This window comes from Dermacentor albipictus, chromosome 1, assembly GCF_038994185.2.
Source record: "Dermacentor albipictus isolate Rhodes 1998 colony chromosome 1, USDA_Dalb.pri_finalv2, whole genome shotgun sequence".
NCBI classification, from domain to species: Eukaryota; Metazoa; Arthropoda; class Arachnida; order Ixodida; family Ixodidae; genus Dermacentor; species Dermacentor albipictus.
In genome coordinates, this window is record NC_091821.1 from 390,080,830 (window position 1) to 390,152,918 (window position 72,089).

General features: G+C 45.6%; 2 protein-coding genes and 4 non-coding genes across 10 annotated transcripts; 1 reads left to right on the forward strand and 5 right to left on the reverse strand.

The window, feature by feature from the left end:
• Positions 1–1,519: 1,519 nt before the first annotated feature.
• LOC135914120 (ipis-1-like) lies at positions 1,520–51,911 on the reverse strand. Of its 5 annotated transcripts, none has more exons than XM_065446877.1 (8): positions 51,814–51,911; positions 39,108–39,252; positions 20,435–20,652; positions 17,396–17,594; positions 14,148–14,552; positions 9,410–9,577; positions 4,048–4,212; positions 1,520–2,151 (listed from the first exon to the last, which is right to left on the reverse strand). In XM_065446877.1, exons 2-8 carry the CDS (start codon positions 39,249–39,251, stop codon positions 1,867–1,869), a joined length of 1,584 nt encoding a protein of 527 aa, XP_065302949.1. In that variant the 5' UTR covers position 39,252; positions 51,814–51,911; the 3' UTR covers positions 1,520–1,866. The 5 variants fall into 5 exon arrangements, with proteins under 5 accessions (XP_065302949.1, XP_065302953.1, XP_065302969.1 ...); XM_065446881.1 differs by lacking the exon at positions 51,814–51,911 and adding an exon at positions 48,208–48,277; XM_065446897.1 differs by lacking the exons at positions 39,108–39,252; positions 51,814–51,911 and adding an exon at positions 23,304–23,395 and having other exon boundaries at positions 1,524–2,151.
• On the forward strand, positions 28,510–34,181 carry LOC135914153 (uncharacterized). The gene is made up of 3 exons (XM_065446899.1): positions 28,510–28,527; positions 32,357–32,505; positions 33,299–34,181. The coding sequence occupies exons 2-3, from the start codon at positions 32,482–32,484 to the stop codon at positions 33,914–33,916; spliced, it is 642 nt and encodes a 213-aa protein (XP_065302971.1). The 5' UTR covers positions 28,510–28,527; positions 32,357–32,481; the 3' UTR covers positions 33,917–34,181.
• On the reverse strand, positions 48,207–48,288 carry TRNAS-GCU (transfer RNA serine (anticodon GCU)). Its single transcript has one exon. It is a non-coding gene; the product is annotated as a tRNA-Ser (tRNA).
• On the reverse strand, positions 51,813–51,894 carry TRNAS-GCU (transfer RNA serine (anticodon GCU)). The gene has a single exon. It is a non-coding gene; the product is annotated as a tRNA-Ser (tRNA).
• A 5,204-nt stretch (positions 51,912–57,115) lies between the features above and the next one.
• On the reverse strand, positions 57,116–57,197 carry TRNAS-GCU (transfer RNA serine (anticodon GCU)). Its single transcript has one exon. It is a non-coding gene; the product is annotated as a tRNA-Ser (tRNA).
• A 4,659-nt stretch (positions 57,198–61,856) lies between these two features.
• On the reverse strand, positions 61,857–61,938 carry TRNAS-GCU (transfer RNA serine (anticodon GCU)). Its single transcript has one exon. It is a non-coding gene; the product is annotated as a tRNA-Ser (tRNA).
• Between the last annotated feature and the right edge of the window lie 10,151 nt (positions 61,939–72,089).

The window sequence follows — 72,089 nt, forward strand, 5'->3', positions numbered from 1 at the left end:
AGTCGGTGAAGTACTCAGGTGTAGTCTATGACGGCTCCATCAGTTGGCTTGGCCGTATTGACCACATAGTTAAAAAAAGGAATGAGAGCAGTTGGCATGCGACGTAAGCTACGCAACAGTTGGTCGGGGACGCGGAGAGACCCACTACTAATGATTTATAATATGTACGTGCGGCCCATTTTAGAATTTGCATGTGTGCTCTTTTCTGGTGCGCCAGCTTATAAACTACGTCCCCTAGTTCTGATTGAGCGGGAAGCCATGCGATTGTGCTGCGGATTACCGAAATTTGTGGCTAGTAATGTATTACATCAAGAAGTCAGGTTGCCCTCAATATTATGCAGATGTCGGTTGCTGACGGTGCGGACATTCTAAAATATGTACGGATTCCCTATTATAAGATTGGAGAACATATTCATTCTCCAGCCTGCATCATTTTTGGAGTGCACTGGCCCCGGTTTCATACACCACAGGTGGTCTTTGTACAAACATTTATTAACCTGTTAAATGTACGTATTTGGGAAGTGTCCCCTATTTGTAATGTGTGAAAGAGTCTCAAAATAATCTATGATGACATTTACCCTAAACATGCGAAATTTCTCTCTCGAAATATATTAAATTGACTGTTGCAAGATAACTTATTGAGTTTACGTATAAATACAGTCATCGCAACAGGCACCTCGCAGTGTGGAGGAAAATCTTGAATTGGCATCTTCGCTCCTGCTCTAGACTGGTCATTCTGAATTAGGATTCCGGACTACTTATCCGTATTTCAGACTGAATTTCTAGCTGTAGTATTAGCCTCACGTAAGCTAAATTCATCGATATCGACGGTAGTGATAATAACGGATCCTTTATCGTTGTGTACATCGCTCACAAGTAGTAGTGCTAGCCTTTTACGTACACTTAATCTTCGAGTGCCTGAACACATAAATTTAATTAGATTACTTTGGGTGTCTGGCCATTGGGGATTACACATGAACGAGATGGCTGACAGTCTCGCAAGAGCGGCCCTCAATGGCCCTGTACTATCATTACTTCCGGCATCAGCTTACACAACTTCTACTAGATACAGGAGATATGTAATTGCTCTACACTTTTTGAATCCAGCGATAGCAAATTTTTCAAAATATCGACACCTCCTATTTCCTTGGCACAAAAATTCATTTCACACCAGAAAAACTGAAGTAATTTTTACCCCGTTACACTGTCGAACACCATTATTAAACTTTTATCGTCACAGGGCTGATCTGGTATCCTTCCCTCTGTGCCCATTCTGTGCAGTAGATGAAACCACCGATCATTTTTTTCTTATTCTGCCACCGTTTCTCTGCTATAAGGGAAAACATTCAACTTCACGCAGCTTGGTTTAAATTTCTTTATTTTAGATATTCTTTCTCTAGGAGCCTCCTCTATAGGGAACTACCACAGGGATGTCTGTTCAGGCATAGAGAAATTTGTAGTTGTTTCAAGACATTTTTCTTAAGTTCTTCAAACATTATTTTTATCCTTTCCACATGACACGTTAACCAGTTTTTGTACCACCGAAATCTTCCTAACACCATCCAAATTCTTCCAGCTTTCCTGTACGCTTGAAGTCGAGAGGCATTGCGTATAAAGGGCCGCAAGTTTTTCAATTATAATATTTCCACCATCTTTGATTATATCGAGCGTGATTCCACCTCTACGGCCGTGTTTTCCCGGTACATGCCCTGCAAGGCCCTTCTAACTTCATCTCTAGCTATAGACGAAGCCTTTGTAACCTGTTCATCACTGCTTAACCACATCATCCCTTGCACGAGATGTACGAGCAAACGCCTTTAATTTCTACCTTCACATTGGAGCGAGTACCGCGCGTGCAGTTTCCATCTACCAATTGATGTGCTTGACCGAACCCAGCAGGAGCACCGCGTCCGGGTCTCTGCACGTCACCATGAACAAGAAAGGCCGGTCCACGGAGAAGCGGCGTGTCGCCTTCCTCTTCGACTCGGTCTTCTGAGGAGCGGCGCCTTTGGTGCAGACGCGGAAAGCGGCCGCGTGTATAGCAGCGCTTACGGCGGGAGGGCCCGGCTTACTCGGGTTCAGAGATTGCAGTTGGTCCGTGTGCCACGCTCCGAAGCCGAGCGAGGTAAGTGTCTGCTTCAAGTCGATGACCTGTGTTTCGACAGGACACAACTAGTTACTTGCGGTCGTATTCATAAAGCTCCTGGCCACTGTCCAGGCTGTATTTGGCCTAGAAACGTCCCTCGAGTCGGCACTTCTCCTTTATTTTGCCGGCGAGGTTCATTAACCCACTTAATTATCCACTGTGCCTAAAAAACATTAATCGGGGATTCCCAGCTATAATTTCCTGATCAGGCTTTAGGGAACGAAGTGAATTCCTGTAGATGAAGGAGGCCTGTCGATCGAAGGCTAGGCAAACGCATAGGCGTCCAATGAAGCCAGAAACGAGAAAGCTCGTTTTCTTCTTTCGTTATTCTTTCTCGACCCGAGGAGCCCTAGCATGGCGCAGAAATGCAGTCCAAGTGGAGCTGAAGGATGAGGAGGATGATGAAGGTATTAGAAGGCGACTTCATCGTCTCCTTGAAGGCGCTGGAGTGTAGGAATGTTTTCCGATAAACTTCTAATCACAGATGTCACCAAGGAACCTCAACAAAGTGCACTTGCTATAACAATCAATGCAGTGGCGCTACCCTACACTCAGCAGAGTCGAGACACGGTGATGAGTTTTGCAAGCCACTGTATTAGACAGTGAATGTCGCCACATGTGAAAAGGGAATCATAACTGGGAAGAGAACTCATATATACGCCTCAGACGTTAACGACGTCCTAGACTATGCCGAGTAGACAAGACAGGACAGCACAGACAGACAACTAGATATCTCCCTAGCTCTCTTCACTATTCCTCAAAAACGTTCATCAAAACAAACAAGCGATAGCGCGTGGCCAAGTAAACATTCATTAATTCATTCCGCAACTAATATATTATAATCCGCCACTTTCAATGTCATCTCGAAAGTACTGGGTTGCAGATGTACCTACTACAGTTTCCTGTGGCAAACTCTGATGACATTTAAGAAGCTTTCGTTAATACATTCGAGTAACGGTTTTGAATTTAAACGTGTCTGTCAGTGTATAAGTTAGCTTAGCTATGGCATTTGAATGACCAGAAACACTGGAGTGATATTCACGAGAATCATTGATTAAATCAGCGAAATACTTGCGGCAGCACTTTTAAAGCAGTAAGTAAATGGAGCGCCTTATTGTGAAAGCCACAGCATGTATTTCCCTGGAAAAACAAGGCCAACCTTTCTAGAACCATCTTATGAGAAACTGAAGATAACATATGCTATAGAGCCAGATGACTCTCAAATAAAAATTTCAGACAAGAACGAATTGCCGCATATTTCATATCATAACAAGAGGCAGGCAACTACCTTCTTTTCTGGTTTCTTAACCTCAATTTAAATGTCCTCCTGACTTGACAGTCTGCTACACCCTTACCTTCACTCCTTGGTTTTTCTTTTGGCATTACGTCACGTCACCCACGTCACCCTCGCTCACGTCAAACATGTCACCCTCGCTCGTCCCCTACCATAACTTTCAAACATTATACACACATGTAACACACTGCGCAAGGTGCCTAAAGTAAAAGATTCCACGTTATTTCATAAACACAATCAGCTAATTGGCGTTATCTTAGGGCAATAAAAATTGCAACTTGTCACGTGACATCGTTTTCACTTCCACAGCTTCATAAAAAGCTTAGGTGAAGTTCTGAGGTGTGACAAACGACTTTTTTTAATCAGTGTGACAAGTATCATCGTGTCGCCTGCATCGTGAAGCCATGCTAATTCTAATTCAGATTATAACGAAACGTGTGGAGTATGGAAACAAAACTTTTTCCATTCCCAAAACGGGAACAGGATCCGTGGTGCGCATGCTTCAAACACGGCCTGTGTGGAGCACGAGTGTATGTTCGACTAGCAGGCCGGCCGTGGCAAATATGGGATGGCTATAGCTGCAGCTCTCAGTTATCATGATCCTGACCTGCTTGGTTCGGAACAGTGGCAGAGTGAGCTCGACGTTGTCCACTTCACGGAGCTGGCGCAATATTTCGCTGGCATTCGCCACGTTGAGTGCACGTTCCAGCTTATCCAGGCCGTCCATATCCGCGGGAATAAAGAGGACCAAGGCAACCTTGGGATCTTTGTCCTGCGTAACGTTCGGGCAGCCTGTATGTTCTTTCTTTCTTTCTTCTTTCTTTCTTTCTTTATTAGAACAAAACATACAATCAAATATTTTGTCAGCCTGGAAAAACAATGATGCTTTTGAGCGGGACTGGGCAATGCTCTGGCCCGAATGACACAGTCCTGTGCTCTAAGAACAGAGGAAACAATAGGAAGAGAGAGAAAAAAAATCAAAAGTGCTATAGCAAAATTAAATTCTTTATATGTGCCACAAGCAGTAACCTGTAGTCCGCGAAAGCATCGATGCTTTTGTGTGGACCACTGTGTATTTGCCTTCAACAAGGCATAATACAAGTAGACAATTTTCCTCCTTCCTCCCTTCCATTCCCTCTCCATTTTCCTCCAGCGCTCGGCTAATTTCTAGTATTTGTTCCTGCACGAGCAACAGTTTAAGCAAAGACACATTACAGCAGCAACATATATGTACAGCACAGCCCTCTATTTCATCATATACAGTTGTAAATATTTTGAAAGGGTAGCAGTTACCAATCACTATTAGAAATAAAACATAACACAGTACACATACAAAGAAACATAATACTCTTGTCTGACTTGAATTGTTGGCGAAAGATTATCGAAAAAGTCATGTCACATGGTTTTTTTTCTGTTATTCGCAGCCACTTGTCAGAACCGTGCAACGTACAAAATCTTTTATTTTCCTGAATGACGATACTTTGGGAACTTGTATTTTATTAAAGTAGAACGGTGCATAAAATGATCTCGTTCTCTTACCATAGTTCGTGAATGCTTTAGGCCGAACGAATGTCTCAGTCTTGCGCAGATAATGAGTTTTTACGTTATTTGTTTTAAAGGATGCATCAAAATAATGCGTCGTAAATACCACCGAGAGAAAAAGTTGTTTAACATCAAATATACGATGTTCTACCATCAGCTCACTGTGGTTGATGGAGTTGCTGTTCGTTCCGTATGCTATGCTATACGTTATTTTTTGTATTATTCTATTTAACACGTTTAGCCTATATGGTGAAGCAAGTCCGGAGATCGTAATGTCATACCGTAATGTGGTTTCACCTAGAGCCTTATATGTGAGTTTTCTTAACGTAACGTCACATACTGATCTGATCAGTATCTGATCAGAATCTTTTAGCTACGTGTTGCATGTGATGGACAAATGAGAAATATTAATCGAAAATAACACAAAGTACTTTCTTTTTGTGGCATACTGCATACTTTCGCAAGAGCACCCAATGCAGCATTCACTACGCAAGTAAAGATGTTCAGTTAGCTGCATGTTTTTGTACGGGCTGTGAAAGCAGATTAACTGGGTTTTTTTTTGTTGACAAATATGTAGTTGTTCTCAAATCATGCCATTATTCTGCGTATATCGTCCTGTAACAAAATAATGCATTCATTAAAATTTTCATGGGGTAATATTGAAGGAGTATCATCCGCAAATTGGTATAAATTTGCGCACAGTGCTAGACGGGCTAAATCGTTCACATACAGGTTAAGAAGCAGCGAGTCTAGTACGGATCATTGCTTTCTGTGTCTTAATTCGTTGTCTATGTATTGAATTCGAACGACCTGATATAAATTTTCGAAGTAGCCTTTAATAAAATTTACGAAAGGCCCGCGGAATTCTATTTGAGCTAAATTTCCAAGAAGTATTTCGTGATCCAACGTGTCGAACGCTTTTCTAGATCTAAAGAAAGCCCAATTACTATATTATTTTTATCTAGTTCACTGTTAACTACGTCCGCAAAATCTTCTAGTAGCGTGATTATGCTTATTTTGCAACGAAACCCATACTGTGAGTTAGACAACCGATGAAACTTTTCGCAAAAGGAAGCCATTTTCTTGTGCATAAGCTTTTCTAGAACACACTGCAATGCGGGCAAGATTGCTATAGGTCTATAGTTTTCGCTCTATTACCTTTTACCGTTTTTGCAAATTGGTCTAATTAAAGCTATTTTCATTGCGTTGGGAATCTTACCCGTTCTAAATACTTCTGAGTAAATATATAGCAGCACACTCTTCAAACAAGCAAAGTTGAAGACTATCTCACGAAATCGAATCCCATCATATCCTGGCATTCTAGTGATGGAAAATGACCTCATTACATCCCAAACATTGAGGTCAGTTACCTCACTCAAATATGCATAGTTGACGTTTGATTTGATTGTTATGTCATATACAGCGCTAGGGGAATTTTTCTGAAATTCCTAACAGTATTTGCAAGCAGTTATTAAATTCCTTTGCTATTTCATCCATTTGTCTTCTGGGGAAATTATTGCTTACGCTTTCATCTATGTTACGTTTTGTCTGCCTGTTAGCGAATTTATTATGTTCCACGATTTTCTCAAATCGAATTTACACTCATTTAGCTTGTTACTATAGCATTTATTAATGCAGTATTTATTACTATATAGTATTGATGTCACTGCCAAGTGTCGTCTCGAATAGCTTCCGTGCCCTCATATTGTTGTACGTTATGACCACCGAGTTGTTTGACGGACATACAAGGGCATGGTAAAAACGAAAAAAAAAAGGTCTTGAAGGAGCATCGCATGACAGTCTTGAAAATTATTGACAAAAAATAAAGGTCAATCATAGGAAAAGCACCGAAGCACCTGATGGCAAGCGATCGTGTAAGTGACCTGTGTGACTGCTGCCGTTCACGCTGAGTTCGTCCTCCACTTCTCTGCCTGGCAACACTCAGAGGTTACAACGAGCGGGCGCAAGCGTGCGGATGTTCCGAATCGAGTGTTGTCGTTGAGACGGCGAACTAAGTGTTCTTTTTTAGCTGCACCAAATTTTTACGAATCACCTGTGCCAGGTAGCGCAGTTTTAACCCTTGAAATAAAATACACAGTGAGCTGGATATTACTCGCATAAGCATTGAAGTGCGTAATGGGCTAATTAACAAAACTTCACTAGTTAGGCTTTTTACTAACTTACATCATGTATTGTAATTTATTAATTGTGGATAGTAAGTTTGCAAAGAATATTGACTAAGAACAAATTCTGGGGAAGGCATCGGTATTGAGCTATGCACCGTCAAACGTGCGGGTAAAATGCGCTGTTCTTCCACTCATTGAAGAAAACGCTGTTTTATGGATTACAGCGCAAAAGTAACTGCAACGCCAATGCATTTCGTCGCACACTTTGAATATTAGTGTCTTGAAACTGGTGTAATCCTTAGAATTTGTTCCAAATGGATACGTTTAATTTGCGAACTCACCGACTACAATTCGTAGATTACAATATGTGTCTTAATGTAATAAATAAGTTAAGTAGTGCAATTGTGCTTCTTATTTAAATAAGCACTTCGATGTCTCGTAAAAGTAATGCCCGCCTCACTGAGTAGTTTAATTCAAGGAATAAAAGTGTGCTATCTACCACATGCTATTTTTTTTTAATTTGAAGCAGCTGAAAGTAACCACTCGTATTCTGAGTTATTCAGGCTGGGAACTAAAGGCATTAAATGCTGCGAGCAGAAATCAAGAGATGTAAGATGGAGAAAGCGGTGGTGGCCAAAGGTACTTAAACTTGCCACGAGCCAAGCCATATTCTACATGTTCCTCAAAGGATTCAACGGATTATGCGCGCATTTAGCCAATTAAATCAAGGTGAGAACAGCGTCAGAAGGGGTTGCTTTTTGAAGGCTGCAGTGATCGCACGGCATAATTCTCCCTTCCAACCTCTTTCAAAGCATGAAACGCTTTTATCTCCCGTTGTAGACAACCTTCAAGTAAGCTTGAACCAAAAGCCAGAGCAGTTATCCGGGCAAGTTACGAGAACAAAATGTGATCCGGGCAACCAGTCAAAACATTAAAACATGTGGTCTCTGGCTCCCAACCCTTTGTGCAGGACTACATTACATACGCTAGTTACTAGCCAAACAAGTTACAAAACATATTGCTTCCGAGTTCTTCCTAATGCTTGTTCACAATATCACTCAAGCTGTAACTTCTAGTACGCTGAAGTCTTATTTATCATTTCCAATAGCGGCGTCCAAAAGGCAGATAGAGGGCACCTCCTTGTCATCTTTTGGCGCTGATCACTGAACGCCAGCGGACCGCGACTTCAGCGGCGCGGGTATTGCGTCGCCTCGAGAGATGGCGCCAGGCTGATTGGCGCCTCCTTCAGGCGATTCTACTCACCACGGTGGCTTAGCGGTTATGGTGTTGAGCTGCTAAGTAGGAGGTCACGGTATCAAATCCCGGCCGCGGCGGCAGCATTTTGATGGAGGCGGAATGCTAAACCACCCATGTCCCGTGCATTGCGGGCGCGTTAAATATTCCCTAGCGGTCAAAATTAATCCGGAGTCCCCAACTACGGCCTGTCTCATAATCAAATCGTGGTTTTGGCACATAAAAATTCATTTCATACTTATAGCTGGGCATTGCGCTCCGTATCCCTGGCGTCTTTCGCTGCCTGTCTGGCGGCCTTCGCCAGGTTTTCTTCCTTTAGGTGAACAGCGTTCATATGGAGCAGTGCACAATATGGTGTGGTGCGGTATGGTGTGGTGGTTTGTGCAGTTGCGAATATGCACTAGACCTATTTAACATTGTAGCTAGTAACATCTTCAACCAATCTGCATTGCCGGTTGCCATTTCATTCTTACATCTACTCTCGACTAAGGGAGAGCTATAATATTTTTTCTTTCATTCGCGCATGAGTCTACGGAAATCGTAACGATCCTGAAACATTGCCAAGTCTTGTTTTAGGATTAGAGAGGCTGCGACAAAGGTGAACAAACTGAGACATTTGTGACGGCACATGTTAACTTCAGGGCGTGGCTCTTTTTGCTGCTGGGTTTTGATCTGTTCTGTCTGACAGGTGAAATGTTCGATATCGCTAATGCTGCTCGACCGGCTACTTTTGCAAACTACTGCAACAACCAGAATAAGATTTCACATTACCACTGCCCTTATGGCAGAAACATTTTCTTGTAGCAGTGAGTTAATCATGTTGACATCTTTGTACCCGGGCAAAGTATAGTCAAGTGGACACTTGAGATGCCAGAAGCACATGGTCGCCTAAGACAGGCACGAGTGCTGCTTTTGTGGTTAACGCGTTCAACAAAATGTTCACCAGCCACTCTCTGGCGGCACATAATTTAGCTGCATTGCGGAGAGTAATACTAGCTACAGCCCTTTTCAGACTCATCGCATCGATAACATCCCTTCAAGCCCCACCTTCGTGTGCAAACTGAAGGTGCCTTTTGGACCTGCGTAGGGTACTTCAATCACCATGGCGCCGAAGTTCTTGCTGGCATCGAACACTCTAAATCGCCCAGTCATCTTCATCGCGCCCACCGTGATTGGGGCACGGGGACTTTCGTAGAAGAACCCTTGCTCCACGGCCTGAGCATGTAATATAAGGCAGAGAGAAACACGAAGACATTACAATAAGAACGACACAACTCATCAGATGCAGTGTTTAGTTTTTTCCTACAAATCCCATTGGGCATCCTGATCTCTATAGTGATCCGCTAATGAAACCTTTACTAAACCTCAAGAAAACTTGTACAGCCTTAGAACCCACCGTGTGCTACACCATATGCTTAGGGTTTTGGTTTTTTTTTTGTTGCTTTCTACATGACAATCTTAACAGACCGTTGAAATTCGACTGTAAGAAGTTCTCGAGCGAGACAGTATATCAGCTGTAAGAATTTTTCTAACAAGACTGTGTGTTAAATAAAGATTCAAGAAGGAACGAGCCACACGTAAAAGAGCAAAACAGCCTCCGTGGCGCTCTTTCAATGGATCCATGCTCGATAATGGCCGTGACCCACCTTGGTGGCTTACCGGCTATGCTGTCGCGCTGCTAAACACGAGGTATGGGAATCAAATCCCGGCCGCGGCGCTCGCATTTCGATAGGGGCGAAATGCGAAAACGCCTGTGTCCGGTGATTTGGTGGCACGTTAAAGATGCCATGGTAGTCAAAGTCATACCGGAGTCCGCCACTACGGCATGCCTCATAATCAAATCATTGTTTTGGCGCTTAATACAGAATTCATTCATTGAAATGGTTTCAGTTGTGGATACCACTTAATCAGGTGCGTGTATGCCACGTATAACGTAAGCTTATCTTGTGTTTATTGTTTCAGTTTAGTTTATTGCAGAACGGTACAGAAATGCAGCATTAAATCATCTTCTGATGCCATCATACCGACAAGGACAAAACTACCTGGAACATTCAAATGCATCTGCCGTCTACGTCATGCGAAGAATTCATGATTTGTAGAAAACGGTTGTATGAATAATGCAAATGTTGTGTAGCGAACGATTATGTATAGATTATATGCTATACGATAACTGCTTTACGATTGTATGCTTATATAACTGATAACTGATAAGATTTCAAGCGCTTAAACCCTGTGGCCCATGCCCAGTGGCCCCAGGGGCACATTGCCAGTGGTGCACACCCACTGGGCCCAGTGCGCATGCCCAGTTGTCCCAGTGGCACGTAATTTCAAACTGCACTATCACAAGCAACTGCCCACGAGAACGCCCAGATTGGCTGTACAATCACCGGGTTTGGCCCACCAAAGCAGTGAATACCTCGCCCACACACCCGATACACAGCGGCGACACTGTATGAAGAATGTGTCTCATTAAAAGTGCGGCCTCAAAAAGGAGGTAACATTGCCACGTGATGGCGGGCACGGCTTACTAATCAAGAGTTACTGCGCTGTCCGCAACTGCAGCCACTCGCACATTTCATAAATTTATCATAGCTTGACAAGATGTAGCCCTATGCCAGTTTTGCACTTGCTGGCGGCTAATCAGCGCCACCCATGCCTGCTGCAGGCACAGCGCGCCGTGAATGTGCACCAAGTTTTTGGATGGCTAGGCTATAACGGCGATGGCAAACTACAGCGCTACGCTAGATATTTCTCTTGCTGACAAACTCCACAAAGTATTATCAACGGAAGTTAGAAAGTTCAGGGAGTCCAAAGCATGCGCGTTTGGTGTCGCGTCACACAAGCACTGTGGACAGTACTAAATCATCAATCAAATCTTTAGGACGATTCCAGTCGTGAAGCTTGATTCTGCAATTGTTCTGCAAGACCCGCGGATGCTTTAACGCAAGCCTGTTCAGAAAAAAGAAAATTGGTTTGAGGCAGTTGTATGCCGCGTTCAATGTGTATGTATCCACCTCATACAGTTTTGTGCAGTGTTGAATGGCACTTTGTCTTCAAGCGGCACGTGTTGCTGGCCTTACGGTTCATTTGAAAATTTGACACAGTGTAACTACGGAGAGCAATTAAGTGCGGAGTGATAACAACCACAATTTATAGCGCATTCCGGACGCTGATCCCCGCGCCAGCGTTTCGTGGACGACACACCATGAAAATCTCAACCACTGCCCAACCCTAATCCCCATGTAAGGGAGTCCATCACAAACGCGTTTCTAGCTCATCTTTGGTGCAATCTGCATTATGTGAGATGCATTATGTAAGACAGCTTGTTGACGTTTGCGCGTGGAAAGCATCGTGGGACAATTCACAACACGCCGTCGAAAGACCAAAAGTAGTCGGTTAGGTCGCATGCGTAGTCTACCCCTATGACAGACGTGATTATTGATGAGCAGCATTCTAAATCAAGAGCATTCGAGGACGGTTTAACTTATGTATGATGCAACATCCACCATGGTACCTTGACATAACCTTCGAAGCTATTCGACCACTCGGCATTTCTCTGCTTCCCATTACGTGGCTGAAGTAATCTAGTACGATCTTGCACGATATGAGCGTTCATAGGTAGTATTAGCGGCGGCCAATATGTTGCTCGCAAATATTTTCCAGCGAGGCACCGACGCCATACCTTAAAGTAGAGGCAAAGAACGCAGAGGTTCATACTATGACTTATAGAGAAAACTCTGGCGCTATTGTATAGAGGAGCTGCAAGCGGGGTGGTTGAGCAAGCATAGGAATGATGGGTAGTACACTGATTTGCCCAAATTTCGTCCTTCTGGCTTCAAGCGGCTTCGTGACTTTGAAAACCCGTCATTTTGAACAAAGTGTTATGTATCGCATAATTAAGTAAAGATATTTACAGTTTTCCGTCGAAAGGGTTTGAACGCAGGACCTCTAGCATTTTGCCACGGAAGCATGCATCCACCAGCGTAGGACGCCCTTATATATTTCTCGCGGGCAAGCCAGCTGGTGCAGAGGCTTGGGGCGTTTCGATTTGGAGACCTCGAGAGGCTGAACCGCTGCAATTAGTAGCGATTGTGCATGTTCGCAGAGTATAGAGTGCTGTAAAATTTAGGACAACGAAGGCAGATAAAGCATACTAAAGAAAACCATAAGAACGTATGAATCCACAAGCACGAAGAAAAGACAAACCCATATACTGCCCATCATTCCCATGGTCGCTGAACGAGTGCAACGCCAGATTTAATTATTGTAGGAGACTCTATGAGAAAGAAGCTGCACAAAGCGACAGTAATGCGAAAGCATTATTAGGATCGACCTGCCTCTAAGATCGGCTTCCGTAAAAAAAATTACGGATAAATGTGAGAGAAATGCATTAGTATTACGTCGCAGCTCTTTTACTTACCAAATCCGCAATTTAAACAGCGTTCACCATATTGCAAACTGTTGTTAATGAGTTCACTCGACACATCTCTTGCCTATTCGAGGAGCGAAGTGCAACTGACAGTGGCCCTGAGCAGATTCATCATTAGCAGCACTATATATATCACACGCATAAACATGAAAGTTCTTATCAGCTCTGCCATCAGCTTTCTACTTATACCACGTCACTGGCTACACACTTTACACACGTATACTTTTTTCCACCTTGACATTCCTGTTGCTAACGCATTAAAATAACGTCGCAGTTTCGCACGAAAGGCAACGGATCGATTGAGATGCAAAATTAGTGGGCAGCTGGCTTTACGAAGTAAAGATAGTAGTTTTATCGGCCGTGTACACTTCTAAACATAGGCATACTAACTAAATTAACAACCATGGTGTCCCGCGCGCACAAAGAAACATGAACACATTTCACTCGATGACCGTGATAACTCGTTGTCAAAACGCTGGAGATTAGGAAGCGTGGCAGCAGCAGCGAGCGAATTAACATTCGTGCTGCGTCTCGCATCAACGCGAATTAAGGCGCGAGAAGCGCCGCGGACTCTGTCCTCGTCGCATATGGCTTTCGAGATACAGCGGCCCGGGCGGACGGGCGCGGCCACCAGGGCCGCCCAGAGTAGAACGCCCCCCCCCCCCCCTCCCTATCCTCCACCAGGATTCTTGCGTGCAGCGGAAGGCAGCGCGCTTCCTCGCCAATTTCATCTCTTGCGTGCGCGAGATTGAGCCGCATTTGCCAGCTCACCTTCACACGCTTTCACTCGGACATACAACACACGGCGTGCGGTGACGATATTATCGCCCTTGGACTTTATACGGAACCTCGCGGCCATGCCGACGGCAACGGTTCGGCTGGCTAAATTAGTCTAGGTATGATGCGAAAGTGTCAAATGGCCCATTGAGCGAAAAAAGCCGGCGTCTACCCTCTGTAGCAGTGAAACGACACCCAAGCTCGCATTGCCGTTTACTGAGACGCCGCGTCGCGAGTGGCGCCTTGACAGAGTTCCCACTGGCTTCGTCACAAGCTGCTCCTCGACGGAGCAGAGTGGGAGAAAGGTACACCAGGGAATACCTGCTGCCGCGATAGCGCGCCAGGTGCTGCGTGAGGGGAGAGGACATCGCCAGACGCCACGTCACTCTCGCTCTCGCTCTCGGCACGAGTGCTCCTCGACAGAGCAGAGCGGGCAAAAGGGAACACCTAGGTGCATGAATCGTTGTCGCGAGGGAGGAGGTCTTCGGGATCGGCCCAGCTCACTCGGCGACAAACCAAACAACTACGCCAAACTTCCGCAAAGTGGATAAATAAAGCTTCGCTTAAAGCTCTGGTTACCTTGGCGCGTAACGGGTATTTCCAGGTGCCTTCGAAGTCGATCACACTGAGCAGCAACAGGTGCGTCGACTCTGTCACCGTGCCCCTGGGCAGGATTTCATCGGGCGCGAAAGACGGTGCGTAGCATCGAGCGTGGTGGTCCGCGTCGGCTCGGCTGGACTCCGGCTCGCGCTCGAAGTCCCACGGCATGCGAGACGCGCGCACGGCCGTGGGACTGAACGCCGACGCCGTGGCGTCGTCGTCTTCGTTACCTACCCGGTGGTAGTCGTAGTGCACGACGGTCTGGTAGGCCATGTCAAACGAGTGCACACCGTCGTTGCGACAGCGCGGCACGACGCGGTCGCGACGCACGAAGTACGCCGACAGACTCGCGTCCAGCGACGTAAGGTGCAACAGTCGTGTCACCTGCGGAGGAAGACGGGATAATGGAATTAAGAGTTTAAGTGTGACTAAGGACAGATTGGTGAAGCCGACGAGCATGAACACGTTTAGTCACCGAGACGAAAAAGACCATGGACAGGAAAGGGCAGACTGTCCTGACTAAACGCCTACTTGCGCGATTACTCGTCAATTAGCTGCATTTTTCAAAGAGCAGGTGACGAACTATTGCATACAGTGGTGGGCAGTATCGAAGATGCATGTATCTTAATACTATCTCAGATACTCTTTGGGTATATTGTATCTGTATCATGATACCTCTAGCAGAAAGTGTATCGGTATCTGTATTTCCTATGCAAGGAAGAATGTATCGTGCATCTTAAGATACAAGATACTGATATCGCAACATCACCGTGCGAAACTATAAACGTTGGATGAACTCCGCTTCTCAAGCTGATACTGCTGGCACTAAGTAACCGAAATTTCCAAAGGCACTGAATTTTCTGTCTGACCTTGACAGGTAAGTTAACAATACTTCATGCTTAGATGTCATAGCTATTAGTGGTACCGCCTGTATCGTGTTTCCACGTAACCACTGTCAGTGTGTGATACGGAAGCACCTTTTTATTTTACTTAGACAGATTTATCTTTTTTGTAGCTCAACCTTAAATTTCCTACTGTTACAAATGACCAGGTAATCGGACCTCTAAGTGGCAGTGCGAATAGCGGTGGTGTCCTACGACGGTTTGCGCCGCTACAAGCGTATGAAACGTTTTTGGGCTGCACAAGTTTTCTCGTAGAAGAAAAATTGCAAAAGGATTGCACGTCAATGAATATGTCGCTAACGAACGCTTCACACCAGCAAGTAATTAGCATATCAAAGCTCATTGCAACTTTACGTGCTCTCTGTATACGTGATGCGTCAAAATAAATGTCGCTACCAGCGTGTTTGTTGCTGCATACCTGTCCGTTGAGCCGGTATTGTGTGAACGGTAATACGTTGACGGACAAGGCAAAATACTAAAGTGGTATTTGCGCCATCATGCAGAGGCTTGTTATCAACGTTCGTGTATTTAGAGGGCGAGCCGCTAGCTGGTCGAAAAGCAGAGCAGCGGCTCCAATCAATTACGAAAGCGACAAGCAATAACTGCTGACCGCAGCGTATAAATAGTTTTTATGTTAAGTAGCTAAAGCAATCCCAATAAATTGTTTCGCAATGAAAAGGTTATGCTTTGAGCAAGACAGGCAACATTTTTAGATACTAACAAACATTTCACTCAAATGAAACAAGGGGCCCTATAACGTAAAACTATTCCAATATGTTTCTATTCCAATCTCCTGACGTCAAATTTGCGTAACCATCAACGCAAGCACCGGGCGGTCACCCGCAGGGTTGTCTGAACAGACCAATCAAACGCCCTCCTCGTTCATAGGAAGTCACTTTTGTTTGCTTGAAAAACGAATAACATTGCCCACACTGATCGGCTTGTCGTATCTAATTGGCTGAGAAGGGGCGAGGAGAACGCTCAAGTGGAGAGGGATTCGATGGGGCCGAGCCACTGCACTGAAAGTCGATTACCGGATGAAGCGGGTGGTGCCGGCGTCTACGATTGGTCGGCTTTCCCTTACTTAGCTTGCGGTGGCTGGTCGAAAATCGCAGCGGCATGCAACGGAAGCTCAAGAATGACGCTAAAACGGACCCTCAGCAAAGAAGAGTTGGCAAAATGAGGGGGTAAACGTGCCGAAAGTGCTCGAAAACGTTACACGGCCACGCAAGAAGTTTTATTATACGCAAATACACCCATGCTCCCCGGCAGGTGCGAGTAGCCAGCGTCTGAGCGATAGGCGGCAACCATCTTCTATTCCTTTTGGAACGGGGCAGCATGCGGCTATTCCGAAGAAAATTCAGTTTTGTTCGGCATATTAATGCATCTTTATCGCGTACACGTCACTTTGACGCGGTGAGTTCTTGCGGGTTTGTGACGTCGCGTGACAAGCAGGGCAAGTGGGTGCAGCCCGAAAACTTTTTACCAATAGCCGAGGGCTAATGGCGGAAAGGGGTCGAATCAGAAATAACTGTTTTTCTTTTTTCTGTCAAATCATGCATAATCAGTGTGTACACATAATATCACATGGGAAGGTATCGCGGTCTTCGTGACGTCGCATGAAAGACAGGTGAAGTGGGGGTGGTCGAAAAAATTTTTTGACCAATCGTGGAGGGCTGATAGCAGAATTGGAATAGAAAAGTTTGGAATAGTTTTACGTTATAGCGCCCATCGTTGGTCGTAGTTAAATTTCCTAGCAAACATTTTCGTGCTTACGCGTTTCCTGCTACATTACATATGTAGATCTATAGTAAGAAATTTGCGAATGTATCGAAGTATCTCAAGGTACAAGTGGGAAGTATCATAACGGATACAATAATTGCGCTAGTGTCTTGTATCTGTATTTAAAGTACTTGTTGTCCGAGTATCTTGTTTCGTATCATGATACAATTGCAAAGTATCTTTGCCCAGCCCTGATTGTATATAACTCGTAGCAAGGGTTTGGTGACGGATATCTGGGAGGTGGTGATGGCGTTAGAATGTCTGCGAAATGCATGCAAATTTCTCCCTGCCCGGTGTCAATTTCGCAGTTACAGCGTGAAATTTTAACATGTTCAATTAACCATTGTGAATTAGTTAACTGGACGATCTCGAATGTCTTCCGCTAGCTGATTCCAAGTTGTGCTTGTAAATTTCCTCCAAAGTAATGCCGGGCACTACTTTTCAAATGGATCAACAAGTTCGAGATTCGCCATCTGTTCAGCGTATACGAGCTGCTTTCGTAACGGAGCGCGTGCACTTTTTCCGAGATCACGTCGTCAACACCTGTTTGGCCGTGGCGGCGTTTGCGCTGGGATCGGCAAGCAGACCTGCCACCGTGCTGGCCACGGCGTACGGCGAAAGGATCACGTTGCTTTCCTCCACCGTGTCTTCGCGCCGAAGGTGAAGCAGGATCTCCAAGCCCAGCTGGAGGATGCCGGCGCTGATGACGGCCTCAACCTGTGGGCTGACAGTTTGCTCGGATCTGCGCACCCCACAATTGTGCCCCGGGCGGTAAAAAAAAAAAGATATTTCTAGGTAAGGTATTCACAGAATTTGTGCGCGGACGCGTAAGTGGCAAGAAAACACTGTCGCAGGTGCCTATGCACCCATAGCGCGCATGAAGCCCAAGGCGAAAGCTCTCGTATAAGGAGAATCACTCCCAAGAAAACGGACAGGCAAACGCCGCAATAAGGTCACCCATGGTGCATACACGCTCCAGGCGAGAGTATAGCCAACCCGTGCATAGAGGAGGCGATGGCCAACCAAGCTCCAACCACTCCGCAGCTCGACGAGCTCGACCAGCACAAACGTACTAGACAAGTGCATAGGTGCTAATCTGTAGACTTAAATATAATAAGAATCCCCAGGACGTGACGGAGGAGAGGGTTGGCAAGCATTTTTTCATAACGTTGCCTTGAGTGCACACCATTTCTGGCATACATATGCACTTTATTAACGAGCTTTAAACATCGCACAGAAGCAAATTTGGCACAGAAGAGATTGACAAACAACGCATTGTTTTTAGATCACATCATTTTTTTCACTGACTTTGCTGTCGCTGATTTTGCCTGCTTTACCGCTACTACGAAAAAAGGCAGCGCAAGTATCGTCATCATATATATGTATGTATTTTGCATGCATAGATGCATACCTTTCTTTTTGCAATGTTGCGCCGCCGCGTATCTTAACAGCTTCAAAACAATTAAAGAAAATAATTTAACATTTGTAAAACACGGCCTAACATTCGCCAAATCTTACAATGAGTTCCACATTCGTAAAACTTACAGATCCGTGAGAGTCGGCAGGAATGCAAGCGTGGCTGACAGTGTATACCAGCAAGACGAAGAATCGGGCGCCTGGAGATATCTACAGCAAATGCAACGCTTGTGGACTGAGTTACGGTGACCACGCATTAGACAGACATTGGCGTCCACAGAGAAGTGCAGCAGCAGCAACAACAACATCATTAAAGATCGCGGTGAACATCAGTTAACATTGGTTTGCGGAGACTGCGGAAGCTACCGAGGGAACTCTCTTGCAAAGCTTGCTATGCCAGCGAGACGCCAATCTTTGCGCTGCGCAGGTGAAATCAGGAGATGCTCTCTTGAGCCAAAGCGCACATAGCCATCTTCGTAGTGAAACGAGTAGAGCACAGCTGCCTTATCGCGAGCTATGGAGTTGCGCTGCTAAGCACGAGGCCGCGGGATCAAATCCTGGCCTAGGCGGGCGCATTTTGATGGGGGCGAAATGCAACAACACCCTCAAGGAAGCATGGCGCAAAAGAACGGAGACGAGACAGAAAACACGAACGAGCGCGGTGGGGTTAAACATGGGAAATCTTAAATGCGGAAAAGAGCCCAAGGAAGTAGTGGTGTGATTTAGAATTACTGAATTTGGGGCGTGTCGTATTCCACACGTAGTTTTCTATCTATCTGAAGTGTTTTCTATCTCGTCCCTGTTCTTTTGCGCAATGCTTTCTTGAGTATGAAACACCAACACTTTCGACATTCAGTGCTGCAAGAAACACCCGTTTACTTGGATTTAGGTGCACGTTAAAGAAACCCAGGCAGTCGAAATTATTCCGGAGTACGGCATGCCTAATTAGATCGTGGATTTGGCACGCAATATTCTATAACGAATTAATTTTTTTTCTTTACCATGAAGAGAATTGGCACAGATGAGCGAGTGGAATAGAGCAAAAAGAAAAAAAATTGCGTGCGATTGCACGTTAATTCACTTGCTTGACCCTAAACCAAGAAGCAACGTGGCAAACGTATCACATGCAAACGCTGTTAACCAGACAGCGACAAGTTACCATAGATACGATACAGAACGTGGCAACACAAAAATTAACTGAAATACCTAACTCGACTAGAAATTCTTTAAACATAGCAAAGTGCGATAAAACCATTCAATCCGTGCAAATTTTGAGCACACTGTAAAGAAATAGCAAAATGTTTCTTGTGTTAGCTTAAGCTAATCATGCTGCCACGTTCAACTCATCTGATAGCGCGAATACTCAAGCCTCAGTCGTGGCATAACCATAACAAAACTTTTATGATTATTAAAATTATTATTGCTCTTTGTTTTTTTTTTATTAGAGAAACACCAGCGTATACTTTCTCGCATGAAAATGGCAGCGCTAATGCCACTGCAAATTTCCCGTTTTTATGGCAGGCCGGGCGTCTATCCACAAAAGTGCGGGAAACGAGTGACATTTTTTTTTTATGCGAAGCATATTACGAGGGCTCAACCCAGCTCCTCAGGCGCGGCGGTGACCATGAAATCACGTGACACCGTGACGTCACGACAGAGGAGAAGTGGCTTTGGCTCAACTCTTGCAAGACGGGCTGGGTGGGAATCGAACCAGGGTCTCCGGAGTGTGGGACGGAGACGCTACCACTGAGCCACGAGTACAACGCTTCAAAGCGGTACAAAAGCGCCTCTAGTGAATGCGGTGTTGCCTTAGAAACGCGCTGTTTCTAAGGCGTGCGTCTCTTGCTCAGGCGCACATTTCGTTGCCGCGCCGAACGCTGCTTTGCTCGACGCTCACCGCGTCCAATGCGGGGCGCGTAGTCGCTGCCCTGTAGCCCATTGTCTTACACCCCTTGGCGGGTCGACGGGAACGCTGTCGCGTTCCACTCTTGAAGGCGAAGAAGTAATGCATGAGTTGTTTCTTCGTCTAGCCGAACCAAATATAGCCAAGCAACAGCAGTTCACCAGGCTAAACAGTGGTTCAACAACTAAAATAAAGGCTAGTATGCTTCGCATCCTGGGCTTAACCTTACCTAAGCCACAGCCATTTTTTTTTTTTGCACGCACATTTCTTCCTCAGAGGATTCTGTCGCCAGAGATATCCTGCGCGGCGAGTTCCGAGCCGGGGCTTGTTCGAGGGCCTCCAGAATGACCGAGGCCGCATCCAAGTCGGGCGATCGCCGGTGTGGGCGGTGTGGGGCCCGCGGAGCATTTGCTCTCGTCGCGACGCTGCTCTGCCCGAGACCCATTGGATTCCGTGCGTGCGGCGAACGCTTCGTCAGAGCCTGCGTGTCGACATGCAAGCAAGCACCGAAATTTTAGGCTTGACGGCAACGCGCGAGACGTCAAACTATTTAGCAAGCTGCTTCCATCATATACCTGTAACTCTTGCTCGACCGTTGGTTTTCCGTTAACGCTATTACATACTAATTCTATATAACTTGCCTTTATGAGTCGAAACGCGGCAATCAGTGCAACGAGCGGGCCGTAATGACCAAGATGATCTGGACTATTGCTTGCTTGCTTGCTTCCTTTTGTCGTGGCGCGTACCCACTACGGTGGATTGGCCAAGAAGCCAGCGGCAATAACGGAAACGGTTATAGGTAAAACGTGTCTCCCGTATTATCTGGCACACGCTGATTGTGACGCTGATGATGACGACGAAGCTACTCGGTTTAGCCCACTTAACGCGGTATACGCGCTGTAAGTGCAGATCCTCGTCATCGTCAGCTACGATACGCCGACAAAAGAGGATGGGCCAACAAGAATCAGACTGCGAGAGGGAAAGTTAGGCAAATAATTACTCTACGAAGAGAAAAAAGTAAAATAAGAAAGAAAAACAATGTCAGTGGTGATTTAGCGGTAAAATGCGAGGAAAATGCCTTAGCATTACGTAGTATCTCTTTGAGGCCCCGGATCCACGATTTAAGCCGCGTTTGCCGCATTAGAGTGTTATCCCTGCAGCTGACTCGAGACATGTCCTGTCTCTCTCTCTCTCTACACACACACACACACACACACACACACACACACACATATATATATATATATATATATATATATATATATATATATCAGAAAAATCGAGCCCTCAGTTTACCTCCTTCTCTCACTTCTATCACTTTCTCACTCTCGTGAGACTTCGCGTGACTAGCGTTCCTGCACGTGCGAAGACGGTGGTGCGCTCAATATTGCGCTGCAAGAAGGCTGTTGCTCGTAGACGCTGATGTGTCTGGCAAAAGTGAAATAGCACGGCTGGACTGAATGCGTGCGTGAGTGTGTCCATTTGAGTGTCTCTGAGTGCGATGCGTGTGCCTGCGTACGTGAAGAAACCAACGAACGAATAAGCGAGGCACTGTGCAGTTGCGGCCGAATGTTGAGTCCGTGGAACAGTGAATCTGCAAAATGGCAGCTGGTGAGTGTATCCATATAGCTTTGTCACAAGTGGGCAAGTAGGGGAATTTTCTTGTTATGCACATGGACAATTGGGCTTGGGATGGATTCACCTTGCTTCGTACTACCGGTGTATCATATAATGTTCGTGAGGTATCGGGCTGGCGTCCAGAGAGCCCACGATGCTGGGGCCAGGCTCGGCCTGCTCGTCCTAATGTGGGAGCGGCCCACTGCACGATAATCGCGTATCTCAGGACTGTCAATAAAGTTTTCCTATATATCCATCCATCCATCGGGCTGGTGAGTGCAATGTTTGACTGGTTTACTTGCCCCCATATAAATTTAAATCGACCTGAATATTGGAGAAGTGTTAGCTCTTCTTTTTTTTCTGTCCTGTGTCCCAAGAGAAAGAAACGTGAAAATGCATTATTTCCTAGAATTGCCCGCTTTTCTTTTTCTTTTTTTTTTTAGCCTTTTCGGATTTGCATCGAGTAGCGTCGCGTGAGGAGCATAGGCAATGTTCAAAGATCTGCAGCCTATCCACAGACCGCGCAAACTTGCAAAACTGTTTCCGCGCAAATGTCTCCTGGCTAAATAGTCATGGGTTATATGCAGGGCGCACGCGAAAAAAATTACGTAGCTTTTGTTTTCAAGCCTGCCGACTACCGAGGCCTGCCCAGCTCAAAACTGACTCTTTTCGTGTTCCAGAGCTTCAACTGAACTATGACACACACTGTTAAACACAGCTGCGCGTCAATTCCGGTGGTCTTTTTTTTTATTCGTTTCATCTTCGAGCGTCTTTTTTTTTTTTAATCCGTTTTGATTTCGAGACATTTCGCGTTACAAGCGCCGTGCACATCGCCCGGAAACAACGACGTGTCCAGTGCGCTATTCACGTGAGTTCTCGCGAATGTGAAAAAAGTGATCCCTTGAGCTTGTGTTATGCTATGGGGTGGAGGATATTCTGTAAGAGTTCACATAGTCGACAGTTCATTGGGCAAACGCCGATTGGCTGGAGCTGTACGAGTGAACAGCAGACAGGTGCTTCCAGCGTGTGCTTTGCTGGTAAGCACAGAGCTGTGAAATAAGCGTTTTGGACTATACGTAAACGTCGTTTCGAGTGTATAAAACGTAAATCTGCATGATGGGAAGAAACGAAAGGCAGAAGAGATTTAGACACCGAATATTCACTCGTTGCAGGCGGCGGCCGCTATTAAATACTGGTGCAGGCGCATCTAGTGGGGAGACAACTGAGCAGCGATTTTATAACAGGCGACCAAATACTGCCTATACACCACTTGCCAAAGGGCGTGCTCTCTGACTCCTATGCAGACAAAGCTAACACAACGAAAAACATCTAGATTGGCGTAAAGCTGTAATGGAAGCAAGCAATGGCGACTAATCGACTTGATGATGATATAACCCCTCAGGGGGATGGAATTGGCCAAGAGTCGGCCAGACTTGTTCTTGTTCCCTAGTGAAATGGCGCAACCCACTCTAGGGCATCGGCCGCGCTTGCAGGCGTCTCACTTGTGGCGCTTACCTATGCGGGAGATTGACCAAGAAGCCGGTGGTCAAAGGTTAATGAATCGGGTGGCGAAGACAGTGTCTTCGTCTTCGTCTTTCTTGTCAATGATATTCGCTTAACACATGGCATATGCCCATGAACGGTATGCGCCACGTGAAATGATTAACACGAGTGTTGTTATTTCCAAAACAAAGATACGCAGAGGATATTTGATGCACATACCGTAAGAAGAAATCTTAACAGAGACGCCACGCGTAGCTTTCCTGGTTTGTCGAGAGAACTTAAGATCGCTATATCTTTTTTTCTTTTTTTTGGTAAGGTGCATGTGCCGCTCTTCAAGGAACCTATTTGCCGCCAACTTGGGTCATGGGTTGTGTACCACTGGCTGTATGCCGCTATTCAATGACAATTGACAAGAACCTCACTGAAGTGTCCTGCGGAACATAATTGCCGAAAAGTTTTCTTGAAGATTTCTTTGGTGCTGGGGCGCATTGAACCCGCATCATATATATCCAGACGTTTGAGTATACAGGGTGTTTTTTTAGCTCCATCAATTTTTTTTAATATTGCCTATGGCAGATAGAACAATTCTAACCCTTGATCTAAATTCCTCGATGAAGCTGCCATTACTTCTACGAGAAATCCAAACGTTCAAGTGACTAATTAACGCAATTACGCTAATTAACTTTCTAATAGTTACTTTACGCCACATATTTCAATTTACGAATTATAGCCGCTGAGCTCACACGGCGTGTCCATTTATAACGAATTCTCTGAACACCACCAGTTCCAAGATATTAATTTTGAAAGTGTCCAAGGAAATGCATTGACGTTGCAGTTACTTTATTAAAAAACCGCTGTTTTATGCATGAAAGCACGAAAGTAATTAGAACACCAATGCATTTCGACGGACACTTTGAAAATTATTATCTTGGAACTGGTACTGCCTTGAGAGTTCGTTGCAAGTTGCTACGCCGCGCCAACTCAGCGGATAATTCGTGCTCTAAAATATTATCTGATGCGAAGCAATCAGTTAAAAAGTCAATTATCGCAATTACGTTAATTATTCATCTGAATATTTTGATTTCTCGTAGAAGTAATGGCCGCCTCATCGATTAATTTAGATCGAGGGTTACAATTGTGATAAGCGCCACAGGCTATCTTTAAAAAAACCTGGTGCAGCTAAATAAAAAGACAACACCCTGTAGTGAAGAATATTACGGTGCTTGGAGAAGCAGAGTGCGTCGCTCATGCAAGAAGATGACGGTTGAGAAGCTCGAGGCTTTTGCGCTGTTCCCTGCCTTTGTCGGTTCGCTGACTACGATAGCGTCTGTTTTATAAAAGGAGTAGCTTTCCAAACGCCCCCATTATAACCCTGCATATTCAGACACGCGCCACACACGGATTTTGGTGGCGGCGTCGCTGGTTTACGCAGATTGTCCAGAAGTGCCTGATCATAGATGACCAGATGCACGCATGGTGGAGACTTATATTCTGGCACGTGCCTATAAGTTTGGTAGCGGCGCATACGCCACTACCAAGGCCAGAGTATATCTCTGGCCATGAGGCACTACCTCATGGCCAGAGTATATATCTACCAGGACATTCTGTCAGGGAACGTTTCTTTCCTTTCCCCAATAATCGGGTGTCTGCTGCGAGGCTCCCTCTATACCTGCTACTCAGCTATAGCCGGAAAGATGGCATCTCGATCGCCTGCTTTTGACGGCGCCTTGGACACCTGCAGCACTTATCGGCTTCGGCTAGAAGCGTATTTTTGAAGGCAACGATATTACGAAATCTGTCAAACGCCGTGCTGCTTTCGTCGTTGGGCGGCAGTGTCGTCCGGGTTCTGCAAGGGTGCCGATGAGAGTCCCCGCTAACACCCTGACGTAACTCCCTAAAATTTCTGGAATAGCACAACCCTTGTACAAACGAAATAGCAGCAAGCTATTGTTTCTTCATGCGCAGACAGGAAGACCAAGAAAGCATCGCTACATCGCTGACCTCAGTCAACTTTCCAAAAATTGTAACTTGGGGGCGACGCTGGACCGTATTTTGCGCACCCTCACTGTTTGCGGGATCCGGGACGAAGAAATACGCTGTCGCTTACTGGCCCGTAAGAAGCTGACCCTGGAAGAAGCCGAAGAATTCGCCCTTGTTTCTGACAAAGCGAATGAAGACGCTCGTGGCATGCGCGGGTCTTTGCTCGGACAGAGGGTGGTGGCGTCAACGTGGTAAACTAACAGCATCAAGGGGGGCTTTGGAGGAAGAGCTACGACGCGCCAAGCCTAAAGTCTTCTGTGCAACAGATGCAATGGGGCTTACAGAACTGCATCGTGGGGAAATCACAATGTGGTTTGCCACCAATGTTGCCAGGGCTTGCACTTGAGGCCGTTCCCGCAAGGCGAGAACGTTCGCAGTCGAGGCAACGGAATGCGGAAGTGTAGAAGGAAATGCCGTATGCCCTCGTCGCGGTAGCTCTGGCAACACGGATACAGTGCAGCCAATCTAGCACGTTTTCATGTGGTAGAATCGGAAGCTGCGAATTATTGTCGATGCAGGATAACCGGTTAGTGTAATTCCTGAGAGACTGTACAGGAAGCATCGCAAGTTGTGCCCTGCCTTACAGAACATACCACTACGACTCTCACATTTCCTAGCGCCACTGCCGGCCTTTGGCAAGCTGGATATGAAGGTGCACTTAGGAGCAGCGACGGTGAGCAGTTCGCTGGTGATGGTGGGGTCTCAAGGGCCTCACCTTTGCGGATGAAATACCATAGAGGCATTTCGCAAACAGGCATGTGCGTTTTGGAGAGAGGAACGTCTTCAGCCGTAAATGTTGTTCCCGTCGGCACCCGGCCAGGTGCACTCCTTGCGAAGTTCTTTTGGTGGACTAGGATGCCTATGAGTACAGTGTGTTTCAATTTCTTTTCTTGTTCTTTTTCTTGTTCCCTAGTGAAATGGCGCAACCCACACTGGGGGATCGGCCATGAATCGGGCGGTGAAAAAACTGTTATCAATATCTTTAATAAATTAAGGTGAAATGAAATAAGTGTCTTGCAAATGGAATATAAACTGTCTACTGTAACAGATATGAATAATCAGTTATCTAAGCATTACATACAAAAGAGTTATGTGAGCATAATAAGTATTAGTCCTTCCAGTCCCCCTGAGTAACGGCCGATGGCTCAGCCCACGATGAGGCGCACGACTTGTTCTAGTAATCATTTATTACAAAGCTGTCCCTCTGCGCGAAGTGTACAAACCATGTTTGACGGATGACACTTTCTAGGTGACAGACGCGATTGACGTAGCTAATTAGGAGGCATAACATTCCTGATTCAATAGCGACTGCGACTGAGGCAGTTAGACGCGCCAGTAAGCAGATGGACGTGCCCCGTACGCAAGTGGCTCGTAGTTTTCACGTGAAAGAGGCGAACCGACAAAGAGAGAAAGGTGAAAGAAAGAGAGAGAGAGAAACGTTTATTAAACGAAACAGTGTCCCGAGCCAGGCCGAGTATCATCCTAAGGTGGGAAGGCTCCCTAGACCAGGAACCCTCTGGCTTCGACTGCCCTCTTGGCCCTGGCAACGAGTTGTCGTTGGTCTTCCAGGTCCCCGAGGGTTAGCTTGGCCTCCCACATTACAGTTACAGAATGTGTGCCAAGAGAAGGGAAGCGCAGTCGAGGACGGCAGGAGACTAGGTGGGGTGATGAAATTAGAAAATTCAAAGGTGCAAGTTGGAATCAGTTGGCGCAATACAGGGGTAATTGGAGGTCACCGGGAGAAACCTTCGTCCTGAAGTGCACATAGAATAGGCTTATGAAGAATAAGCAGTAACAAGAATTCTAGCATGCAATTCTTTTTGTTTCACGCAGAAAGATGCAGAGGGCGTCACAACCGTTCCTGTGGCTGTAACCCAGTACGGTAGCCCCAAAGGAAAGAATTACAGGAACAGTCAAATTCAAGCCAAGCTTTTGGGAGGGCTCTTCTAAAAATCTTTTCCGTTCAATAATGAAACGGTGGCATGTCAAATAGAAGTGCTGCAGAGATTCACTCACATTGCACAAATGACGCAACGGTGATATAGCCAGACTAGACCTGTGGAGGTGAAAGTTCAGTGGGGGACTCGGCACCGTAGTCTCGTAACCGTTAATTCGTTTTTTCTAATGGAGCACCATTTGTTGTCTCAAGAAAAATCGAGGCGCGGGAAATGAGATGTTGACAAAGATGACTGCGCGAAGTTATTTGCAGTGGTATATTTTCTGAATCGTGCCGCAGTGATGAAAGCTGAAGTAGTTGAAATGGGGATTATAGGACCATCGTGGGATGCTACTGCGAGTACATCTGCGTATTCCTTTGAGGCTAGACCTTTGTAGCCTCGCACCCATACTAAACGAACGAGACGTAAGTCTCTTGGGAGAAGAGAATAGAACGCTTCTAGTGAATCTGGCAACTTGGATGTGGTTAGTCAAGAACAGACAGGCAAGCAGTTAAGATTAGGCGTTTATCAAATATCCTTTTTTATGCGAAGCATATTACGAGGGCTCAACCCAGCTCCTCAGGCGCGGCGGTGACCATGAAATCACGTGACACCGTGACGTCACGACAGAGGAGAAGTGGCTTTGGCTCAACTCTTGCAAGACGGGCTGGGTGGGAATCGAACCAGGGTCTCCGGAGTGTGGGACGGAGACGCTACCACTGAGCCACGAGTACAACGCTTCAAAGCGGTACAAAAGCGCCTCTAGTGAACGCGGTGTTGCCTTAGAAACGCGCTGTTTCTAAGGCGTGCGTCTCTTGCTCAGGCGCACATTTCGTTGCCGCGCCGAACGCTGCTTTGCTCGACGCTCACCGCGTCCAATGCGGGGCGCGTAGTCGCTGCCCTGTAGCCCATTGTCTTACACCCCTTGGCGGGTCGACGGGAACGCTGTCGCGTTCCACTCTTGAAGGCGAAGAAGTAATGCATGAGTTGTTTCTTCGTCTAGCCGAACCAAATATAGCCAAGCAACAGCAGTTCACCAGGCTAAACAGTGGTTCAACAACTAAAATAAAGGCTAGTATGCTTCGCATCCTGGGCTTAACCTTACCTAAGCCACAGCCATTTTTTTCTTTTGCGTGTTGACATATTTTCATTTGTGCTATATAGAATTCCTGTGTCACATACCTTTCATAGGTACGTGCCAGTTGTTAAGCTATCAACATCGTCAATCACGAAGACGAAAACGAAGACGCCGCCTGATGGTAAGTCTGAATTCCTGGCGATAATTCTTGCCATCTGAAAATTTGATTCACAGGTATCTAATGTAGTACTCGTTACTGACGCGATTTCGGTCTTTACACATTTAACTTCTACTAATCAGTCATACCTGCTGAGTATACATATTTTCGACTCTCGTCCCAGACAACTTGTCTTAAGTCCGCTTTTGCTGGCTCCCCGGACATAGTGGAATTGTTTTAAATGAATCAGCTGACTCGCTCGCATCGTCATCGCTAAATGGTCCGATCTTAAATGTTCTTCCTGATTTCTCTTTTATACCAGGGGCTAGATTCAAACGCCTTTTATCGTTGACTTGTAATGAATCATCCACACTTTTCGCAGATGATTTTCTACATCTAAAATTTGAGTGGAACACGAGCAAATGCCTTTCACGCCAGTGCGAGCTGACGTTAACAAGTTTCCGCCGTAGAGTTCCCCGCTTAAATTTCTACCTTCATAGATCTGGTTTATACATTACTAATCTCTGCTCTTGTTGTAATAAACCGGAAACGATTGACCATTACTTTCTTTCTTGCCGCCGCATCTCCTCCCTCCGCAAGATGTTCCTCATATTTCCAGCTGGTAAACTAAGTTTAGCACTTACTGCACACATTTTCTCTTTCGGTGCCTGTCAATTAGGCATAAGCCGTGGTTCGATGATTAGTGCTCTGCACAAGTTCATTGAAGCATCCGGAAGGCTACCCTGCTAGGGTACCAACCGTGGGACAGTCCATTTTATCATTTTTTATGCGAAGCATACTAGCCGCACAACCACGTTCTTCCTTGCTGCGCCGCGCGCGGCCGCGAAGCTACCATATGACGTCATAACAGCTGCGGAGGCTCAACTCGTGCGCTCGCTTGCGGCCGCGTAGCTACATAGCCGGGTCTCAGCTCGTGCGCTCGCCTGCATGAGTTGTTTCTTCGTCTAGCCGAAACAAATATAGCCAAGCAACAGCAGTTCACCAGGCTAAACAGTGGTTCAACAACTAAAATAAAGGCTAGTATGCTTCGCATCCTGGGCTTAACCTTAGCTAAGCCACAGCCATTTTTCTTTAGCGTTTCACTTTAATATTATTTCTATTTATTTAGTCATTGTATACATACTCTCAATATCTGTGTTATCAACTAATTGCCAAATGATTCTTTCTAAATCTTCGCCTTTAACCCTTTTGGCGTGTTGTTGGGTGTACATTTCAATCTATCCATGCAGTGTGGCCTATCCCCCTCGGTACGAGCCACGTTTTGAGGCAACAACAACAACGTCTACCAGAGTGAGTTGCGCCAGGTCATTGAAAAACAACGACAGCAAGACGACTAGCCGCATGCTCGATAGGAAACAATGACACAACAACAACAACGGGTCGCCATGGCTAATTTTTATTGCGAGGTTACGTGAACCTAGAGGCTTTTCACCGTATTAGCTCTGCGTGCAGACCGCTCAGTGAGCATGCCAATTTGTATTGACATACTTAGGGAGTCGTAGTTCGCGTGTTATGAAACCGCTGGTGACTTGTACCCTCGCATGCTTTCTCTGTACCCATTTACCAGTTTTTCGAGGTAGCAGCCGCTGCTGGAGCGTGAGTGAAATGTACTTATGCATTTCATTTCTTCCCACTATGCCAATTTTCGTTTTGTAAACGCACAAAACGACTTACACGTAAGTCTAGAATGCTTATTTCCCAGATTCGGGGTTACTAGCTGGCGAACTTCTTTTTCAAAACATGCAATAGTAATTCGGCAGTTCCACTCCTCTCATTCCCCTGTGCCCTCCCATTTCCTGCAGCAGGTATTCTGCTTTCTGCTGTTCTTTGACCCTTTTTTTGCTACATCGTTTGTTCGTTTCCTGCTTTTTGACCGATCGTCTTGGAAACTTGTTCTCGCGCTTTCTGTCCAGTTGCGGAAATGCTACCATGGTTAGCGGCAAAGGTTTCTTCCGACAGAAGCTTATAAACATTGTTAATTTCAGCGGGCTCATTTGGATGTTTATATACAAGTGCAGTGCTCACTCATTCAAGCGCTATAATTGATCAGCATGGCGGAAGGCGCCTTTTGCGCTCCGATGAGGCCTGGGCGATCGCTGCGTCGCGAAATGCACTCGCAATGCGTCACCAAGGCCATCGCTTTCTTCGCGCACGACAATGATCCGTGCCCCCAGTGCCCACCGGCGACGCTAGAAGCGCCGGCCACCGTGCGCGCCGATTATCGCGCTTGAATTTGCGAGCCCTGTACGTGTGCAATACGTATGGTACAGGGAGTCAACAGCTGTTAGTAACATTTTAGCTGAGGCACAAATTGGGCAAGAAAAGTCATGTGTAGAGCAGACAACTAGTGTTGTTAAAGTAATAAAGTTGCAGCAAGAAGCAAAGAAAAAAGGCCAGCAGATGATGGCAGGGAAATAGGTTTTCTGATGACGTCAGAAATTTTGTTCGCATGTTGGATGGATTCGACTGACCGTAGTATTGACACCATTTTGATTTATTCTTAGTTGCTTGCCTGATTATTTATGTGTATTTTACTTAAGTACTTCAGTGACTATCTGCATTTGCTGCTTCTTCTTATTTTCCTCTAAAAGAGAATGTATGGAAGAACAGTCATGGTCTCTAGTTTCGATAATAGAAAGTATCCTAGCATTCTTTTTTTCTGTTAGCTCACATAATCTTTACAATCTTAATAGGTGTAATTCTGGTTCCACCTACTGCATGCCTTCTAAATTGGGCCCGAACCTCTAACAAACCCATTTTCACTGTTTGTTCGGGATTTCCACCATTGCAGATAGCTATGAGAGGCCTTCGCGCTGCAGTGCACGTGAAGGCTGATTATGCACGAGATCCGTCGGGAGCTCTCCAATCCGTGGCGTACAGCCCATAATACACTCTTGTCCGGACGGTGGAAACAGCGTGATTGGAGGGGTGTTGGACATCGTCGAATTTCGCCACACTGCCAAGTTCGCCATATTGTCAGTTCTTATTGACTCACGGGGCTTCTGCGGCCTCTCCGATTGGCTCAAAACGGGCAATGTGGCACAATTTAACGCTGTCCAGCACTGGAGTCGTCGGTGTCTCTGTATCAGCACTGTATCATCGGTGTCGGACGACAGCATTCCTGGCCCTTCTGTAACGACGTCAAGATTGGCACTGTGTTATTATAGGAACGCTCTAGCAATGGACGCCGACGCGCTCGGCGTTTGTCACGCGAAGCCTCGCGAGAGCGAAACTGTCTCCGAAAGCGATCACCAGGCAGCACCACCACGAAGCATGCTCGAACCGTCTGGCGGAGGTCGCACATTCGGCGCAAATTGTACATCCTATGCTTGTGTTCTCGACATCAAAGAAATGGCGCCAGCCTTTGCAGGAATATTTAGATATGTGGAGCAGCTCAACCACGTTTACATTGCCACGTTTTAGTGTTACCCTGTAGTTCAAGGACAGAGCTGCCGCCAGCGACACAAGTACAATTCAAATTCCCAAATGACATTGGTCTTCCCGGTGAATGGTAAGATGCAAATTGCTCGATGCGGCACGGGTGAATCCCAAAGGTTAGAAAGCTTGCGGCACATCCTAAACAGCGCTCTCTGCAAAATGGGCAGGCAGTTGGCACTCGTGCCTCTATATCACTGGAGAGGCTTGCACGGCTGTTTGACGTCAACATCTCCAATTGGCAAGGCCCCGCAAGCTTGTAAATACTTCTACATAGTATATGGCTTACGTCATATATTTTTTTTTCTATTTATGCTTCCTTCGGATAAGAAAATGGTCAGTGATTCGATTGAATTCCTTGGCCTAAAGAGTGAATTGCAATCCTATAATTGTGCAGAGTACAACGACACTCGCGTTCTGGGGTTTCGTTCTACGTTTGAAAAAAGCTTGCCGGACAGAACTGCTTTATACAACGTCCATCAAAGTGGAGTTGGACCTCTGGACCACAAAAACATCCGGTTTATGCCAGCTAGGCAGACCTCGCTGGTAAGCGTGCTGAGCAGGATTTTTTTTTTCGCTTTTTCATGCGGGGTCTGCAATAAGCCATAATTATATTACACAAAAGACGTTTGTGCAGAACCATGTTTTAGTACTATGCGCTGTCTATGAATACGCTGCGCGCCTTTGGATGTTTTCTACACTTGTCATGTGACTCTTCTCGCGCACACACGAGAAGGCTAAGGCAAAAAAAAAAAAGGCAGTTCTGGGAACTCATGCTTTTTGTGCCTAAACAAGGCAGAAAAAAAAAGAGTTAGCACTTATCCGATATTGAGGCCTATTTAGATACAGATAGGGAAGTAGGTCAGGCAAACATTACAATCACCAGCTCAATAACTTTCGAGCATTATCAGATATACCGATAGTACGAAGCGAGGTGATCTCTCACGCCTCGAGATACATTTCAGTCCTTCAGAAACTTCTTCACCAGCCCAATAGCCTTCCGTATACCAAGCCAATTCCACTACTAAGCCAACTAGCAACTAAACCATACACTCACCGGCTCTCCTTTGCACACATCGCTATTTCGCTAACTATTCACCTTTTCCCGATACCTCTCTTATTCGCACATTCTCTTCTTCACACAAGCACCCATGCGCACCGCACACACACTCAAATGGACACACTCGCGCATGCGCATACGTATTCCAGGCATGCTATCACAGGCGCGCTATTCTGGTCACTTTCAAGTTCCACCATCTTGTCGAATTATCTATCTCGTCACTATAGATAGCAGCCCAGCTGTGCCTAGTGGTGACAGACAATAATCTATCCCACTCAGCCAACACCGTCGAGCCCAACCGGAGCGATGGCCGCGAGCAACAGCGAAAGGAACCCGGCCACCGACTGCGGCGACGCGGCCTGCCTCCGCCTCACGAGGTCGACCACCGCTGGAACGGGCGGCCTTCGACCACGTACTGTACGCTCCAGAGCTCGAACGGGAGGGCCGACCGTTGCTGAAATGCCTCCGCCGCGGGGTCGTATCCCGATTCCCTTGCTGGAAGAGGCTCGTCCCGCAGCTGCGATGAAGCTGAGAGAGCGCTTCCAGGAGCGCGTGGAGCGCGTTTTGCTGGTCGCGTTGAGTTGCGCCGTTGTGCTCCTGGTGAGCGCGCTCGTTTCGCACATCGCGAATTGGCACACCTCCGTGGGCACCTCGATGCTCACCGCCGGCATCCTGATCGAGATCGCCTGCTGGTTCCTGTACCTGTGCAGTCGCCACGAGAAGACGCGCGCGCAGCTCGCCGTGTTTCTCTTCCCGGAAGCCGAAAGGGACGCTGCTGGGGTCGCGGCGACTGAAAGCAGCGCGCGGCGTAGTCGCCCCGCGCCGAAGGACGACGACCGCGAGCGCGCCGGGTCAGCCGGGGACGTCGGTGACTCGTGGTACGACAACATCGTGTGACTCTATACCGTGATGCGTCTCCTGTTAACACCGGGCCGAAGCGAAAGCGCGTACGAAATTGGTATGACTCACCTGAGGGTTCCTTTGTTCGAACGCTTGACATTTTGCCGCCGATCGAGCGGGCAGCAACGGATCCGCGAGCGTTTTGGCGATGCGTCGCGAGATGGCGAGCTTTGTCCGCATGCTATAAAACAAACCGATTATGTCAAAACCCTCAAAACTTAGCAAAAAAGAAATTCTATTTTTTTTTTCGTGGTGCCGTAGACTTCTGCAGAACTTCAGTTTGGCCTATAGTTGGTGTTTACTGCATATCATATTGACCGCAACTAAAGGCGAGGACAGCGGAAGAGAACACATAAACAAAACGGGCGGTAGGTACCGTGTTGTTACCGCCCGCGTTGTTTATCTGTTCTCTTCATCTGTGCCCGTCTTTAGTTGCGGTCAATATGGTATGCCGTACACTTCTACCTCATGCTTCACGTCGGGCTTGTTCCATCCTACAAGAAAAACTTGGAGAACGCTTAAGCTTCGCCTTTAAAAGAGTGGAACGCGATAACATGCAAAGATCCCCGACTGCTTCCCGTGCCTCCCGTCAACTGTAGCGTATGTAACCGTAATGTTTACCGGGAAATGCCGCCAGCGAACTCTGGTGACGAAGGTGAACTTTCTGATAGAAACGCGGTCTCTTGCGTGGGCCGATCCCGGAGGTAGTGCACAGCCACGCCATAACGACTGCATCATTTATAGGCTTCTGTTACTCTTTGGCATTTCTAATATTTAAGTCTGAGAAGATTTAACATAAATGTCATACGCTGTCGGTGTTTTGTATCGCGACATTTGTTTGTGGGCTGCCGTTCTCAAAATTGCGAGGAGTAACTCTATCAAGAATGTAAGACATGGTATGAGCAACTTGGTATGAGAATGAGAATGGTGTGGCAATATAATCCGCTCATAGCGCATGTCATATAGCGAGGCGTGGCATGTACATATACCTAAATATATAGGGAAATTTTCGTTCGCACACAACCAAGGTCCCTTATCTAAATAGGTCGCGAAACTTGGAACGAAAAGCGCACCAAAACCTATCACCAGGGATATCAGTTAGTGGTGCATGATTCAAGCGCGACTAGGTGAGGGGGGGGACTAACACTGAAACTAGAAAACGTATGTGAAAAAGAAAATGTTCGAAAATTTTTAATCAGGATACTGGCATACGAGTAAATTTTCCGTTTCAGATATCTTTCCTGCACTAAAATAACAAATGTTAATCTTTTTTTTTTCTATTTCACAATTTATTAGTTTTTTCTTGGCCACTCCTACCAACCAGTGATTCTGGTGCAAGACTTGGCAAGGCAGTGCAAGCCAGCTATTATAACATCGTGAGGAATGGCGTTGCTCGCTTGAACGCAGCCATTTCGTCCGAGTTTATTATTATTATTATTATTATTATTATTATTATTATTATTATTATTATTATTATTATTATTATTATTATTATTATTATTATTATTATTATTATTGTTTCCTTACGTGTTTCTTCAAAGTGTAGCGTGCGCTTCATTTAAAATTTTGCGTGACCGAGCGCACTGCATTCGTTGGCGAAAGGTGTGAGTGTAGGTTTTTTTGTTATCGTACAAGTTCACGCTGCGGCATCCGACGCGCCTGTCTCGTCGCGGCGATAAATGCGCAACGCCCCGCGAAGAAACATCGCGCTATGTTCATATACTCTCCGTAACACAGGCTCTGAGTGTCCAACGGGCAGCAAAATTAGTAAGCGGAATGTTCTCTAAATGATAATGTGCGGCAATGTTGTCTCGTCTGATAACTGTTGTATATGAATACATGGTGTGGCACGGAATTGCAGATGATTCCGTGAAAGGGATTCGCATAGGTTGCTGTGCATTACGACTGTGCGCTGGCCATAGTACTTTTCATAGTCGAAACATGTTTTGTTTAGTCACCTATATTGGTTGCATTATGCAAGACGAATAAAAGCGAAGTTGATTTTAAAAGCTCTTTGGCTGTGTCGTTTATTTCCATCCTATTCGCTCACCTTCCTAAGGAAGCTACTGGAGCAATTGCCGTCAATAACAGCCTAATTACGTGCACATTAAGACATACGCCGCTCATAATAGTTAAAGGACACGCTGGCGTTTCAGCTGAGGTAAGCCGTAAGCTCGCCTCAGCCTCAAAAAAGAAATAACTGTTGTCGTAGTGGCCGTAATCCCGGACGCTGAAAAATTCAAGCATTCGCGCCAAGCAGCGTAAGATCTTGACGTCACTGACATTTCCGGTTTTGTGACGTCACTTCTCTCTTTTTTCTTTTTTTGCTTGCTGTTAGTTGTCCCCACGATACGCAGATAGCGGCGGTTACAACGAGCCCCAGGGCTTGGTGGCGCAACCCACCACCCCGTTCCAAAGGAGGCGCCCATAACATCCATCCATCCATCCATCCATCCATCCACCCATCCATCCATCCAATTTTCTTGACATGTGGAACCTTCGCTACCATGGAGTTTACATGTACCTTGGCACAACTAGTTCCGCCTACGCCGCCGACGACATCGCATTTTATGCGACATGGGGACCTTAACGCTATCGCGTTTAAGTGCTATTGCTAAGTAGTATTTCAAATTTGCCTGCTCCACTTGCCTATACTGAAGCGACTCAACATCCGCAGGGAAGCTTTTTAAGCGAATCTATTTTTGCGAACTATCCAGGAGTCTGCTGACGGTAGCTGGTGGTATAGGGGCTGCTCCTGATTTCTTTACGAGTAGCCTATAGACGAAATAGCATTCGTGAACGAATCAACCTATATGTAGGCCCATTTATACCTACAAACGTGCTGGTGGCCGCCTTTTTACCGAATTACGCAGTGAAATAGCAAAGGGTACCTGTATATTCCGGCAGAAACTAAAATACGCATTGAAGCGCATAATTCATTTAATAAAGCGAGGTTTTATGTGTCTTCTTTCCCGGGTTCTGGAGTGCCTGCTCGGTCGTTTGACGAATAAATGGGCCGATCTCAGAGGCAGTGTAATCAACGCTAACATGCGTGGCGCGGAGAGAGTCTCTGCATCTTGCCGATCTTTCAGGGCAGGCACGCAATCGCTGTCCTGCAAAATGCTATGGAAAATACGAACAATCTTACAGCATTTAATTAACCGTTTCACGAGAGCTTCACTTCTTCATACTATATTACAACATGCGCGTTGGATCTGTATACAGGGTGTTCCAGCTAACTTTAGCCACAGTTTAAAAATATGCCGATGTGCTCTAAGACGACGCGACCTAGTGCATGTTGCTTAATTTTCTATGTAGTGTGTCATGCTATCTTGTATCTTGCTTAATTAGATAATTAGAAAAGATTAATTAACCAAATTCGGTAGCAACGAAGTTAGGAAAGAAAATCCAATCCAAAAGTTGTAGAGCGCTTTGCAAAACGTCCGATTAGGCAGTTTCTAACTCTCTATCTGTTAAGTATTAGTGTTTTACAGCTTACTCCGGATGCCCGAGAAATAGGAGAAAATACCCCGTGACATGCCCGCTTGCGCGCCGTGATCGCAGCGCTTCCAAACTGTCCGCGCACAAACGAACATAGCGAGCAGTCGGCGCCTCTGATCGTGAAGGTCGAGAGTCGTACCCACGACTCGACTTGGAGATACGGACGACCCGGACATATCTCGAAGTTGGTTTCGAATTTACATCGCCGTCGAGAGCTGAACCCATGACCTTTAGAGACAATCGAACCGCCAATATTTGGTGTTAATTAAGGCACAGCTAATTAAGATATAGCTAATTAGGGCACCCGAACCAACGACCTTTGGTGGGAGAAAACAAGTAATAGGAAGTAACAACGCATTGGAATGAAAATGTCAAGTAACGTAATGAACGTCTCGTGAGCGCCGGGGCCTTTGCCTTCATCCTCTGTAGCGTATGCTAAAATGCGTGTCAACTTTTTGTACTCCTTGAGCAAAATGCATTATGTGAACTAGTTGCGTTCTTTGTTAGATGGAAAATTTCATATTTGTCAAATGCACAACAATCGCGTTTGGGGTGGTGGCGTAGTCGTACACAAATGGAACCACGATATGCCGCCACCATGAAGCTAACCGTTTACTATGTATGTGACGACAGACATAGCCAACTAGCGAACTGCAGTAATAATGTTTACGCCCGACATCAACTGATATAAGTACAAATAGACAATATTGTATACAGAAACATTTACGGGCTCTGATATTGATGTTCATAAAAAGCGAAGAAGAAAAGGCACTTTTTGACGTTTTATTGCCGCTCTTATCACGACGACTTCATGGGTGTAAAAATATCAATGATGTGAGCAACAAATGAGCAAGTAAAGCAAATATATTGTAATCTTTACGATTAGAATCTGCATGTAACTCAATAAATAATATTTTTTTTTCTCTCTCGTGCCATATGCTCTTCGAGTACTCGCCCCTTTCTGTTGAAACCGAATTTCAGAAAAGAAATGAGGTCAACTTTTCCATGCCTCAACGCCGCATTTCAAACATATTTATTCGAGCATATTCATCAGTAACTTTTAACCCTGTATTTCTCAGTTGTCACTGAAACCAACCTATTTTCATCCCGTCTGTGTAATCCATACCTCGAATATTCTACCTGCGTTACGTTGGTTAATAATGCACAGATATTCTAGGTCTGCATATGGGTGTCCTGGACGTATAATGCGCTGCGGCTAAATTATGTATGAATCTCAACCAACCAGACTTGTGACTTTATTTGTATTTGTTTGAGCAGTGACTGCCGTCTCGCTGCGGTGTAGTGGGCAATATATTTCTTGCCAATTCTGCGCGCTGCGCACCTCACGCAATACACGGCACCAGATCTGATTTATCACTTTCTGCACAAAGATGTCGGGAGTGTATACCTTTTTAGTATTGTTTGCTGAACCAGCAGCGCGGTCGGTGCAGTCTACGGACTGCGCTGCTAGTTTAGCAAACCGCACTACAGAGACACTCCCGAAAACTCTCTATAGAAAGTTATGGATTACCTCTAGTGTTATGTCTTGCGTGGGGCGCGCATCGTGCAGTCTGGACTGATTGGAAAAAAAGCAGACCTATTCGCGCTTATTAGCATATGTGCGAGCTTCGCATGCCATGTGGCCTTAGCAGGCGCGATAGGGCATTTCAAGTGAAATTTTACTTACAACATGCACAAAATGCAGCGTTGAAGGCCACCCTGGCGAGAGAGCTATAAGCATACAGCTTGACGAGGCCAGGGGGCCTGGCCACCACCAGGCCTCCTGCCACGCCGCCAGGCCTCCACCGCCAGGCCTCCGCAGTGCACGCATCCTGCAATACAGACAATAATATTTTCGTAAGCTTGTTAGCTTCATTAACACTATACGTGGTATATATGCACTTTCCTGGGCAAAAATATATCTACATACATGTATGCGCATTACGGACACAATGAGATACGCGTAGATAACATCACCGCCAGGGAAATATACACTGCTACACTGTTAAAATGCACAGTACTAAGAGCAGTAATTAAAAGCAACAGTAAAGAATGTTCACGTGCAACTTACAAGAAATTAGTCTGCTGAGTACATTCTGGACAGGTATGGACACGAACGAGATTTACAGGTTTCAGACAGGCAGGGGAAATTTATCAAAGATATCGCTCAATTTCGTGCGGGATAGAACAGTATCTCTGTTTACATACTTCTGCAGTTGATTTAATTGCGCGGGTACGTTGTAGCTCAAGGTGTGCATAAAGTAATTTGCTCGATGGCGCCTTTCCAACCATCTTTCCAACCCTCGTGTTGCACGGGTGCTGGGATGTGCGACGAGGGCTGAAACATTTCTTAGTAATTGTGTTTGTGTTTTTTTATTTCCAGTATGTAATTGTTCTACGAAAAGGTATGCGTAAAGAGCTTTGACATTATTTATTCTGTTTTCTTGAATTAACGATTTTGTTGGATGTGAATAGTGAACATAATCGTTAATACAACGAATAGCTTTCTTTTCTAGTAGCAAAGCCTGTTAATGTTAAGTTGTGTAGTTGTAGCCCACATTAAGGTGCAATAGCTTACATGCGACCAAAAATTGGAATGCTAAAGCTGCAACGTTACTCGAACTGGGAGCATATGACGGCATCTAAATAGCACAGAAAGCGCAGCCGACAAGTTTTTTTTTCCGAGGTCTATATGCGAACTCGACATCCTGTGACTAGAAAATTCAACGTCCTAAATTTTGTGTTCCTGTACAACATCGAGTGAGTGGCAACCTATAATTAAACCGACGCATGACACAGATTTGTCTTTAGTTGCACGAGCATCGAGTGACAATCTTGCCTCTTGCGCAGCACTTCCGGTTCACCTCCGGAGATGACCGGGGAGGAAATTCAATATAAATCAGAAAGAAAGGGGAAAAAATTGTACAGTACAAAATTCATGGGCTTCATTATAGATATGATATCAGATCATAAGTTTAGGAAAAGTTGAGTTATTGAAGTGTCTGTAATAATTATTAATAACAAATCACTGAAACGACCGGGGACAAAATTCGAAATAAATCCGAAAAAAAATAGTACAGTACAACATTCATGGGTTTCATTATAGACATTATATCAGATCATACGTTTAGTTACGAGTTGAGTTACTGAAGTGTCTGGAACAATTAGAATTAGTTAAATATTGCTGAGACTACGGGGGACGAAATTCTAAATAATTCGGAAGGAAATAGAAAAATAGTACAGTACGATATTCATGGGTTTCATGATAGATATGATATCAGAGCATAAGTTTAGCTACAAATTGACTGTTGAGTTACTGAAGTGTCCGTAATAATTATAATTAATTAAGAATCACTGACTACCGCACACCAAAGCACATAATTGCAGATTTTAGAGACCTGCCACGTGAGCATGACTTTGGCGAAATTCCTGGAAACCCTGAAGTAATTGCGTCACTAATGACGTCACACACAAGAAGGTGCCTTGATATTTAACCGGCTAACAATGGAAAACAGTTGCCTCCGACTTCGGTTCGTGCGTTGCGTTCGCTTAAAGTTAAACTAAAGAACACAAGCGCCGAGGTGCGATTGCCACTAAGAGACACCCAAGTTAACGATTAAGGTCGCCTACCATTTTTCCAACAAGAACAACGGCTTTTAGTTGATGACGTTTAAACGGAATTCATCTAAACGCGTGGCAAACACAAAACATTATTGTTATAGCAATTATATGGGTACTGCAGGTGCATTTCGTGACGTTCCGTATCAAGTCCAAGTGCGATAACATTGCCGCCGTGTGCCGTTTACTGTTTGTGCGAGTGAAAGTGTGCGAGAATGGAGCCGATGCTGGTGGCTCAATCTCGCGCGCGCAAAGAAGGGAGGACGTGAAGTAGCGCGCCGTCTTCCATCGCACACAAGGCACCGCAGGAGAGGGGAGGTAGGGGGGGGGGGGCGAGCTCCACCACTAGGAAAGCTGGCGCCAACGTCGGCGTGATGTGGCATGAGGGATCACGTGGACACAGCGGCCGCGTCGGCTGCTTCGGAAGCGCTGAAGCGAACTGAAAACGACAGCTTAAAGTCCCACCTGCGCTGTGGTTCTGATTAAGTGGTGAGGTTTTCCCGCCTTGGGTATCTGTTTGACAGCATTTGAAAGTACTATAATAGGTAGTGGCTGCTTTTTGAGGCGTGCAGCATGGTAGACTACTGCTTGGTGCCGCAGTGCCGGAGTTACGCAATGGAGCCTGGTGTCAGCCTTATTCACACGTAGCCACAGGACAAGGAGCTGCGTGAAGCTTGGCTGGCGAAACTTAGAACCAGCAGACAGCCATCAGCCAGAACTCGGGCATGCAGCAAGCACAGACGCGCGGAAGATTTGTGCTACGGCGTCGGGACTGCGATGCTCGGTAAGGGCAGAAAACGCGCACTGAGTCGCTCACCGGCTGCCCGGCTAATGTCATGACGCTTTATTTCGTCTACGAACTTGTTTATGCTCGATTCTGGCAAGTTCACTGGAATGAAAAAAAAATTATGGGGTTTTACGTGAGAAAACCACTTTCTGATTATGAGGCACGCCGTAGTGGGGGACTCCGGAAATTTGGACCACTTGGGGTTCTTTAACGTGCACCTAAATCTAAGTACAGGGGTGTTTTCGCATTTCGCCCCCATCGAAATGCGGCCGCTGTGGCCGGGATTCGATCCCACGACCTCGTGCTCAGTAGCCCAACACCATAGCCACTAAGCAACCACAGCGGGTCGGAATGGAAAGGGAGCGGTATAAGAAGCACAATAGAAAAAGGCATGGCAAAGGGTCATGTTTGTGTTATGAATTAATGTACTGGATTACGAAAAAGAAGCATCGGGAAATCGCACGCTGAGAAGACCGATGAACATACAGTACGACGCAACGTGAGAAATAATATTGAAACGTCCAAGAATTCACAAGGAAAAAAGAAAGCTTGAATCGTCACGAAGGCACATCACAGTCCCCGTAGGCCTCGAAGTCTCTACAATGAAGTTATTTTTGAACAGCTCTGATAGCGTCCACGCAACAATGGTTGCTTGTGTACTGTCAAATGCTCATATTCTGCGGCCTAAAGCTCACGGCACAGTAGGAAAACGCGCCCGCAGTGAAAACAAAACCTTGTGCGCGGACATACATGCAGACGCGCAGTCGGTCGCTGCGAACCCGTGCAATCGCTGCGTTGAGGCTTCATTCTGATATGATCCATTCGGTTATACAGACAGCCCATTAGGGACATATTTCACATAGTTTACTCTCAGCGTTTGCCTATACCTTTCACGCAAGAAGCCGTTTCGGGAGACTCCCTCGAGGCGACCGCGCGCAGTGGTGCTCACTGTACATATTCGGTAAAGAGATAGCGTCTGTAAACGATTCTATGCTTGCAGTTTGCCCAAGATTATTATTTTGACAGTAAAAAACTTCCCTCGTTTTTACAGTACTTACAGAAATGTCCAGGAGGGCTGCCGCGTGGTATATATATATATATATATATATATATATATATATATAATCTTTTTTTTTAGCGCCGTCAGCCAAACCTATGAGGATCGCGCCGCGTTATCCCTCATACTGGGCAAAGGAGGCGCTTCCGACCGATGGCGACTCCGTAAGTCCTCGCCACGAATACTCCGGTGGCCGCTGCTAATGGCGCGGCAGCGCGGGCCTTAAAGGGCCCCTCACCAGGCCCCATAGCACATTTTGGTTATACGCTGGAAGTTGTTACGTGTGCTCTAGGGAGCGTTCTGCGGCAAAACATTTTCAAATCGGCTTATTAATAGCCAAGATAGAAGTATTTGAGTGCCGCGAACCCATGATTTTAGCAGGCGGGCTCCACTTCCAAGCAAGACGCTCTCTCCATTCGCCCCGTCTAGGCTTCGAAAGCGAAATTCCTTCCCTGCATTCTCCCATACGAGAGCTCGAGGATCGCGTTCGCATACGTCGCAGGCCCCGCCTTCATTTCTTTCTCCTCGCTTTTCTTTTTTTTTTTTTGCTGCGCTACGCATTTCCGCTGACCGCGCCGCGCGCGAGCTGTGCACGTTTTTGCGCGCTGTGCACAAGGAAACATGACTAGCAGTATAATTCATTGCTACACGAATACTGAGGCAGAACAAGCGGATCGCAGAGCCAGATCACGCACTGGACAAAACGGCATAGTTTCGGTACAAACGGCATACACGGTACAAAATGGCATAGTTTCGGTATCTGCGCACGTGACTGCACGACCGTGGAAACAAGCCGGCGAAACGGAAGTATATAGCTCTTGCTTCGGTGCGAAGTAAAAAAAAAAAGGAAAACAAACACGCAGACATTCCGTTTCTGTGTTTTATTATTTCTCTAAACCTCAATTCGTCAATTCCAGCAACAGATCACACAAATAACAAATGTTGCCTTGAATAATTCTCGAAGTCACATGTCACCACGAGTTACGTCACACTGCGGACCCGATTACGTAGGAGCAGGAGCCCGACTACGTCACCTTCCCTCTCCGGGCGGATTCGCTGCGAGTGAAGAGGGAAACGGCGATCAGATCGAAATTTCAGGCCTTTCCACTGCGCGTAGCGATGTAATTCTTTTCAAACACGATCGATGGCACGCATTGTAGGATCTGTGCTTGTCAACTCAAGATGGCCAGACCTGGTGAGGGGCCCTTTAGACCTGTTTCACATGCAAGCGATGGAGCGAATGCAGCGAACAGCGGCGTGGCGCTGCGAAGCTTGTCGCGAGGTTTCCTTTCACATGCATTGCCGCTGCGCGTTTTCCGGCGCTGCGAATATCAGTGTTGCTCGCAAAAAACACGGCACTTTCAGCCAGTTTCAGTAGTTTGCGACTCCGAAGATAAGCAATGTTTGGTCTCTGCTTCTCAAAATTTTATTTTATAGGTACATATCCTGCGTTCTTTGCATCTAAATCATGCTTACTTTTTTATCTTTTGTGTTGTTCATGTAAAAAAAATGCGCATATGCGGCGCACAAGCTCGCGAGCAGCTCCATATACTCTGACATAGCAGACGCTAGTGTGTCAACGGAGATAGATTTGTGTGCGCTACATGATTCACACTCATCTCCTCTTGCTCGCCTTTAAAAAAAATAAACAAGGCTTTGCTCGAACTCCGGGTTCCACGGCGCTGGTGGGTATCTGGGAGAATCGGAAGGAGGAATCCGAGTTCCACACCGGGGTGGGTTGTGTTTGCACAGAAATTGTATATTTACTCTGCAATATTTTTCTACGGATGCCGCTGCTCATGAACGCCGTCATCGAGCGTTTTTAGGAGTATTATAACATGTTGGCAGAAAAGTTTCGGAGCTGTAGGCCTTCGTTAAAGGGCCGCTCACGAAGCCCTTCGTTATGCGAGAACCCATACCGTCACGCGCAAGGCTTACAATGATTCTGGGGTACTAGGTAGTTCGCCGCCTTCCCTTGATAAATCGCTGATCCGAGTACGCCAAATTTACTTCTGCGCTTCCTTCCAGGTACATGGCATCGGGGATGCAAATTCAGGATGTCGCCCTGGCATTCAGAGTGGGAATAGTAGCAAGTAAATAAACATCGTCCTATGCGCAGGCTTTCCCGCACTAGTTCGCGTGGCGAGGCGGGCCGTCATTGGTTCGGAAGCGGTGCTACCGCGCTGCCGCCGCGATAAATTTCCAACTTGACCTCCACCCTAGCAGCTAGCGGCACTAGCGGCTAGTGGCGGCCCTCGCCGCTCCAGCCGCTAGTGCCGCCACCGCCGTTCGAAACAGGTTTCTGCGTCGCGGCGGCAGGAATCGCGACCATTTTCGCTTGCCTGTGAAACAGGCTTTATTTTGAAAGCAATCTGCGATGTGGATAGAGCGCGCCGAATGCTCATAACTTCGTGTGTGCTGGGTTCTCACCGCCTACTTCGCGTTGAAGCGAGAGGCATCGTGAAGGTCCATTCGCTCGCTGCTACTGCCGCAGCCATAAATGCAATATAGAAGCTAAGAAAGCACTGAGTGAGCCCTACAAGGGCCTCCTACAGTCAGCACAGAATATAACGCTGCAAATAAAAAGGTAATTGTGAACAAGGGGCTCAGCTTTCCAGACTTGATTTGCCATATACAACCAGCCCGCCGAAGTTGGGGAAGAGCCCAATAAGTTTGCGTGCAGCAGCCAATATAATTGCGCTACTAAACACGTGCGCCTGTCAAGATCGGCACGCGCGAGCGTCGTCGTCTCCTACGTCCACGGGGTGGATTAACGCACGCCTGTTGCGTGAAGCAAGCGAATTCGAAAACACGTTTCATAAATGGTGCTTACGCAAGCGGTAGGATCACGTTGTAGTAGTTCCTAATCATCTGTAACAGCGTGGATGTAACCAGAAAGAGCTATATGTAGAAACAGTCAATGACACATGTTTACCTGTAGATTGGTCTCGTACGAACTCTTACTCTCCAAAGTTCAGAAAACAAATAGCACCGAATGAGATAAAAAAAAACAACGTTGAGTAACGTTGAATTAAGTTGTCGAGGTATATTGACGCATTAAACGAGAATATCTTTTTTTACTTCGAAGCTTATCACTGTTATGAAAACAAATATCTCTCGTCTAAGTGAACAGTTATGAGTTGATTGCCTTCTATTCGATGCAGTGACGAGTGAACGCTGTTCTTGTTTAGCGACCATTTGAAAGTACAGAGCACACAACCAATTTGGCCGCGTATCTAACCGCGAAACACATCCCTCAACACAAACTTGAGGCGCTCCAACAGACGCGTCCGACAGAAACCACGGCCTATCGCACACCCCGAACCGAACTGGGATGCTATTCTGGACCGTCATAATGCCAAATTCTGTAACGGCTGATAATTTGAGCCAATCAGGGAGTCCCAGAGGACCATTTCAGCCTCTCTCATTGGCTCAGCACGCCGCCATTACCAAATTCCGACAATATGGCCGAACTGTACAACGTCCAAAATGGGCACCCCTGGCTCTGAACGGAGGGTTCCTCGAAGTACTTGTTCGCACCTGCAAACGGCAAGTTCCGCTGTTGTCTCATAACTGCGTGGCTCCGCCGCACGGTTTCGCGTTCACCGGATAATGCGCACGCGTGTTCCGAGCCATTAACATCGCTACGCTTGGCGTTTCTGTGCGAAACGTTCGCCGCGCTGCTCACTTCGCGAGTTTGTATATACGCACGCCTATGTAGCTCCTGAGCCTGTTTTCGTATGAAGGCTTCGGTGCCTCGTCGCCGTGCCCACTCGACACTACTCCACTTCGCGTTTCGGAGCCAGCCGGCATGTACTCGCGTTCTAATCTGTGCTCAGTGGCGAATCGAAAACGTTGCCGAGCCCCGATTACGTAACGATTCTATTTCAAGTGTTTTCCTTTTCGCGCTTCGTCTACGCGTTATCACCATGAGCGGCCAGCCGTGAGCGGCGGATAGTGTGAAACGCGCAGAATCGAGCAATGTGAATGGCTCTGCGTTAGGCCGGCCTCCCTGCTCCGCTCGGCACGCCTTCCGAGCTATCCGTCTCTCCCGCGCTCGGTACTACGTGCTCTCCGGCCACATTTTGTTTATGTCGGATCACGCGTCGTCTGCGCCCGGCGTTTAGTGCCCCTGGTTTGGCCTTGAACGCCTCGGTTTCCACTATCTCTGGAACCGGCTTGTCCAATATCCGGAACCGGTCCACTGCGCAAGGCAGCAGCCAGCAGCCATAAACAGGGAAGAAAAGGCAAAGAAAGCTTCGCTTCATAATGTGTCCGTGTGACCTGTGGGCAACGCGAATGCCTCACCGTGCTGCGGGAACGATAACACCTCGTCCAGAGGGTGCCATGAGGACGCAGTTAGAAGAAGAAGGTGGAAAGAAAATATTTGAACGGGGAAGAAAGAAAGGAGTGATCTCTGAGCGGGCCATAGCCAAGCTAGCGAAGACCTGAAGCTGAAAAGCGCGCGCTGTCTTAAGAAACCAACCGACGAGGTCTCGTGGCAGCAACGCCTGGTGCCGGCGACCTTCGATCTGCCCATGTAGATGATGATGATGATGATGTAGTTGGTGCAACGCGGCTGTAAAGGGGGCTTTAAATATACGCACTGAAGTGCGTAAAATCTGTATAATAAAATTATGGCGATGACGTATGACTTGTACTATGAACATTTAGATGCATTTAAAAAGAATGATATGATAGGTAAAATATAGCAGATTATAAGAAATGCTAGAGCACTACTGCCTCCTTAGGGCCCTTGAAACACGCATGTTTGGGCACGCTTGGGCATGTTGAAACACAAACATGCCCAAGTAGCAGCCCCCCGTGGGGCACAAGCGCCAATCGGAAAGGCCAGGTCTGAATACAACGTGGTAGACGACGTCGTCGCAGCGCGCTTACTCCGACTACCCACGCATTTACTGCCACAACTGCAGAGTCCATGCATGTGCCGTTGAGGTGACACCAAGCTTTCACGTGCTCTTGCTAAAGTGTGAGGCAATGATGCCGTCAGAAGCACCAAAGAATGACTGAATTCGGCCGCGGAACATCGGAAAACAAAGCTAACTGTGGAGATTTTCATGCAAAGCATCCATAAAGTGAGTCAGCCGCGACCCTATATTTTACCCAACAAGGCCTTGAACCTTCAATTGAAAAGTGTTCCCTCTTCGCTAAGTTCCGGGGAGAATCGTATGGGCAGAGTAAAGCGTAAGAAAATGATCCGGAAGATGGCCACAGATGGCAGCCCTATTGAATAAATATGGCTCGACAAAGAATATTTAAAAATAATGGCGTGCTGAGCCAATGGAACGTGGGAAAAAAATTTACGACGAGGATGGGATTCGAACCCACGCGGGCAGAGCCCATTGGATTAGCAGTCCAACGCCTTAACCACTCGGCCATCTCGTCCTTTTTTTTTTCTTTATTGCCTGCTAGGCATACAACAAAAGCAGATACAGTCCGGATGTTGCTGGCATCACACAGACAGTGCACAATGGGTTTACCTGGCAGCAGTATTTATAGAGCACAATGGTTACGCTTTTCGTTCTCCAAGAGACAATTCAACAATCCATCACGACAAACGGCACGTTGTCACAGGGCACACTCTGCGCATAATATTCGCGTGTGCATGTTGCGCACAATGTATGCCGTAAAATGCATACAATTTGGTGTAAGCATTATATAGGGGCTGTTCGCGTTTGATATGTTATAAAATGCTGTAAGAATCTTGGTAGCACAGTAAAATTCCTACTGGACCAACTTCAAGCTACCCCAATAAACTGTTCGCTCAACCGAACGAGCAAACAAAACACAATTTTTTTTTTGTCGCAGGAACAGTTGATGAATAGCGGGTAAGTATACTGTGGTGCTTCTTAAGGAATTAAAATTTTGTGGAAGCACCCGGTAGAAACAAGGAATCAATTGACATCTTCGCATTTTCCGCCGAAGTAAACGCATCTAAAGGCGCTTATCAGACGCTTCCCAAAGACCATGCACATCGCCGCCCCGGGCATTTCGAAATATTTAGTGGGCTTATACATCAATACGGACGCAAGACCGGTCACCGTCGGAGTAACTCACATCTGGCTCCCGACAGGATTATGATTTTAATTTCGCAGCCATCCGGGCCTAACTTCGCTTATTACTATTCGCTTATTAAACAGCGCGAATTTGGAGTGGAGGTTTTGAATCAGCTCCTCTGGTAATGTATCAGTTGCATGTTATTCAAACTCTTCCCCCTGTCATTATCACCGTAGTTAAAACACCTCTATCTCGCATTTTTATTACTTTCAGCAAGGACTCAAATCTAGTTCCCGGAAGGATTATGATTTTTTTGCTCTCATTCTTTAGGTTTCACATATTTACTTTAAAGCTACTTTAAATATCATTTCATTTCACCGCCCTATTCTTGGTGGCCCCTCATTGGGTATGCGTCGCAGTTTCTATAAGGCCTGCTGCTGCCTTCTTTTCGCTCTTAAGTGCTCCCACGTAATTCGTGCCTTGTTGATGATGTCAGGCGATATCGAAAGCAACCCGGGGCCGGATTCCAACGCATTACTAGCTGAATTAAAGAACTTATCTGCTGGCCAGTCGCAATTAATCAGTCAGGTTCAAGACCTGAAAGTTAATTTATTGTCGACGGACAAAGCTATTGGGGATATGGGGAAACGCAGGACTGATTTAGAGGCGCATTATCAAAATCTTGTCTCCCTGCACTCTGACTTTGAAACCGTGAAAACGTGTACCGCTCAAGTGGCCACCGGGATACACAGGCTTGAAACGCGTATTGATGGCGCGGAGAACCAGTCACGACGCAATAATCTTCTTTTTATGGCCTCCCTGAATCAACTGGATCAGAGGCGTTTGCCCAGACCGAGCAACTTATCATCAAGCACTGCCACAATCATTTGAATATTTGTATCGAGCCGAAAGAAATTGAGCGCGCACATCGCCTCGGTCATCGCACAGGTATACTAACCGCCACCGTCCTATCATAGCAAAATTCACCTTCCATAAACAAAAGAATTGATTCTTTCTAACGGCCGCAAGTTCAAAATGACCAGCTTCAGCGTTGTAGAGGATTTCACTCGTTCCGTACAAAGCGCTCGCAGAGATCTCATTACTTACGCAAAAAACAAATCATTACCTTTTTCTTTGCGATTCAAAACACTGCATATGGGCCATAAGCGCTACGTCTACGACGAGCAAACGCAGTCTGTCAAAGAAATAATATAGCAATTTCCCTGTCGTAAAAATGTCTGCTACACTGTTAAACCCAAATCTAACATAGCATTGTCTGTAATCTTCGCCAACGCACGCAGTTTCCTTCCCAATCGGGACGCTTTTTCCAACCTTGATTTATCATCCAACAGCAATATAATGGTGATAACCGAAACGTGGCTAACAGAAGATATAACAGATACAGAAGTACTAGCCGACCTGCCGGAATTTCATGTCTATTGAAAGGATCGCAAAGGCATGCTGGGGGGCGGGGTACTGATTGCTGTGCTCCAGCAGTTATCGTGCTCCGTAGCCAAAAACATCACTTCTGATCTTGAAGTATTATGGCTAATTATTCATGCTTCCCCCCATACTATCATTCTAGGTGTTTGCTACAGGCTTCCAAACAATATTCCAGATTTGACATTTAAACTCAATAACAGTTTGAGTGACCTTAGTAATCAACACCCGCCAGCAGAAGTTCTCCTTTTTGGTGATTTTAACTTTCCTCAAATAGACCAACGACGACTCGTCGCCAGGGCCAAGAGGGCAGTAAAAGCCAGAGGGTTCCTGGACTAAGGAGCCCTCCCACCTTAGGGTGATACCCGGCCTCGCTCGGGACACTGTTTCGTTTAATAAACGTTTCTCTCTCTCTCTCTAGACTGGAGCAATGACGTCCCCGTAACTATGGGCAGTGAGCCTGCCAGAGATGTGGATTTCTGCCTTAATTTCAATTTAACCCAACTTGTATCAGAACCTACACGCGTTGCACTGAGCACATCTAGCATCCTAGATCTCATCCTAAACAGTAATCCGGAAAGCTTATCATCAATAGCATATCTACCTGAAGTCAGCGACCATAAAGTAATTCACGTCACATTTTCGTTTCAACCCGTAAAACGCCATTTAGTCAGCAAAACAATCCGCCTGTACAATAAAGGTAATTATAATGCAATTAATAGTGATCTGAGCGCATTTCTTCTTACGTTCGTGAGGTTATGTTCTACGCGCTCTATTAATGAAAACTGGGCAATATTTAAAAACAAACTAGGTGATCTCGTTGATAAGTTCATACCGAGAATAACGTTCCGCGGAAACCGAAACGAGCCATGGTTCACTAAAGCGCTTAAGCGACTTGAACACCAAACAAAAAAAAAAAAACGGCTCTTCTGCTCAGCCATACTAAACGGACACCCCTCTGCTTGGGAGAAATACTTTGTGGCTGAAGACGATTATCTGAGCGCTATACGCAATGCTAAATTATCCTTTTTCAACGATGAACTGCTTAAAATGCTTACGAACAGCCCTCGTCAATTTTGGCAAGCAATAAACCCTCAGGAGGCGCGCATGATCAGCGTGTTAAATGCACATGGCGAAGTGGTCAGTGACAGCGAATGTGCTGACATTTCTAACGCAGCCTTTTTCTCTGTATTTACTAACGAGACTTCAGCTCCAGAACTTCCCACATCTACTAACATAACTGCGCGTATGTCGCCAATTATATTCTCGGCAGACGGAATCACCTCGATTATTGATAACATCAAGCTTTCGGCGTCAGCAGGTGTAGATGACATTAATTCTAAACTCTTAAAAAACATTAACCATCTATCTGCTGCGTACCTAACTTTGTTGTTTTCGCAGTCACTTTCTACAGGCATCTTACCATCCGACTGGAAAATGAACAAGCTAAAGGAACAGGGAAAAAAAACGTACGACGAGGATGGGATTCGAACCCACGCGGGCAGAGCCCATTGGATTAGCAGTCCAACGCCTTAACCACTCGGCCACCTCGTCCGGATGTTGTTGGCATCACACAGACAGTGCACAATGGGTTCGCTTGCAGCAGTATTTATAGAGTGAAAGGGTTACGCTTCTCATTCTCCAAGAGACAATTCAACAATCCATCACGACAAACGGCGCCTTGTCACAGTGCACGCTCTGCGCATAATATTGGCGTGTGCAGGATGCGCACAATGCATGCTGTAAAATGCGTACAATTCGGTGAAAGCATTAGTATAGGGGCTGTTCGCGTTTGTTTTGTTATAAGATGCTGTAAGAATCTTGGTGGCACAGTAAAATTCCTACTGGACCAACTTCAAGCTAACCAAATAAGCTGATCGCTCAACCGAACGAGCAAATAAAACGCAAATATTTTTTTTAGTCGCAGCAACAGTTGATGAGTGCCAGGTAAGCGCTTCTTTTCTAGGAATTAAAATTTTCATGGAAGCACACTGTAGAAACACGGAATAAATGGACATCTTCGCATTTTCCGCCGAAGTAAACGTATCTAAAGGCGCATATCAGACGCTCCTCAAAGGCCGTGCACATCGCTTGGAGCACGCAGTATAGAAAGGGGGAGCCCGGGACAGCATCAAACGTTCATTACAGGCTCCACGCCGATAATCATTTACACAAATTGCAGTCCATGCACCGCCAGCCACGCAAGTGACCAACTGGGTCTGTTAATAATCGAGACATGGCTAAGCATAAAGTCTTCATTGCGAATGTGACAGCGGATGAGAAGTTCATGATGTTGATAACGACGACGACGACGACGACGACGACGATGATGATGAAGATTAGCGGCGACGATGGCATTATAGAAACTATGGCGCATACCCAATGAGGGGAACCGCCAAGAATCTTGCGGCAAAAGGCAAGTATACTTACAGTAACTTTAAAGTAAACGTGTTGAACATGGAGAATGAGAGCACTCAAATCAGTATGATCAAAAAGAGACAGGCGGAAAGAGGATGAAAAAAAAATTCAATCAACAAACTAAAAATTTAAACTAAGAAAGGACATATAGGACAGCTTGTTCTTCGTCGTCCTCGTTTGCATCGCGTTGCCACTGTCGCATTGGATCAGTGCCAATTAGATATCAGTTCTTTAGTCTATAAAGCATAAAGATGGCACTACGGTAGTAGCAAATCATTATATAAACAGAGAAAAAAGTATATAGGAGTCAGCACAAAAGCGCGTGCTGAGTGTGTTCAGGTGAATACGAAATCCGAAATATTTAGCGGGCTTATACATCAATGCGGACGGAAGACCGGTCACCGTCGGAGTAACTCACATCTGGCTTCCGACAGGATTATGATTTTATTTTCGCAGCCAGCCGAGCCTAACTTCGCTTATTATTATTCGCTTATTAAACAGCGCGGATTTGGAGTGGAGGTTTTGAATCAGCTCCTCTCGTAATGTATCATTTATATATATATATATATATATATATATATATATATATATATATATATATATATATATATATATATATATATATATATATATATATATATATATATATATATATATATATATATATATATATATATATATATATATATATATATATATATATATATATATATATATATATATATATATATATATATATATATATATATATATATATATATATATATATATATATATATATATATATATATATATATATATATATATATATATATATATATATATATATATATATATATATATATATATATATATATATATATATATATATATATATATATATATATATATATATATATGTGTGTGTGTGTGTGTGTGTGTGTGTGTGTGTGTGTGTGTGTGTGTGTGTGTGTGTGTGTGTGTGTGTGTGTGTGTTCGTGCTCATACATCAATACGAACAGAAGGCCAGTCGCCCTCAGTGTAACTCAAATCTGGTTCCCGGAAGGATTATGATTTTTTTAATATCGTTCTTTAGGTTTCACACATTTACTTTAAAGCTACTTTAAATTTCATTTCATTTCACCGCCCTATTCTTGGTGGCCCCTCATTGGGTATGCGTCGCAGTTTCTATTAGGCCGGCTGCTGCCCTCTTGTCGCTCTTGACTTGGGCTGCTGAGCACGAGGTCGCGGGATCGAATCCCGGCCATGGCGGCCGCATTTCGATGGGGGCGAAATGCGAAAACACCCGTGTGCTTAGATTTAGGTGCACGTTAAAGAACCCCAGGTGGTCAAAATTTCCGGAGTCCTCCACTACGGCGTGCCTCATAATCAGAAAGTGGTTTTGGCACGTAAAACTCCAAATATTATTATTATTATTGTCGTTCTTGAGTGCTCCCATGTAATTCGTGCCTTGTTGATGATGTCGGGCGATATCGAAAGCAACCCGGGGCCGGACTCCAACGCATTACTAGCTGAATTGAAGAACTTGTCTGCTGGCCAGTCGCAATTAATCAGTCAGGTTCATGACCTGAAAGTTCATTTATTGCCGACGGACAAAGCTATTGCGGGTATGGGGAAACGCATCACTGATTTAGAGGCGCATTATCAAAATCTTGTCTCCCTGCACTCTGACTTTGAAACCGTGAAAACGTGTACCGCTCAAGTGGCCACCGGGGTACACAGGCTTGAAACTCGTATTGATGACGCGGAGAACCACTCACGACGCAATAATCTTCTTTTTTATGGCCTCCCTGAATCAACTGGATCAGAGGCGTTTGCCCAGACCGAGCAACTTATCATCAAGCACTGCCACGATCATTTGAATATTTGTATCGAGCCGAAAGAAATTGAGCGCGCACATCGTCTCGGTCATCGCACAGGTACTAACCGCCACCGTCCTATTATATAGCAAAATTCACCTTCCATAAAACAAAAGAATTGATTCTTTCTAACGGCCGCAAGTTCAAAATGACCAGCTTCAGCGTTGGAGACGATTTCACTCGTTCCGTACAAAAGCGCTCGCAGAGATCTCATTAGTTACGCAAAAAGCAAATCATTCCCTTTTTCTTTGCGATTCAAAACACTGCATATGGGCCATAAGCGCTACGTCTACGACGAGCAAACGCAGTCTGTCCAAGAAATGTTATAGCAATTTCCCTGTCGTAAAAATGTCTGCTACACTGTCAAGCCCAAATCTAACATAGCATTGCCTGTAATCTTCGCCAACGCACGCAGTTTTCTTCCCAATCGGGACGCTTTTTCCAACCTTGTTTTATCATCCAACAGTAATATAATGGTGATAACCGAAACGTGGCTAACAGAAGATATACCAGATACAGAAGTACTAGCCGACCTACCGGAATTTCATGTCTATCGAAAGGATCGCAAAGGCATGCGGGGGGGTGGGGCACTGTTTGCTGTGCACCAGCAGTTATCGTGCTCCGTAGCCAAAAACATCACTTCTGAACTTGAAGTATTATGGCTAATTATTCATGCTTCCCCTCATACTATCATTCTAGGTGTTTGCTACAGGCTTCCAAACAATATTCCAGATTTGACATTTAAACTCAATAACAGTTTGAGTGACCTTAGTAATAAACACCCGCAAGCAGAAGTTCTCCTTTTTGGTGATTTTAACTTTCCTCAAATAGACCAACGACGACTCGTCGCCAGGGCCAAGAGGGCAGTCGAAGCCAGAGGGTTCCTGGACTAAGGAGCCCTCCCACCTTAAGGTGATACCCGGCCTCGCTCGGGACACTGTTTCGTTTAATAAACGTTTCTCTCTCTATCTCTCTAGACTGGAGCAATGACGTCCCCATAACTATGGGCAGTGAGCCTGCCAGAGATTTTGTGGATTTCTGCCTTAATTTCAATATAACCCAACTTGTATCAGAACCTACACGCGTTGCACTGAGCACATCTAGCATCCTAGATCTCATCCTAACCAGTAATCCGGAAAGCTTATCATCAATAGCATATCTACCTGAAGTCAGTGACCATAAAGTAATTCACGCCACATTTTCGTTTCAACCCGTAAAACTCCATTTAGTCAGCAAAACAATCCGCCTGTACAATAAAGGTAATTATAATGCAATTAATAGTGATCTGAGCGCATTTATTCCTACATTCATGAGGTTATGTTCTACGCGCTCTATTAATGAAAACTGGGCAATATTTAAAAACAAACTAGGTGATCTCGTTGATAAGTTCACACCGAGAATAACGTTCCGCGGAAACCGAAACAAGCCATGGTTCACTATACCGCTTAAGCGACTTGAACACAAAACAAAAAAAAAAACGTCTCTTCACTGGAGATGAGTTGGACACCAGGGACAGTCTGACAACTTATAACGATCTCGTTAAGGCATTTTACATCAGTCGCCGAATCTTCCCCCCGCCTCACCCAAAGTTCAGCCGGGCGCAGGCTACCACCCTGCGTCTACTACAAACAAACACGTACCCTTCATCCGCCCGCCTCCGCCTTATATTTCCGGACGTCCACACTACCCCCAACCGCCGGTCCTATGGAATTCACCCGGCTACACTTCCGCATATGCTATGGGAGTGCCCAGCACAGTTCACCCAGACTAACACCACGACTCTCTCGTCGAGGTTGCATGAGGCTCTGCGGAGCTCCGCCCTCGACGACCAAACCTGGGCGACCCAGCACGCCCGCGAGGCGGCGGCGAGGCAAGCCCTCGACGTCCCTTCGTGGGAGACGTAGGCCCGGCCATCATAAAGTGCTAGTTCTACAATAAAATTTTATTCCTCCTCCTCCTCCGCTCAGCCAAACTAAACGGACACCCCTCTGCTTGGGAGAAATACCTTGTGGCTGAAGACGATTATCTGAGGGCTATACGGAATGCTAAATTCTCCTTTTTCAACGATGAACTGCCTAAAATGCTTACGAACAGCCCTCGTCAATTTTGGCAAGCAATAAACCCTCAGGAGGCGCGCATGATCAGCGTGTTAAATGCACATGGCGAAGTGGTCAGCGACAGCGAATGTGCTGACATTTCTAACGCAGCCTTTTTCTCTGTATTTACTAACGAGACTTCAGCTCCAGATCTTCCCGCATCTACTAACATAACTGCGCGTATGTCGCCAATTATATTCTCGGCAGACGGAATCACCTCGATTATTGATAACATCAAGCTTTCGTCGTCAGCAGGTGTAGATGATATTAATTCTAAACTCTTTAAAAATATTAACCATCTATCTGCTGCGTACCTAACTTTGTTGTTTTCGCAGTCACTTTCTACAGGCAGCTTACCATCCGACTGGAAAGTGAACAGAATGGAACAGGGAAAAAAATGTACGACGAGGATGGGATTCGAACCCACGCGGGCAGAGCCCATTGGATTAGCAGTCCAACGCCTTAACCACTCGGCCACTTCGTCCGGATGTTGTTGGTACTACGCAGACAGTGCACAATGGGTTCGCTTGCAGCAGTACTTATAGAGTGAAAGGGTTACGCTCCTCATTCTCCAAGAGACAATTCAACAATCCATCACGACAAACTGCACCTTGTCGCAGTGCACGCTCTGCGCACAACATTCGCGTGTGCAGGATGCGCACAATGTATGCTGTAAAATGCATGCAATTCGGTGTAAGCATTACTATAGGGGCTGTTCGCGTTTGCTTTGTCATAAAATTTTAAAAATTATGGGGTTTTACGTGCCAAAACCACTTTCTGATTATGAGGCACGCCGTAGTGGGGACAACGGAAATTTGAACCATCTGGGGTTCTACAACGTGCACCTAAATCTAAGTACACGGGTGTTTTCGCATTTCGCCCCCATTGAAATGCGGCCGCCGTGTCCGGGATTCGATCCCGTGACCTCGTGCTTAGCAGCCCAACACCATAGCCTCTGAGCAACCACAGTGGGTCGTTATAAAATGCTGTAAGAATCTTGGTGGCAAAGTAATATTCCTACTGGACCAACAGCAAGCTACCCAAATAAACTGTTCGCTCAACCGAACGAGCAAATAAAACGCAAATATTTTTTTAGTCGCAGGAACAGTTGATGAGTGCCAGGTAAGCGCTTCTTTTTTAGGAATTAAAATTTTCGTGGAAGCGCACTGTAGAAACACGGAATAAATTGACATCTTCGCATTTTCCGCCGAAGTAAACGTATCTAAAGGCGCATATCAGACGCTTCCCAAAGGCCGTGTACATCGCTTGGAGCACGCAGTGTAGAAAGGGGGAGCCCGGGGCAGCATCAAACATTCATTACAGGCTCCACGCCGATAATCATTTACACAAATTGCAGTCCATGCACCGCCAGCCACGCAAGTGACAAACTGGGTCTGTTAATAATCGAGACATGGCTAAGCACAAAGTCTTCATTGCGAATGTGGCAGCGGATGAGAAGTTCATGATGTTGATAAAGACGACGACGACGACGACGATGATGATGATGATGATGATGATGATGATGATGATTAGTGGCGACGATGGCCTTATAGAAACTATGGCGCATACCCAATGAGGGGAACCGCCAAGAATCTTGCGGCAAAATGCAAGTATACTTAAAGTAACTTTAAAGTAAACGTGTTGAACATGGAAAATAAGAGCACTCAAAATAGTATGATCAAAACGAGACAGGCGGAAAGAGGATGAAAAAAAAAATGTCAACCAACAAAATAAAGATTTTGGGTCAGTGCCAATTAGCTATCAGTTCTTTAGTCTATAAAGCATAAAGATGGCACTACGGTAGTAGGAAATCATTATATAAACAGATAAAAAAGTATATAGCAGTCATCACAAAAGCGCGTGCTGAGTGTGGTCAGGTGAATCCGAAATCCGAAATATTTAGCGGGCTTATACATCAATACGGACGGAAGACCGGTCACCGTCGGAGTAACTCACATCTGGCTCCCAACAGGATTATGATTTTAATTTCGCAGCCATCCGGGCCTAACTTCGCTTATCATTATTCGCTTATTAAACAGCGCGGATTTGGAGTGGAGGTTTTGAATCCGCTCCTCTGGTAATGTATCATTTGCATGTTATTCAAACTCTTCCCCCTGTCATTATCACCGTAGTTAAAACACCTATATCTCGCATTTTTATTACTTTCAGCAAGGACCTAGATGATGATAATGATGATAATGATAGGATGACGCTGACGACGAGGACGGCCTCATAGAAACTATGGCGCATACCCAATGAGAGGAACATCTTTGAACATTCTCTCTCTCTCTCTCTCTCTACATATATATATATATATATATATATATATATATATATATATATATATATATATATATATATATATATATATATATATATATATATGGGTGTGTGTGTGTGTGTGTGTGTGTGTGTGTGTGTGTGTGTGTGTGTGTGTGTGTGTGTGTGTGCGCTCATACATCAATACGAACAGAAGGCCAGTCGCCCTCAGTGTAACTCAAAACTGGTTCCCGGAAGGATTATGATTTTTTTAATCTCATTCTTTAGGTTTCACACATTTACTTTAAAGCTACTTTAAATATCATTTCATTTCACCGCCCTATTCTTGCTGGTCCCTCATTGGGTATGCGTCGCAGTTTCTATAAGGCCGGCTGCTGCCTTCTTGTCGCTCTTGAGTGCTCCCATGTAATTCGTGCCTTGTTGATGATGTCGGGCGATATCGAAAGCAACACGGGGCCGGACTCCAACGCATCACTAGCTGAATTGAAGAACTTATCTGCTGGCCAGTCGCAATTAATCAGTCAGGTTCAAGACCTGAAAGTTCATTTATTGTCGACGGACAAAGCTATTGCGGATATGGGGAAACGCATGACTGATTTAGAGGCGCATTACCAAAATCTTGTCTCCCTGCACTCTGACTTTGAAACCGTGAAAACGTGTACCGCTCAAGTGGCCACCGGGGTACACAGGCTTGAAATACGTATTGATGACGCGGAGAACCAGTCACGACGCAATAATATTCTTTTTTATGGCCTCCCTGAATCAACTGGATCAGAGGCGTTTGCCCAGACCGAGCAACTTATCATCAAGCACTGCCACGATCATTTGAATATTTGTATCGAGCCGAAAGAAATTGAGCGCGCACATCGTCTCGGTCATCGCACAGGTACTAACCGCCACCGTCCTATCATAGCAAAATTCACCTTCCATAAAACAAAAGAATTGATTCTTTCTAACGGCCGCAAGTTCAATATGACCAGCTTCAGCGTTGGAGAGGATTTCACTCGTTCCGTACAAAGCGCTCGCAGACATCTCATTACTTCCGCAAAAAGCAAATCATTCCCTTTTTCTTTGCGATTCAAAACACTGCATATGGGCCATAAGCGCTACGTCTACGACGAGCAAACGCAGTCTGTCAAAGAAATAATACAGCAATTTCCCTGTCGTAAAAAATGACTGCTACACTGTTAAACCCAAATCTAACATAGCATTGTCTGTAATCTTCGCCAACGCACGCAGTTTCCTTCCCAATCGGGACGCTTTTTCCAACCTTGTTTTATCATCCAACAGTAATATAATGGTGATAACCGAAACGTGACTAACAGAAGATATAACAGATACAGAAGTACTAGCCGACCTACCGGAATTTCATGTCTATCGAAAGGATCGCAAAGCATGCGGGGGGGGGGGGGGGGGGGTACTGATTGCTGTGCACCAGCAGTTATCGTGCTCCGTAGCCAAAAACATCACTTCTGATCTTGAAGTATTATGGCTAATTATTCATGCTTCCCCCCATACTATCATTCTAGGTGTTTGCTACAGGCCTCCAAACAATATTCCAGATTTCACATTTAAACTTAATAACAGTTTGAGTGACCTTAGTAATCAACACCCGCAAGCAGAAGTCCACCTTTTTGGTGATTTTAACCTTCCTCAAATAGACCAACGACGACTCGTCGCCAGGGCCAAGAGGGAAGTCGAAGCCAGAGGGTTCCTGGACTAAGGAGCCCTCCCACCTTAGGGTGATACCCGGCCTCGCTCGGGACAATGCTTCATTTAATAAACGTTTCTCTCTCTCTCTCTCTCTCTCTCGACTGGAGCAATGAAGTCCCCATAACTATGGGCAGTGAGCCTGCCAGAGATTTTGTGGATTTCTGCCTTAATTTCAATTTAACCCAACTTGTATCAGAACCTACACGCGTTGCACTGAGCACATCTAGCGTCCTAGATCTCATCCTAACCAGTAATCCGGAAAGCTTATCATCAATAGCATATCTGCCTGAAGTCAGCGACCATAAAGTAATTCACGCCACATTTTCGTTTCAGCCCGTAAAACGCCATTTAGTCAGCAAAACAATCCGCCTGTACAATAAAGGTAATTATAATGCAATTAATAATGATCTGAGCGCATTTCTTCCTACGTTCGTGAGGTTATGTTCTACGCGCTCTATTAGTGAAAACTGGGCAACATTTAAAAACAAGCTAGGTGATCTAGTCTATAAGTTCATACCGAGAATAACGTTCCGCGGAAACCGAATTCACAAGCCATGGTTCACTAAAGCGCTTAAGCGACTTGAACACAAAACAAAAAAAACACGTCTCTTCCGCTCAGCAAAACTAAACGGACACCCCTCTGCTTGGGAGAAATACTTTGTGGCTGAAGACGATTATCTGAGGGCTATACGGAATGCTAAATTCTCCTTTTTCAACGATGAACTGCCTAAAATGCTTACGAACAACCCTCGTCAATTTTGGCAAGCAATAAACCCTCAGGAGACGCGCATGATCAGCGTGTTAAATGCACATGACGAAGTGGTCAGCGACAGCGAATGTGCTGACATTTCTAACGCAGCCTTTTTCTCTGTATTTACTAACGAGACTTCAGCTCCAGATCTTCCCACATCTACTAACATAACTGCGCGTATGTCGCCAAGTATATTCTCGGCAGACGGAATCACCTCGATTATTGATAACATCAAGCTTTCGTCGTCAGCAGGTGTAGATGATATTAATTCTAAACTCTTAAAAAATATTAACCATCTGTCTGGTGCGTACCTAACTTTGTTGTTTTCGCAGTCACTTTCTACAGGCACCTTACCATCCGACTGGAAAGTGAACAGAATGGAACATGGAAAAAAATGTACGACGAGGATGGGATTCGAACCCACGCGGGCAGAGCCCATTGGATTAGCAGTCCAACGCCTTAACCACTCGGCCACCTCGTCCGGATGTTGTTGGTACTACGCAGACAGTGCACAATGGGTTCGCTTGCAGCAGTACTTATAGAGTGAAAGGGTTACGCTCCTCATTCTCCAAGAGACAATTCAACAATCCATCACGACAAACTGCACCTTGTCGCAGTGCACGCTCTGAGCACAACATTCGCGTGTGCAGGATGCGCACAATGTATGCTGTAAAATGCATGCAATTCGGTGTAAGCATTAGTATAGGGGCTGTTCGCGTTAGCTTTGTTATAGAACTTTAAAAATTATGGGGTTTTACGTGCCAAAACCACTTTCTGATTATGAGGCACGCCGTAGTGGGGACTCCGGAAATTTGAACCATCTGGGGTTCTACAACGTGCACCTAAATCTAAGTACACGGGTGTTTTCGCATTTCGCCCCCATTGAAATGCGGCCGCCGTGTCCGGGATTCGATCCCGTGACCTCGTGCTTAGCAGCCCAACACCATAGCCTCTGAGCAACCACGGTGGGTCGTTATAAAATGCTGTAAGAATCTTGGTAACAAAGTAAAATTCCTACTGGACCAACTTCAAGCTACCCAAATAAACTGTTCGCTCAACCGAACGATCAAATAAAACGCAAATAATTTTTTAGTCGCAGGAACAGTTGATGAGTGCCAGGTAATTGCGCTTCTTATTTAGGAATTAATATTTTCGTGGAAGCACCCTGTAGAAAAACGGAATAAATTGACGTCTTGACATTTTCCGCCGAAGTAAACGTATCTAAAGGCACATATCAGACGCTTCCCAAAGGCCGTGCACATCACTTGGAGCCCGCAGTATAGAAAGGGGGAGCCCGGGGCGGCATCAAACATCCATTACAGGCTCCACGCCGATAATCATTTACACAAATTGCAGTCCATGCACCGCCAGCCACGCAAGTGACTAACTGAGTCTGTTAATAATCGAGACATGGCTAAGCATAAAGTCTTCATTGCGAATGTGACAGCAGATGACAAGTTCATGATGTTGATAACGATGATGATGATGATGAGGATGATGATGATGATTAGCGGCGACGATGGCATAATAGAAACTATGGCGCATACCCAATGAAGGGAACCACCAAGAATACTGCGGCAAAATGAAAGTATACTTACAGTAACTTTAAAGTAAACTTGTTGAACATGTAGAATGAGAGCACTCAAAATAGTATGATCAAAACGAGAGAGGCGGAAAGAGGATGAAAAAAAATGTCAACCAACAAAATAAAAATTTAAACTAAGAAAGGACATATAGGACAGCTTGTTCTTCGTCGTCCTCGTTTGCATCGCGTTGCCGCTTTCGCATTGGATCAGTGCCAGTTGGCTAGCAGTTCTTTAGTCTATAAAGCATAAAGATGGCACCACTGTAGTAGCAAATCATTATATAAACACATAAAAAAGTATACAGCAGTCATCACAAAAGCGCGTGCTGAGTATGTTCAGGTGAATACGAAATCCGAAATATTTAGCGGGCTTATACATCAATGCGGACGGAAGACCGGTCACCATCGGGGTAACTCACATCTGGCTCCAGACAGGATTATGATTTTAATTTCGCAGCCATCCGGGCCTAACTTCGCTTATTATTATTCGCTTATTGAAAAGCGCTGATTTGGAATGGAGGTTTTGAATCAGCTCCTTTGGTAATGTATCATTTGCATGTTATTCAATCTCCTCCCCCTGTCATTATCACCGTATTTAAGACACCTCTACACAACACCTAAAACACCTAAAACACAAGGACCTAGATGATGATAGTGATAGGATGACGCCAACGAAGAGGACGGCCTCATAGAAACGATGGCGCATATCTAATGAGAGGAACATTTTTCAACATTCTCTCTCTCTCTCTTTATATATATATATATATATATATATATATATATATATATATATATATATATATATATATATATATATATATATATATATATATATATACGTGTGTGTGTGTGTGTGTGTGTGTGTGTGTGTGTGTGTGTGTGTGTGTGTGTGTGTGTGTGTGTGTGTGTGTGTGTGTGTGTGTGTGTGTGTGTGTGTGTGTGTGTTCATACATCAATACGAACAGAAGGCCAGTCGCCCTCAGTGTAACTCAAATCTGGCTCCCGAAAGGATTCTGATTCTTTTGCTCTCATTCTTTATGTTTCACACGTTTACTTGAAAACTACTTTAAATATCATTTCATTTCACCGCCCTATTCTTGGTGGCCCCTCATTGTATATGCGTCACAGTTTCTATAAGGCCGTCTTCGTCGTCGTCTCCCTCATATCATCATCATCGTCATCAGCGTCATGAACTTCTGATGGAAGCTGTTGTGTAGAGGACAAAGGGAAGCGTGTATACAATAACCGCGTAACACAAGGACAAACCACCGTTACACTAACATAATAATAATTTATCTTATTCAGATACGTATATTATTCAAACACGCACCCCTGTCCTCATCGCCGTATTTAGTACACCTTTCTCTCGCGTTTTTTCATTACATTCAGCAAGGAGCTAGAGAAGTGCATTGACTAGACTCGAGATTTTGAGAAAATCACTGTGTTACACGGTTATTGCATGTACGCCTTGGTTTCTACTAAGCTCATCGGCATCTTTCATCGTTATACTTTGTCACCTTTCCGCCTTCCTCCATGCACATTTGCAAGCCACGACATGCTCAGACCGATCTCCCTTACTTTTTTTTAATAATAACTCCTCCTAGAGAAATGCAATTAATTACAATTAAGTTGCTTTTTTTTACGCTTTCTCTCTCGGCGCACGTCAAAAATCACAGATGATCAAACTACCCTTTCTTGCGACGTTCTCCAAAGCGCCTTCTTAAGACACGCGAAGCCCCGCGTGCGTAATATTCGTAAGATCCTGCTAGGGCAGCAGCGCACAGGACGATCCACTGATGCAAGGTCCCCACTCCCACTCATGTGCGGCTCTCACGTTGCAGCCCCTATGCCTACAAGCGCCGGCTTAAGTTATGTCAATGTGCCGATACCCAGAAAGGTGCCAGCGTCACCAACATGCTGCAACATGCTGCTGTTTCATGCTACAAAGCCAGGCGAATGTGCACTTGCCAGAGGGGAGCATCCTCACGTGCTCTACATTTATTTGTTCCAGTTAGCACCTGACGTCGCTGTACATAGCAGCAGGGCCGTACTTACAAATTTGATTCGGGATTTGGGGGGGGGGGGAGGGGGGGAGGCGGTAGAATGGCGGCGATTTTGAAAGATCTATACTGGCTTATTTTTGTGTGTGAATCAAGCACATCGCGTACATACAATAATTACAGGGTACTTTTAAATTTGAGGTACCTCAATAAGTAAGACAAATTCATGTGTTAAATTTAGACTCTGGTTAAGGCAAGGAATAAAGGTTTGGATTATAACACCACCGAAACCGGGGACACCACAGCCAGTGTTTCATTAACTAAAGCAAACTGCCTTTGCCATGCCGTTACTGTGCACTGTGCCTGTGTAGTAGAAGCTGTAAGCAAAAGTTTTCCACAGTCAGCGAAATGTAACATCAACAAAGTTAATGTGCGAAAAATTTTGGCTGCTTGTGGTCGCTGTGAAGGCATGCAAATATTTTAGTATCACCCGAAAGTTAAAGCGTGAAAAAATTTCAAGGAGGAGGGGGAGGAAGTCAGTCATCCCTCCCCCCTTGTTACGGCCCTGCGTAGCAGACACTTTCGTCCGTTGCATCGCCAAGAAGCAAGAAACAAAAATGGCGGCCCTTTGACTCACTCACCAATGCTTACAACTGTGCTCGTGCCTAGCTCAAATCACAGTCTTCGAGTGGCTTGATTCCGTTGCGAATGCCCTCTGGTTTTGAAGGCCTCATTCGGTTCGCGAAGGACCAGATGGAATCCTGAATACCAACCCTAATTGGTTCGACCAGACAAGTTAAAGACAAGCAAATTCACCGCGCTGGATGCACGTTAACGTCTTAATAGTCCTCAGAACAGTCGAGCGAGAAAAAAAACTGTGTGGTAAGTGTCAGTCAATAAGCATGCTGGAAACGTAGAGGTTTAGCCACTTAGCGTTGGCTGATTAGCGGCTGTGAGTTCGTCGATGCATTAATAATGCCGCAAACGACCGATGTGTGGCTGAAGGTTGCCGCACTCGCTGTTCACTCGATAATTAAGGGGTTGTGTTGGACGTGTCTCTTTATTTATTTATTTTTCTTTTGCGCCAGGGATTTCTGGTTATAGGAGGTCGGAGTCTCACTATTAAATATTTAGAACTGAAGCAGGTATGCAATCCACTGATTACGTGGTTAGGTGGTCCGCGGCAGAATACGAACTTAGTGAGCTTGGCCAAGGCGACAGACCGTGTTGCTAGGGACTCATAATACACATGTAAATCGACCGTCCGCTCACGTTCGTCTGAGAGTTGGAAAAAATTCATCATGAATGTTAGACATAAGACGGTCGAAGACAGGTGCACGCGCTCCGTTAACATGCCACAGTGCATCGCGCTGCTAACCACACCTGCTCCTTTGTGGCCGTAAAACAAGGATACAACGTACTACGTGATACGTACACTGCTTGTTTAAACAATCTAACTAACAGCGTTCTATACGACTCATATAGACACAGATTTTTCTGACCATTTCACTGCCCGGTCATGTATTTCTTCATTTCCCTAAAATTTGCGTTTCGTATGCGTTGGTGCTATGGTCTACACCTGTCAAATTCCTTCCTTATGAACGGTTAAGCTATGCTATAGCTATACTGAGGCTAACGAAAACGTGATTATATTTCGTCCGCTTCTTGTGGCAGTCTATTACGCGCTTACTTTCGAAAAAGTGCATCAAGTTGCCCCAAAAAAGCAAAGCGATAGTTCCTGCTATCATCTTTTGGGATCGAAACAGGTGACCGCTATTCATGCGACTTTTTGAATCCCTTCTTTCATAAAATTATTTCTTGCTAGGCCGCGTACACACTCACTAAACTGTTCGCACCTAAGAGCGACCGGAATGATAGTTGGACAATCGCCGCAGCGACGGTGAACGTCTTAAATAGGCGCCGCTCTCGTTAGAGAACCTGTGCACATTCTTTCCTATACTCTGGTTGCTTGTATGGACGTATTTTCCTACTGACGCCCACAAAAGCTGGATTACAGTGAAAAAAGAATCGTGCAGCTTTTCGGCACCAGGAAGCCAACTGATGCTAATGTACTGAATTGCACCTTCACGGCATATTTTCCTCATGTGCATCTTCCAGTTCTTGTGTGAAATTTTCTTTCCTGAAACGAGCACATTTAACGTGGCGGCTTTTCTCCAGCCAATCTGGTATGTTTTAAATGTTGCGGCAGTCACATTCGAATATTATGCAGGAAGTAATGACGGCGTGAGCAATCCTCTCGGCCTCTCGCAACTTCGAGTCCCAAGGAAGTTTCGTTACAGGTTGTGTTCAGACAAAGAATGCCGTTGCATTCTTCGATCACTTCGGAGCAAACACTTCTCCACCTCGACCTTGGTGAAAATACGCCTCCCTTCCGTTTCCGGGAACGTCTACTGCGGCAGAGAGCAAACAAGTCAATCAAGGAGCTGCCGCGCCACTTCCAAGAAGGGAGCGAGAACCATCGGAGTCACAGATCTTGGATTAACAGGGCTTCGCTCTTTGCTCCAGGACTGGCGTTGCACTGTCGGTGACAGGCAGTTCCCACGAGTGCTCACACACGCAGTAAACACGGCGTCGAGCAAAAACTGGAGCAGTAAGGGAAAACGAGTGTACTGGGAAATGAAAATAAACAGCCGAGGTTCGGCTGCGGCGAAGGGACGCGTTGCCGAAACCAACCCACCTTCGCGCCCCGCGCGCCGGCGCCAAATGTGAAGCGGTGCGTGGGCAGTCGGCCGGCACGTGCCGGTCTCCCTCTCCTCCTCAGCCTCCTCCGCTTCCTCTGGCTTACCGGGAGCGCTTTGCCCTGGGGCGCTGTTTGGCACGCCTTTCATCATCGTTCTCTTACGTGCGAAGAGAAAAGAAGAAAAGGGAATACTCATTATCCTTGGCCGCTCTTACGATAGTGGCCTCCGGTGCCTTCGAAGCAAGAGTTTCGCTCGAAAATTATGGACACCATCACGCAGGTGCGTGCGGAGAGAAAGAAAGAAGGAAAGAAAGAAAGAAGGAAAGAAAGAAAGAAAGAAATAAAGGAAGAAAGAAAGAAAGGAAGAAAGGAAGAAAGAAAGAAAGAAAGAAAGAAAGAAAGAAAGAGAGAAAGAAAGAAAGAAAGAAAGAAAGAAAGAAAGAAAGAAAGAAAGAAAGAAAGAAAGAAAGAAGTAGAAAGAGAGAAGTAGAAAAGCCACGATGAGTAACTCGTGCCACCTACAGGCTCCAACTTCTCTTATTATATGACGTCAATAAAGAAATAGGAAAGTGAGAAGAATAATAATATAGTGTTGACTTCCGTCGACTTTCTATGAGGTCGCTGCGGAAATAAGCCTCTCTTTTCTATCTTTATTCCTATTTTTTGTCGTCAGAGGTGGCGCCCCTGCAGAACTAGCGGACCAATGTTTTCCTGGTTTTACGTTGGCGGATGACATTGTTTTCTTTGTGGATAATCAGGTGAATATATATATGAGGCGTCGCGAGATACTTGCGAAAGAGAGAGCCAAAGCTCCGCTTTATTAAGTTCAGTGGAAAGACGTTAGTCTTCACGGAAAGAGAGATATACAGAAATGGCTCCAGCATGCATTATCATACTAGTGATTAGCTAGTCGCAACCCCGGTAAATGAAATACGAACGCTAGAAGAATACGAATATCTAGTCATATACAATAAATATGTAAATAATTACGCCAGAGAGCCCGAACAAGCACTCAAAGATACAGATAAATGAAACGCGGCCAGAATGAAAGAGAGAGCGGTAAAGTGACCCCAAAAGTGTGAGGCATCGAGTGCATGGCGTGTTGAAAAAAATTGAGGTTTCTTGTCTTACGTTTGTAAACTCGGTGATGTGTTGAAAATCTGAAGACTAATAGAAAATGCAGGGTATCCACAGGACTTCTGGATGATTAGTCGTAAATGCGCATAGAAAATTCCCGAATTAATCAGTACTTGGGACACATGCGTGGGCTGGGCGAAAAAGAAAAAAACATTGGCACGGCGCCATAAAGGTTTCTTTAGCAATGCGAAGCGTTGCTACATCGCTTGATAGCTAATCACATTAACATCGACGGTCGTCGCGAGATAGGTGCCGCCGGAATTTTACAGCAACTGCTTTTTCTAGTTGCGCAAACTGCGTGCACAGGCGATATTGCGGTGCCAACGCCGTCCGAAGACCCGTGTACAACACGATCCGAGCTCTACCTGAAACCTAATAGCCGACAAGGGAAGCGGCTATGGGTGCGTGATGCAATAGGGGCTGCTGTCGCCGAGCATGAGCAGGCGAAAAATAAGAGAAAATTACACAGTAACCACAATAAAGAAAAGATAGGACGGTTCCAACGTGAAAGTTGGAATGAGAGTGCAGGGTCCCCACTCCGCTGAAAGACGGAGCCGGGTGTGTTAAATCAACAATCCTGCTGTCGTGATGCGGGTGTGCCATGGATGTATTTACAGACGCCGGAGTGGAGAGGTCTCACCTTTATATTTTGCGCTTTGATTTCGCTAGAGACAGATGTTGATGCGCGAACGTCCATGCAGGCTTTCTTCCTTCCTTTCTTTGTTTCTTTCGTTCCTTCTTTCGTTGACTCGGAGAGACATTACAACTGTCGCAGAACCTTGACTGTTACACGGATCCCTCCTTCACTTAAAGAATGCTAACGGCCCCCTCGATTGAGAATAGTGCAAATTGCTTCTAGGATACTGGCTTTAATATAGCTTAATGCGATAACGTGTCAGGGCTGCGGGCTGTGATTAATCACTTTTGTGTAGGTTACCTTTTGCAGACGGAAAGCGTGGGCACAAAAATGGAGGCGGCGCTTATATTTGCCGACAAGAAAGAGCAGTTGATACGATTTTTGTAGGTCTGTTTCAGCTGCACGATTTCTTCATCGGTCTTGTCTCACAATTGTAGCCGTTTCTATAATTAAATCGAAGTGTGCACATACTGCTCAAATCGCAGGCATGTGTTCACGCAGCAGCCGAAGCAGCAATGTTTTAGCTTGTGTTTAAAAAGTGAAGGTGACATTTTCTTTTTTTATTATATATAATTTTCAGCCCAAGCACAGTCCCACATATAGAGATAGTGAAACTAATTGTTCACATTTATTTTGGGCCTTGAAGAGTACGTTCGTAAAAAAAAACAAATAAATGTTTTAGAGCTTTATTGTGTTAATTAATTATTTAGTAATTGGTTTGCTAAACTATCCACAGTTGAAACATTACTCCAACATATCAATAACGTAACTATGGGATTCGTATTGCATTTGCTGCGCTTCAGTCAGCCTTTTGAAGCATAAAGTTCAGCGTAGCATCTTAGATACATATGGGGCATTACAGGGTTAATTAATGTGACATCGTATTGATGTGGGGCGCGGGGGGGGGGGGAGGGGTGCCCCAAACCATAAGAAACTGTGCAGTCTAATGAGAACTCGTGAATTCTATTTACCCTGAGACCAGTTCCCCACGCGGTTCAGGTGTAACTTGTCGTCTGCTCACATTATGTGTGCTAGTGATGCAAGCTCCAACTTGCAGCTTACCACGAATTTTGAAGATAGATTTAGGAAGCGCGGCTGTAGTGAAGACACAAGGCCTGGCAATTCATAGTTGCAGGCAATGTCAAGAACGAAGTTGAATTCGATAAACTTTTTATTTATTTAATGTTACCCCCGTGCCATTCTTGGCCTCATTACGGGGGCACAAGCATCATCATCATCATCATCATCATCATCAGCCTAGTTACGCCCACTGCAGGGCAAAGGCCTCTCCCATACTTCTGCAACTACCCCGGTCATGTACTAATTGTGGCCATGTTGTCCCTGCAAACGTCTTAATGTCATCCGCCCACCTAACTTTCTGCCACCCCCTGCTACGCTTCCCTTCCCTTGGAATCCAGTCCGTAACCCTTAGTGACCATCGGTTTTCTTCCCTCCTCATTACATGTCCGGCCCATGCCCATTTCTTTTTCTTGATTTCAACTAAGATTATACAAGCATCATAATATGAATCAACACTTTTGCGGCCAATCACATATGCTGGCAACTTATTCCGCTGGTCCATGGTCCTCGGAAAGAAATGAATACTTAACATTATTTGTCCCAGAGGGGTGCATTTAAGTCGATACCCATTCAGACAAAGCCAAGTTAATGTAATGTTATCACAACCACCTGACAAAGTAGCTGCAATGACCTCGGGTAAAAATAATCAAACTTTCCATTCGTATAAGCGCAGTTTGTCGTTGGCCGGCAACCTTCTTTAGTACTGCATTTGGGTTATCGCCGTCAGCTGGTAGTTATTCTTACCAGTGGCTGCAAGCGTGAGAACAGCTTCGTGTATATACATGCCCTGTTTGTATGTTTGTGTATGCATGGTTTTCTTCTGTCTACATGTTTGGCCACCACACGTGTTTCTCGTTTCGTGGCTGCAACCTCGGGCTGCACTCTTCGTGGAAATGCCGCACCGTCCACGCCATGTGCGAACTGTAAATGTATGCGTTTCTGAGCGCGGCGTTTCCACCGGCTCGCCAAGCGGGCGCGATCGATGCCTTGGCTGGATACTGCGGCGGGTGCCCTCCGTATAGAGGGGGCTAGGCCGTGTCACGCTCCTCCTCGCGACGGAAGAGCAACAGCAGCGTCTTAAGCCGGTCTTACGTGGGCAAACTACATCTGGGAAGCTGGTAGGAAGGATATTAGGTCAGCTAGAGCTATGAAGGACCTCGGTGGAGCGAAAGATAAGACTCTTCCCCTCTAATGCCGGCCATACCAATTTCAAATGCTGCTCCTTCCGACAGGCACGCGTGATAGCCTGTTTAGTCGACCTCATCAATTTCAGTTGATGGATGGCACCTGGCGCTGTGGTTGGGTGTACTTGGCATTCTGCTCCTGAAAGCAAGGCCGTGGGTTAGATTGCTAATGCAAAAAAGACTCGTGCGATTAGATTTAGGTGCATGTTAAGGAATGCCAGGTGGTCTAAATTAATCCTGAACCCCCCACTGATGCGTCTCTCATAACCTGTATGTTGCTTTGGTACGTAAGACATCATGGTTTGATT

What these genes read in the sequence shown, in the direction of transcription:
- LOC135914153 (XM_065446899.1), top strand. Translation starts at nt 32,482, where the DNA reads ATGCCAGCTAGGCAGACCTCGCTG. An exon ending in CAGCTAGGCAGACCTCGCTG is followed by an intron (nt 32,506 to 33,298) that starts GTAAGCGTGCTG and finishes TATCCCACTCAG; the next exon opens with CCAACACCGTCGAGCCCAAC.
- LOC135914120 (XM_065446877.1), bottom strand. Translation starts at nt 39,251, where the DNA reads ATGCGTGCACTGCGGAGGCCTGGCGGTGGAGGCCTGGCGGCGTGGCAG. An exon ending in ACGCCGCCACGGCCAAACAG is followed by an intron (nt 14,553 to 17,395) that starts GTGTTGACGACG and finishes CTTCCTCCGCAG; the next exon opens with GTGACACGACTGTTGCACCT. An exon ending in CCTTCAGTTTGCACACGAAG is followed by an intron (nt 4,213 to 9,409) that starts GTGGGGCTTGAA and finishes AACGTTACGCAG; the next exon opens with GACAAAGATCCCAAGGTTGC.